Source organism: Cygnus atratus, chromosome 12 (assembly GCF_013377495.2).
Source record: "Cygnus atratus isolate AKBS03 ecotype Queensland, Australia chromosome 12, CAtr_DNAZoo_HiC_assembly, whole genome shotgun sequence".
Taxonomy (NCBI): Eukaryota; Metazoa; Chordata; class Aves; order Anseriformes; family Anatidae; genus Cygnus; species Cygnus atratus.
In genome coordinates this window covers 3,453,829-3,512,850 of record NC_066373.1, presented here as the reverse complement: position 1 = coordinate 3,512,850, position 59,022 = coordinate 3,453,829, and the positions used below count along the sequence as shown (strand labels likewise).

Genomic DNA, 59,022 nt, shown 5'->3' with positions numbered 1-59,022 from the left:
ATGTCCTTTTTATGTCATGGCACCCAAACCTGCACACAGTGCTTGGCATAAGGCCGCAGCTGACAGAGCAGAGCAGGACGATCCCGTCCCTCACCGGCTGGCAGGGCTCGGATGGTCCCGTTGGCTGCCAGGGCCCACTGCTGGCTCACGCTCATCTTGCCATTAACCAGAGCCCCCAGATCCCTTTCCACAGGGCTTCTCTCCAGCCTCTCATCCCCCATCTGCATGTACAGCCAGGATTGCCCTGTCCCGGGCACAGAATCTGGCCTTGATCTTGTTAAACTTCACACAGTCAGGGGTTGCCCAGCCCAAATATGCCTCAGGATCTCTGCAGCTTTACATCAGCTGCACTTCAGAAAATCTAGCAGGCTGTTCATGGCCATGCTGCTGCCCTCAGGCACCATGAGGGGACATGGGTGGCAGGGGACTGTGGCAGTGGCCCAACAGTCTGGGCTGGAGCGGGGCTGCTGCAGCAGAGGGCAGTGGTGGCACACAACGGCAGGGCTTTCCTATCACAAACGCGCTATTCATCTAACGAACGTGGTTGTGACATGGGGTGGATGTTCCTGAGGTGTTAAGGGGTTCATCCAACTGTGTATTTTATTCCTCATTATTGTTGAAGACCCAAGGAATTTGGGAAGAGTTTCTGTCAGCAGACAGAATTTGGCTTCGCCACTGCATGTGACTGTGATTCACCTTCTTCACCTGGGGGTAAAATCTCCCAAGTTGACAGAGTTGGGTTAACATTTCTGAGCTGTTTCAGTCTGCAGTTCTCTGCTGGTCACTTCTAAAAAAAATAAATAAGAAAAACAGAAAAATCTTTTACAGTGTTTCAGTGTTGCTCATTTGCAGATGAGACCAGGAAATGTGGCCGGCTGCGATAACAAGGTGCAGGCCTTTGTAGTTTTCAGTTGTTCGTGTTTCATTTGTGCTCAGTGGGGTCAGCAGTACCTCCCGAATTCAGCAGTTAATTTTCTGAAATTTCTGCTGCTTGTGTGCTGATTTCCTTGTTTTAGTGTCCTAAATTTTTGCTTGGGCACTGATGAAATAGCCCAGACTTTGGGAAGGATTGTGTGAAGTTGTTGTCTTGCACATCACCATCAGATTAAAAGTTTTGGGAAATGTTTGTTATTACAAAAAGGAGAAAAAGCTGCTGCAGATGAACCCAGGAGATTTCAGCCCAGGCTGCCCCAAACCGGGAGAGAAGCAAGAAAGATCAAATTGACGTTCATGGTGCCAAATATTAGTAGTGTTTTGGGGTAAATCCATACCTGCATGGCTTTCACTGCAGTGATTCAGGATCCTCGTGCAGTTGCTCCCTCAATGCTGGAGCAGCCTCCCTGTGCCCAGCACCATCCTCATCCTAACCCCTGTGGGAGGCAGGACGGGTGACCCACGAGGCAGGGGGAGCTCACGGCTCCTGGTTTTCTCATGGTACATAACTATGGATGCGTTTCTCTCGGTTTTCTCTTATCACTGGTTTCCTTCATCCACATTATTCTACTTGTGCTCCTCGGCTCTGAAGAAGAATGATAAATGTGAGTTAGTACCACGGTTTTGGGTCTCTTGCCCAGATCTTCACTTTGCCCCTGCTCATCAATGGTGCCGTTATTACTGAGCTCATATTTGAATAAGAAATAAAGGGGAATTTAGTTTAGGTTGAAAATCAAGACATGCTGTCTGCATGTTCAATTAGGGATGACTAGCAAAATCTGTGTTTCTTCCTATGCATTGGCTATTACATTAAAAGCTTTCTCTCCTAATATGTACTTACATATGCAGCCTGCTTTATGTGGCTTTTACCACATATGAAATTGAGACGTTATAATCAGGGCAGTAATAACGCTGAATGATTAAAAGTAACCTGATTGTTTTGGCTTCGGTCACATTTATGACCTGAAACTGCTGACTTGAAACAGAACAAGATGAATAAAAAGCCTCATTTTAGGCTGTGCTCATCCCTGAACAAAACCGTGCACAGTGAAACTGCACTGGCATATATTAAAAAAACAAAAAATCAAATCTTTGTAAGGCAGCAGGGTTGATGGAGGATTTAGACAGCTCTGACCAACCTATGAGGAATAATTTCCCATAGGAACGTTTGTGGAGATTACAAAATGCCAAGTTTCACAGAAAGCTGGAAATAATTTGTATGCTGGTACATGAGATGTTAAATGAGCTAATCCAAGTTTCTGGTAAGTGAAGTGAAAATCACCTTTGGGGACCCATGAGTCAGTGCTACAGAGCTGCCCTCGGGACAACCTTCGTCTTGGAGGAGCGAGAGAAAAATGGGAAGGATGCAGTGATTTCAAGGTAAAGAAGCGCAGAGCCTCATTCAGCCCAGCTTTGTGCTGTCTTTGAATTGCCCACGTTTGTGGCAGCATCTCAGCCTTTTTGGAAGTGAGCTGCCCGAATTGCACCGAATTGCTGTAGGCAAGGTAGAAGTGCCTGTTACAAATGAAGCAGCATATATTGTCGGTTCACACACATGGTTTGCACTGAAGTAAATAGAAACTCTGTAAATACATCCGTGACCAGAAAGGGGATGGTACCAGTTCCAGTGGAACTGGGACTGAGTGGGTGGACTGGGACTGACTGGGTGGGCTGCATCCACCGTGTCCCAGCTGCAACGCAGACCAGAACTGGTGCTGAACATCCCCCAGGTGATGAGAATCTGCCACATCTGCAAAAGTTATCTCAGGAAAAATGTGCAAGACATTAAATTAGCAGAGATATCACAGGCCTGACTTCAGAGGGTTCATTGCCTTCACCCTCTGGAGTTGTTCTGTGAGCTGTCAATATTTCTGTTTTCCTTGCGAATGTCTGATAAACTTTGTCCTGCTTTTTGAGCACTGCTGGAGTTGAAACAAGCCACTTAGTGGCAGAATATCTTGCAAGCGTCCTTCTTGTAAACAGTAAATAAAGTAGTTTGCTGTTTGGCTTCAAGAAATAAATATTTACTGTTTAGAAGAATGGAAGGACTTTTCTTCCCAAGAACCTCGAAGAGAGGACAGGATGGGATATTAGGAAAAATTAAACCTATTTTACTTGGGTGTGCTAAATCCGGGAGATGGGGGAAGCACTGGTTATTGGGTTTGTTGTGTTTTGGGAGGTTAAACTGTGAGCTTTCCAGGATCAGCCACCACCAGGTAGGAATTGCCCCCGTGCTGGCCCGTTGCTGGTACCCCCTGATACGCAGCCCCACGGGGATGCTGGTGCCCGTGGGCAGTGATGCCCGGAGCTGCTCTGCCCGCAGCAGCATCCTGCTGCTGCAGCAGAGGTGCTGTAAGACACTCATGTAGTTACTCATGGTACTGCTTTGTGTTTTCCTGTTTGTTTAATTAAAAAGAAAAAAAAAAAAAAAAAAAAGGATCTTTCAGCTTGTCTTTTGCTCAGTCATTTCCTTTCGCAGTGAATCAAACCGTGTTTCAACAGTGCATGTGGGATTGCAACCGCAGGCAAGGATCTTGCTGCGAAAGCTGGGCTGGGGTTCTTTGGGTGCCGGCCATCCTGCAGGAGAGGTGAGCCTTGCCCAGATGCTTCGCTCACTTTTTATTTTCCTCTTTCTCTGAGAGTGCCAGCAGCAGCGTGTGTGTGCAGGGAACGTCGGTGCCGGGTGAGCTCTGGGAATGAACCGCAGAGGGAAATAAATCTCCCTTTTCCCACCAAACACCCAGCTGTGGGACAGAGGGGTGCTGCTGCCAGCTCGGGGACCCCGCTCCTGGCACGGGACATCCCTGAGGCCACCCGTGGGCTTTTCCCGTGGAGAGCTGGGAAAGGCTGATCCGGGAGACAGCTGGCCCTTGTCCCTTGCAGAAAACCCCTTTTTTGGTTTTCTGCCCTAAAACTCATCGTCGGTCCTCACCCAGCCATCGCGGTCTCCCCATTGCAGCAGGGAGGATGCGCCCACAGCTCAGCCTGAAAGCTGCCTGAGGGGAGAGCAAAGAAAACCCTTTTTATATCCCGGTCTGCTCGCACTCCTTCTCCGTCTCCTCCTCCTCCTTCACTCCCCCTCCCCGCGTGTTGTGTTACAGCCTTTGGGAGGATGGTCCTAATTTTCCTAGCCCCAATGACTCTTCAAACCGCTGAGAGATCTGAAGCAACACCCCTCAGCTCCTTGCTCCTGCCTCCTTTTCGTACCATTTTTTTTTTTTTTTTTTTTTTTAGCAGGCCGATTGCCAAACAGGATGATCCAGAGTTGTCCTCTTTGCCTGGAGAGCATAAATACCACTGGGGAGCTCTGCGAGACCGCAGTTGGTACTAGCTGCTGAGCTGAGACCTTGCACTCCCTGCACCTCCTTGGGCTTATTTCATCCTTTTCCCCCTCCTCATTTAAATAGTTCAGATCTATAATTTATTTTCCACAAGCAGGCTTGGAGGAGCTACAACTTCGTGGGGACTTGGAAGTGCTCGGCAAGGTGAGTGAAAGCTTTGGTCCTGGCTTCTGAGATGTGGTTTGGGTGTGTGTGTATGGGAGAAATGGCTCTGTCAAGTAGGCACAATTTTCATAACTTCTCCAAATTGCTCCCTGCGTGGTATAAAACAGCACAATGCCCTCTGAGCTGCACTTAGGTGTGCTTTGCAGGGTAACGCAAGGTTAATATGCATTAATCTCGAATGAATGGGAAGAGGTTGCAAGTAGAGGAACAGATTGCCACAGATAATTAGGTAGATAATAGATAATTTTTATTTGAAATAACATTTAAAAAAAATATCTAAGGGATGCTGTAGCAGCCTCTATGAGTTGGCAACCCACAGGCATATCTAGTCTGCTCCAGGAAGCCTGTGTTTGTGCAACTCTGCTCCAAAGTCCTGTCTAGAAGGAATTCCACGGTGTTGTCACATGTTGTGTCTGTTACCAGTGGGTTTTCCGTGCGGTTTTGCATAGAAACTCACCCACTTGAGTTCTGTGGGAAGGATTGTAATGACAGATCCAGATGTTTTTACCCGTGGCCTTGAAGATGCGGGATTTGTGGTGCACTCTGTGCAGACTGTGTTATGTCCTGAGTCAAGGAACTTGTCATCCCACTTTTCTTTTGAAGCCAGGGCAATATTTTAAAGCATGAAAGGTGTGGATGACCTGGGATGCAATGCATGGAGCACACTGTGGCTTTGTCGCTGGACTGCTTTGCACAGGTTAAAAGCCGATCCCAGGCGAACTCCCTGCTGCTTTGCTGTTTTAGATGCTCTGCTGGCATCCCGTGCCAAGTCCTGCATTTCCCTGCAGCATCAGCTTGCCCCAAGTATAATTCCACAGGTGGCGGGGTGTTTTGGCTGCAGACGTTACCCGTAATGAGGAGTAGAGACCCACTTGTGCGCTTCCCCAGGGAGGCAGCTAAGGATCAACAGCTGTGCAGTGCTAAGGGAAGCGAGGACGTAAGGAAATACAGGAGGCAGCGCTGCATGCCAGCCTCCAAACGCTGCCAGCCCTTCTGCTTTCTGTGACATGCAGGCACCATCCCCGAGCTGGGGAAATAGCTTTCTAAAAATAATCTTTTCCAAAGTCCGGCGCTGCTTTTTAACTTCCTCAGACCCCAGAAGAAGGCCTCCCCTTTGTCCCCAGCTCGGCCGTGCCTTGCAGCGTATTCAGGGTTGCTTTCTGCCGACTCACTGGTTTCTGATTGCTCCCAGATGTTTACCTGGCACCAGCATCAGGGGCCTGATGCGTTTAAAGGGAGGCTGCGCTAATGCTTCTCTCGAACCTTTGAAAACAACAACAGAGACTTGCTCAGCTGACTGTCAGCTGAGAATTCTCCTTGAATAATGTCAAATCCCAACTCAAATATGCTTTCAATCTTCCCTAATGAGGAGTTTCGAGTGCAGTCCCCGAGGCTGTGCCTCAGCTCTGCAGGGCACTTGAGCTGGCTGAGCTCTAACACATGGCCCAGTGTTTTGTTGCACCTGGCCATGAGGATATTAGGGGAGGCAAGCAGATGGACATCTGAAATCAATGAGAGCTTTCTGAAATGTGAGCATCTATCTGCTGCTTCCAATTAATCTCTGGGAGGGGAGCTCTTCGCTCCCTGTCCCGCTCCCATCATGTCACCCTGCCTTTGGATGCTCGCTGCTGAGTGCTCCCCACCTGGACCCAAAGCAGGAGAGGGGGCTTGAACACCCAAAGTGAAAGATGCACTAAAATTACCTAATTTTAGAGAGGTGCAAAAGACCCTTGAGCTTGCAAGTGAGATAGAGGGAGGACCATCCCGGGGAATAATGCACCATCTGTTGCAGGGCTCCAGCTGGCGGTCGAAGCCAGACGCGTTGGCTTGGTCGCGGAGCCGTGAGTGGGGCAGATCCTCTGGGCTTTCCGGATGGCCCAGGTGATTTTTCAGGCTGCACTTTCTGTAAGTTCAGTGTTTGCCTTAGATGGGTGGTGGATACGGGCTCCTATTTAGCGGAGGGCACCCAGCCAAATGAAGGGGTACAACTGCAGCCTATGTTGGCTGTCTGTTTCTGCCCACTCTACCTACAGGGCAGGCTGCAGTTAAAATTGCTCCCGCTAAATGGCCGCATTGTGAAGGGCTGTGGCAGCGCATCTATTTTTAAACTCTTAGGGAAGTGCCTCAAAGTAGGAATTGTTGCTTGAATTTGGGTCAGTCTACAAAAGCAGCAGCTCGTTTTGCCTCTCCTGCCTCTCTTTAGCCGGGTTAGAAAGTTGGGCTCCTGCTCTGGGGGAGGTAAATGCCAGCAAACAGGGCTGGGGAGAGGATGAGGTTACAGCAGTGTTTGTCCCCAGGCCACCAAGAGCCCTGTCTTTCAGGTGTGCCGGGGGCTGGGGACAAGGCACGTGTGTTCAGCTTGCTCTGCAGAACAGGGAATAATGAGAAGCCGTTACCTAAACTTAACAAATTATATCCCCGCATTGTTCTATGAGGCAAAAGCTTAATGCTCTGCCTGGGGGGACACAGACAGCAGCTGGTTTTCATTCTGCCTTACTACAGTAAGAAGCCCCAAACAGGGACTTTTGCTTTTTTTTTTTTTGTGTAGACACCCTACACTTTTTCCAGGTTTCCTGGTGGGAGTTTTGGGGGCTCCCCGCCTCTGCAAAGCACTTTTGTGCTTGCTGCTCTGCTCCGCAGATGCTGTTGGTTCTGGGGAACGGGGGATTTGGGAATTTATATTTGAGAAGCTTTTCCAGCTGGGAGCTGGAAGGCCCTTCCCTGCCTTGGCCAGCTTCCGACTCAGCCTGTCTCGCTGTGTCCAACCCCTGTGTCGCGGGGCTGAAGCTTCTCGAATAACTCCTGTTGATCTGGGGCTTGTTTCCTGTGTAGGTGTGCTTTCAGCATATATTTTTTTTTTTAACAGCGTTGTCAAAACTAAATCCTAACTGTGTGTTAATGGCAGAGATGGGGAAGCTTTATTCCAAACTATAGCCTTAAGGAGAGAGATTCTGTGCTTGCACTGTCTGCATAGATGTTTATTGCCTCTTATGGGTTGACTCTGTTCTGGTGGCTCTTGGATCCCGCCTAAAGAGGACTAGATGCTGCAGAGCCCTGCAGCAGCCCATATTCCCTTCCCTGAACAGCTCATGATCCAAATAAAGCCAGCCGAGACGCACAAGGCTCGTTGGACCGAGAAGTCAGGGAGGGGGGAGAGGAAGGGAGGAATTGCTAGGAAATAGCAGGTGGAGTGGGAGCACCACAGAGCAAGCGCCTCGCAGGGAGGGGACGGGGATTAAGTGCAGCCATGCAAATGACCAAAAGGAGGTCGTCTCTGAGCGGGTCAGCCCTTGGAGCTGGTGCCCAGCGAGCGTGCCTGGGAACAGCTAATCTTCTGGCCGGGGGAGGCCGGGTGCTCCGGCTCCTCTCCTCGCCTGCCATAATTCATCTGCCTGGCCGTGCTCCCGCCCGCCGTAAGGCGGTGGGGCAGCGTCAGCGAGAACACCCCAGTGCGTCATTCACCAGCAGGAATTTTGATTGTTCGACGTTACGATGACATTTCATATAAACAGCTGCCTTCACCGAGTCTGGCAGCTGCTCGGCTGGATGTCTATTGGCAGAGCGGGACCTCCGAAATAGCTCCCGCTCATGCCTGACCTCGGCAATCTGGCTTGCTGGGAATTTTACTTTCCCTTTTATTCACATCCATTCTCCACTTTAACAACCCTTTGGGGGAAAGTAGCTTCAAATGGCTCCCTTTCCCATTTTTAAGGGACACAGGTGGGATTATTTGGAGCTGCTGGGCATTGCTGGGTGACACCTGCACCCCTGGCACCCTCGGTGCAGAAGGCACCCATCACCATGCCCAGCTAATTCTCACTCCCAGCCCAGTGCCAGTGGAGCTCCCTGGTGTAATAAGCTGAGTTCCCATCATCAAAGGTTGGTGTTTGGGTCTTCCCATCCTTGCAGGGAACAATAACAGCTTAGGCTCTATGTAGTGTTCTTTTTCAAGCAAAAATCTGTGTTTTGTGGCTTCCTTGGCGGGGATCGTACTTGCCAAGAGCTTCTCTGGCACTGTTCTCACTGCCTATTTCTCCCTCAAATCCAGACCTGTGCTGAGCCGTAGGAGTCCCTGAAAGGAAACCCTACTGTTGTCTTCATCTCTGCTTCTGCCAGCTGTAGAGGAGGAGCCATGAATCCCGCCCTGCCTTGCCTGCCTTGGATCCTGCCTCTTGGATGTGTACTGCTCCTGGCCACCACAGCCCAATGCTTCGTCTTGACCAACTCGAGTCACCTGGAGAGAATCTTGAGTAAATATCAGGATGGGGAAGCTCACTCCAGATCCAAGAGAGCCATTTTATTTTCGGACAGACAGGAGATATTGATGCTCCACAATAAATTAAGAGGTCAAGTGTATCCATCAGCCTCTAATATGGAATATATGGTGAGTACAGCTTCTGATACCTAGCTTAATTTTTACTTTAAAAAAAATAAAAAAAATCCTTATGGTGCAAGAGGTGCAGCAAATTTCCTCTAAAGTAAGTTTTTCTCAAGAGGTTTCCTGGAGCAGTTTAATACCAGAGTGAACGATGCTTCAGATCGTTGGACTGTTTTGGTTGGAAAGGGCCACTAACGGGTCATCTAGTCCATCCGCTGCATAGCTTCAGGACTGGTTCCATTATTCATAAACGAGCGTCTGGCCCAGCCCTGGACACATCTCCAGTGATGGCAATTCCACAGCCTGCCTCAGCAGGTTCTTCCATTACTTTAATGTCATAAAAGCATCAAATTTTCCCTGGTGTTTAACCCATGTTTTCCCTGTCACAGCTTTCATACCCTTCTGGTAGTGTTTTGGGATGACACAGTCTGCTCAGAGAAACCTCTGATGGTTGCCATCAGCTACCACCCAGCGCAGCAGATAGCACCTGCCCTTTCATTATATGCTGATCACCAGAGATTATGGGTGTGATGTCCGTGACACTGCTGGGAATCTGCTCAGCTCCTTAGATGAGCCGGGCTCAAGGAATGTGTCTCTATCTGCAGAGAAGTTCAGTCCCTGGAAATTGCTGGAAAGGCTCTGGGGAGTTCAGAGGTGGATGGGTCAGCGCTATTGGCTTTCTGCAGCTCAGGAAACCAAAATAAAAGTTTGGTCAATGTATTCCCCCACTTCAGAGGGAGAACTTAAAAGTATTGGTATGAAATATGCCTTTACCATCAACAATTCAGATGAATAGTTTTTCTTCACCTGATGCCAGAGACCCTACTTGGAGCTATTTTTGACAAGCCTTCAAAATATTGTGGAGCCAGAAAATGATGTAGGCAAATAATTTTTTTGTGCCTTTTCCCGGTGTGCAAATATAGTTATGACAGAAACTAGTCTGACTTCAACTGTGTGCTCTTGCTGACAGATTCGATGACTGATGATTTGTTAAGACCGCGTTTAAAAGGGTAGAAGGAATAGCACACTGTAATACAAAATTTTTCGCCAGATGTGCTGAAATGAATACTGCAAATGGAAAATTCTGCCTTTTGTGATTGCAGGGGAAAGGAAAAGGGAAGGGAAGAGCAGAGGACAGTAAGGAAGGACAATTGTTCTTCAGTTGCATCCTCCTAGCAGTCACACTGCTGGTGTTGCGTCCCACTTCTGTCAGAAAGCACATGCCTTTCTAAGAACCGGTGCTTTGTATCTCTCTTTCTCAGCGGGCTCTCATTCTCCTGCAGGCAGCCTGTAGGATGCTGCCAGGGAAGAGATGATTTGATTAATTTCCAGAGAGTAAACACAAAGCATGAGAAAGCCAAATGTGTTTTGGTTGGCTCTGAGGATCTGAGAGGGCTGCAGTTGCGGACTGTCCACTGGCCGACTGCTATTTACGCTTGCAGCGTGGTTGCGCTTTTATGTTTGTCTTTGCTCAGTGTGCTTTTCTAGTGGTTTTATGGGCGATTGAGGGCAAATGAAAGGGCCTTATATGCTGCGAAGAAAGAAGCTGAGTATAAGATGGTGCTACTTGGAAAGGCTATAATCAGCCTTTCATGTACTCGTGTTTACCCAATATTACTTGGAAATGCAGTGTGTATTCTGAACGTGAATTTCACTTTAATCCTTTGTTCTGCATAGGACATTTCTCATTTGGACTTGCTTAAGAGGATGGTCTGTCTTCAGTACTGTACATAAACTTTTCTCTTTTCCTTTGGTGCCAGTGGGGAGCGTCACAGGCAACGTGTGGCACTAATTTGCGGATAAGGAGGTAGAACATGTGTTCTTGGCCACCAGCCTCCAAACCCTGACTTGTGAATGTCCTCTCTCCCAGCTCCATATCTGATGTACATAAGTGATCTAGAGCGGCAAAGGCAGCTAATGTATACCAGGAAAAAGAGGCATTTATCTACTACAGCATGAACTTTAGTCAGTAAAGGCTATTAATAAGAAAGCAATAGCACAGTGAGTACCATGACTTATCTGGAGATCAAAAGAATTACTGCATATGCATATAGGATAAAGGTAAAATGGAGTGAAGAAGTGAAGAAAGAAACAGTTTTGCCGGAGGGTTTGTGTAATTAATTGAAAGCTAGCACATATATTGACTATTAATGGAAAATGAATTACAGACTCTGACACAGACCAGGCATGAGCAGTGTTTATCTTCCTTATGAAGTTGCTCAAATACAGAATCACCTTAACCCTATAGCAGCTTTATGACCAACTCTTTTCATTGTGCATTTAGAGTATATAACAGCAGTCATGGCAGCGGGCAGGAGTCAAGACCAAAACAAACTCCTTGTTAATGAGCCCAGAGTAAAAAGAACGTAACAGTTCCTAAGGCATCTTGACCTTTTAAGATGGCTTAGTCAGATGGCTTTCAGCAGTGACGAAAGGCAGAAATCCTTCCTCTTGCGGAGGCTCAAAGACAGATGGATAAAACAAAAGTGTTCTTAGTAAGGACTGCGGGAAGGAAAATAGTTTGTTTTCATGTATAAGGTATCCATCCTTCCTCTGAACTGTAGGGTGGTGACTTTTCTTGTTGGGACGGGATAGTGTTTCTGTGTGAATTAGCAAAGCACTTCCAAGCTTCTGCCAGCTCTTGTCAGTCCTGGACTCTTATGCCACTTTTAAGAGTAAACTGCCAGCGCTGCAAGAAGTCTAAGCTGGGGAGAAAAATGAGAGAGGTGAATTAAGATAGCATACTGTGTGTAGTGTGGGGTTTACAAGCTAGTTAGGCTGAGTATATAACTCCTTGTGGGATATATTCTTACTAAATCTGAACCTACAATTTGCTTTGTAAGATACGTATGCGATGTGTATATTTTTTCATGTACGGTGTACTGTTGAAAGGCCACTCCAGATTTGCAGGAATAAAAAAAAGCCGGTCCACGTACTAAATTACTTGGAATCCTATATACCCAAAGGAGTAAAAAAAAAAAAAAAAAAAAAAAAAAAAAAAAAAACAGAATGCTTGAGAATTCCCTCCTATGGGCTAGATGGGTGTTTTCAAAGCAAGGTAGCTGCCTGCAATTACAGTGGTCTGATAACAGAAAAAATCAATGTGAAGGGGGGAAATCTGAATACAAACTTAGCCTGGTGCTTGGAATACTTTCATGCCATGTGCTTGTCGTCCTCCAAACAGTGAGAAGCAGCTTTGCCAGATCGTTAGAGTGGATTTAAGAAACTGAGCATGGGCATACAATGCCCCTCTGGCTTCAGTTGTCTTCCTAGGTACTGCTTTGAATATTGGCATAAAGAATTCTTGTAAGCGTACCTGGGAAAGTCTGAAATTTTTTTTTTGATATGTTTATTGCTCTGAAATTATTCCAGGCTCCCGACCGCATTCATGTCTGAGGAGAAATAGGCAAATAACTGCTCTAATTTAAATGGGACGGCTTTGTAATCCGACGCCTGCAGAAATGAGCTTCTCTACTCATCAAGCACAAAGCCATGCAAAGATGTAGCTCATTCCCAATTGCCTGTTGAGTGTCTTTTGTCCGAGTTCATTTATTTTATCCATAGGCATCAAAGGAAGATGTAACACACATGTTCACATCAATTTCCATTTAATGGCCTATTGCTCATAACGTCTCTGCATTAAATTAGGAGATTTGGAACGTCTCTGCCTTTCGGGCTGCAAGGAATAATGCTGTGCTAGAAAGTCAGAAGTATGAGCAGTGCGCGGCGTCTTGGGAGAGTTTTTGTGGCTTATGTGTTGGATGAGAAGGCGGGCTGTGGCTGGTCACTGCCTGGTGCAGAAAGTGGGAGACCACAAAAAGCTGTGTCTAGGCACGATTGCAATAGTCTGCTCCAAGCAGAGGTTTGGAAACGTGTACGTGGTGGGTCAGATAGCACGCACCTTCGAGGTGTTGGAGGGCTGATGTGGAAAATGGTTTAATTCCCCCTGTCAGAGCTGAATCCACAAGGGGGTTTGCAGAGTGACGTGAACTTGCTCGGCCACTGCTCGGTTCAAAGCCAAGCTGGAGAGCTCAGAGCACCTCTGGGATGTTGCTGGATGTGCTGTGTAATGATAAGCTGTTCTCAGAGCTCTGGGCTCTAAACTTGGTTCAATCAGTTCACTTTTCCCTTACAAAGATAGTGTAGACGCACCAAGTTCTGGGAGACACGGTGTTTTCCTGTCCTTTTAACCAGGGACATGCAGTCCCTCCCCATCCCAGCAGTAACTGCCCAAGACTGTGTTCAGATGCTTGTTCAGCATGAACAATTGTTGGTTTTCAAATGTCTGGGAGCCTAAATGCCTCCCAGGTGGGCTCTGACAGGTCCTTTGATGTGTTTGAGATCAGAAGTCGCTTTTCTTATGGAGAAGTTAGGACTGAGGAAGATCAGCTGGTTATGATGTCCAAAGACATCTCTCACTGGAATGTGAATGGGAAACACATTGCAAGGCCACTCTTCTTTTTGGTTTTATTGGAAGAGATGTGCAATAATATTTTAATCCCAGTGAATTCTGCTTAGGACTGTTCTGAACAGACCAGCTATCACACAATGAATTCAGGGCATTATCTACTGGATCCAGCAAGTCTGGCCTTTACAACAAAAGTCTGGCCTTTACACTCCTGGGCAGCGAAGCCAATGAAGGCTGTTTTCCTATTTGCCATTGTATCGTATTTGAGCTTTCTTTTGGCTTGTAACTGAGTGATATTCAGTGAGGTCTGATGTCTTTCCCTCAACGGCAGTGCTAATTTGTCACTTCTAACCTGATGTCTGTTTTAACAAGAGTGTTATTGGCTTAACAGCTCTGGGACTTGGCCACCTCTGGGAGTTTGACTGCATCTGTTGGTGGACGCAGCAGTTATTCAGGAAGGAGAAGGGGAGGAAGGAGTGAAGCCTCAGACCCACACTGGCACAGCAGCTATACGTAATCATCCCTTCCTTGGGGGATTGGTTCAAAAAACTTCAGCTGTGCTCATAGTGGAGGGCAGGTGTACATCCACAGCTGGAGTCCCAGCTGATGGGAAAGCCAGGAAAAGTCAAAATATTAAGGACAACGGATGGAAAATCATATGTTGGGGCACTTACTGCATATTATGTCTTGCAGATCTCAAATATAGGTGTCGTGAATAAGCACTGGGATCTCAGATTTTTTTTTTTTGACTGGTTTAGAAAAACACCTGTCAAGAATGTCTTATTGTATTTTAGGGTGGAGAGTCCAGGTGGGTTCTTGAGGTCTTGCCAGGTCTGTTTTCTCTTGACCTATCCAGACCTTCTCTTAAGAAGCATGGCATCAAGGACAAAAAGTGCCTTGCATTTCCGTGGCTGGGGGACGTCCTGAGGAGCTTGCTCTTAGGTCACAGCACATCATTAAAATGTACCAACCTCAGAAGGACAGGCCACACCCCAGGAGTGAGCTGTAATGTAGTCTCTTTCTCTACTAATTGCTGTTGATTGGCTCTCTTGATCTAACAAACTTAAGAGGAGAAACTGACCTGTTCTTTTTCTTTCCCCACCTGCTGCAGACCTGGGATGAAGAGCTGGAAAGATCAGCCCACTCTTGGGCTCAGAAGTGCGTGTGGGACCATGGGCCGAGTGACCTCATCCGGTCAATTGGACAGAACCTGGCGGTTCACTGGGGCAGGTAAGAGCTGGGAAGCTCCTCACTAATAGCAAAGAGCAATTTATGGGCCCTCCCAGCCAGTGTGAAAGGTCTGCCTTGCTGCTGATGTAATTCTTTTGGTTTTCTCTTACTGTATTTCCCATAAATATTTACTCAACTCCTAATTTCTCTTTACTGAAACCACTCTGCAGTTTTTCTTTTCATCTTCCTGTGGAAGATTTTTAACTGGGAGTTGTTAATCCAGCTAGGAGAGATGAAGTTAATGCTTCCAAATTGATTTGCCTCTCCATCTGATGGTGAAATTTGTTTATTGTTATGCCCCTGTAATCAAGACTGTTGTAGGCTAACACTGCTTTATAAAGCAAATATTTTCTTTGTGCTCAGCTACCTTAATGGGTCAAAATGCTGTTATGCTTGTACATCAGGTAGAACTTGGTTGAAAGCAATGGAAATTTGCTTGTGTGAAATTGGCCTGATATAGAAATTGGGCCCGTTTTTGTTGGCAGAATTAAATGATTGGAAAGTCGAGTGGTTAATCCATTGGAAACAAAGTTAAAAGATCAGGCTGTTCTTGGCTCTCCTACAAGTGCTCAAGATGGCCATGGGTTATTGATGGAGGTAGATCCAATCTTGCTCCCATTGCAATCACTGAGAGGAAAAAAAAATCAGATTTATCTCAGTTTTTTCAGGAACGGGCCATAACTTGATTGCCTCAATTTCCTCTTCTCTGAAATAGGACTCGGAAAGTATTCACTTAATGACATCAGGAGATTAATGTTTTTAAAATACTTCTAATGAATGATTTTTAATGAAGAGTTGGCTGAAAGAACAAACTACAGTTGGTAATGATGTCATTTGTATTTCTGGCTGCCTGCTTCATGTGAGCTGTTGAAAGCAATAAAAAGTAGTGGGTTTGAAGCGCTCTTCTGCTTTTGTACAGAGTTTGCAGAGCGCTGTTTGCTCACTGTGTACATAACGTGCAAAATGCAAACGAATTCCTCCAGATAATTTTAATGCCATTCACGTTCCCCCAAACGGCACAAGTAGCTCAGTGCTGCAAGGTCTCATGCACAGTTTGCACAAAGTACGTGCAGCGTGTGCCTGGGGAATTGCTGCAATGACAGCAGGGTAGGCGTGCAGTACTCCAAGTGCTCTGCACTAACCCTTGGTGTGATGTGAGTGTGAAAAGCTCACTCGCTTTCAAAGGTCTTACAGTAGGATCTCCTAATGGACTTCCAGATTTAGCAAATTGCCTGGTGGTAAAATAGGTACACGATGGCTTTTGGTTTAAGTTGGTTGGCAAACCTTAACTTCTGTTTACTTTCAAAATACAACTTTCTGCCAAACTAGAAGTTTTTTGTAGTTGGGTGGAAAAGCCAGGAGGACATTTCAGGTCAGCAACATTTGAAGAACATGTCAAACCTATAAATAATACAGAAAGTCAGACTGGGATGTGAATTTTGGGGAAGAAATCACCTTTAACATTTTCAGTGAGATTTTTTTTTTCCCCTGATTTTCAGGTCACGATACTGTTTTTGTTTTTTAAGCAACGCCTTCTCAATGAGTGGAACTTGCCTTAATAAATTTTTATATAAAATTAGCAATCGTGATTAAAAAAAAAATAAATCTGACTTTGCAATGCAATATGCTGGGAGGCTACAGATGCTGTTTGAAAACTTGTAACAGAGATCGGTGATCTAAGCTGCGCCTGGCTTTTGCTCCTTCAGGTATCGCTCTCCAGCTTTCCATGTCCAGTCTTGGTACGACGAAGTCAAGGACTACACATACCCGTACCCTCACGAGTGCAACCCGTGGTGCCCAGATAAATGCACTGGCTCCATGTGCACGCATTACACCCAGGTAAGAGATGGATTTGTATTTATCTTCTCTGCAGCCCCTCCATGTCCCATTGTCACTGCAACGTGCCCACAGCTTGCTTGTTTTCAATGCATACCTTGCCTTGCAGATAGTCTGGGCCACAACAAACAGGATTGGCTGTGCTGTGAACATCTGCAAGAGGATGAACGTCTGGGGAGAGATCTGGGAGAATGCTGTCTACCTGGTCTGCAACTACTCGCCCAAGTAAGACGGATGGGCTGGGCTCCCTCCAGCTTTCCTAAAACCCTGCGCTGGCAGGTTGCTTAACTAGCCCAGGATCTGGGGAAGAGATTTCAGGCAGTCTAGACTGGTGGTTGTGGCTTTAAATTTTCTCTTTAGACTGCAGCACAGGGCTGGTTCAAGACTTCTGAGCATTGCCTGGAAAACTGAATGAGGGGCTGGGGCCAGGCCGGAGCTTTGATGTTGCTGCCATGGGAAGGAGGAGCAGGAGATGGCAAGGACGGAGCTGGAGAGCGCTGCCAAGCGAGGCTTGCTCTCTCTGCAGCTGGGAGAGGACAGGGCTGGTGATTAACACTGCTGGCCTCCTTTCCAGCGGTAGCCTCTGTACCCCAGCCCTACTGCTGGCACAGGAGAAGTAGGTTTGCTTACGATTAAAACAACAAACGAATGAAATAGGGTAATCTGTACAAGCAAATGGAATGGCTTGGAGAGCATCTGTTTACACGGCAGAATAGCACCAAGAAACAAAGTGTATGGGTACAAAGCTGGCAGCCAAACCCAGAGCTTTGCAAGGAGCTTGTAGCACGATCTGGGCAGCAGCATCCTGTGGGTGGGTAGTCTAAGCCCCTCTCCCTGCATTAGCTACTGAGCACGTGATGCTCCTGGGAAATTTGGTGGGGTTTAATAACCTGCTCCATGCATAGGATTGTGCCATCCCTCATGGAGTGCCCCTCGCAGGCTGGGCTCCTTTGTGCATCATCCTTTCAGGGCTGCTGGGTGGAAAAATACTTTATTTCTGCCGTTTCTGCCTAATCTCTTTTCTCTGGCGTCTGTGTGCATTGTCCTCATCTAGCCTCATAGGTGGAGACAGCTGAAAGAGCAATAACCAAAGGGTTCAGAGCCATGGACTGAACTCCAGCTCCTTGAACATCCTCAGCCCCTAATACTTGCAATAGAGAGGGCCAAAGAGGGATTTTTGTTTCCGGGTAGTTTCTTGAGAAACTGTGGTAACCCACTGATTTACTCCTGTGTACTAAATCACAGTATTTGAAGTAGAGTTTAATATAAAGATGATATTGTACACAAATCATTAAGTAAACCCCTAAAATCATCATCTTGGAGGTGAAATGAGAAGGAACGTTTTTCTTACAAGGTTTTCCTGGTCTAGCTGGTTAGTCTGTGCTTAGTTGCTCTGGACTGGGGCAAAGTTTCTGCAGCTTCAGAGGCAAAATTGCTGGCAGGGCTGGTGAGGAGGAAGCACAAAGTGCTGCTCTGCTTCCCAGATGATCTGGAATTGGGCAGGGGGAGGCATGGATTTCTGCAGTTTGCTGTTTGGAAATGGCTCCAGATGGAAAATAGAGCAGCTTTTAAATGGCAAGAGCCGTGCTCCTGCCTGGCCTGTGCAGCTGCATGGGGGGCTGCAGAAAATGCTGGGAGACTGGTGGCTTTGCACAAGAAAGCTGAAGTCAAGTGTGGGATGGAAAGAGAGGAGACAGGCTGTCTTTTCTACATTTTCCTTTGCAAGTAGAGCAGAAACACTTGTTTTTCCCACACCCATAGTGCCGGTGGTTGAAAGATTTTGGGCCAGGGCTTGGATGGGTATTTGGGTGTCTGACAGGCATACATTTCTCCTGTCTTTGCAGGGGCAACTGGATCGGTGAAGCCCCGTACAAGACCGGCCGCCCCTGCTCCGAGTGCCCCCCCAGCTACGGAGGAGGCTGCCAGAACAACCTCTGCTACAAAGGTGTGTGGGGTTTGGGGACTGGATGCTTTGCTCCCAGCACCCTCCTGCCTGGGGGAGAAGCTGGAGCCAGCTTTCACCTGGAAACTTTTAATTGGAAGTAGTCACAGCTTTCAATTACCCGCCCTTACTATTTAGACATCACAGCGTAATGGTAAATCACCGGCTGTGGCTGACACAGGCTCTGAGCTGTTTAAAGTTCCCAGCTTGGATTCGGCGTGAAAATGTGAGCGAGCGCTGGGATGGAGGGAAGTGACTCGGCGTTTGCGTGGGTTTGGCGGGGGACCTGGGGCAGGATTTCAGTGGCTGGCCCTGTCCTCGCGGGGTTTGGTTGGGAAGGGAATGTTCTCCAGCGCTTACTGGAGGCGATGTGGGTGGGCAGAGCTTGGCTGCCCACCCGACTTCTTCAGGGGCCAGGGACGCAGTGCTTCCCTCTCCGTTTTCGTTTTTTTTTTTTTTTTTTTTTTTCTCCCCACCTTGGTTTTCACGGCTGCCAAACAAACACAGCAATTCGTGTCTCTTGGAGGAGAGGAGGAGCTCTCTTGGAATAGTTTGATGGACAGAAAGTGAAAAATATTTTTATTGCTGCGAAATGCCCAGTGAAGCAGTGCTGCTCCCTTAGCATGCAGGATTTTCTCGGGTCATGCATCAAGGGCCTTTTTTTTTTTTTTTTTCCCCTCCCATGTGTTTTCCTTCATGAAGAACTGGGATTTCAGAAACAGGCAAGCTCCCTGGAGGCTTGCCCAGAGCAGAAGCTTCTGTTGCTGCATTTATCACTTTTTGCCTGGGGCTGGGAGGAGCCCTTGGGGAGCAGGTGGGAGCCGGAGAGCTCCCTTTCTCCCTGCTGTTTTTCCTCAAAGCCCCTGCAGATCCACCATCCATTGCCCCCTCCCTATTGCTGAGGACGAAAGCAGGGTCAGGTTTTGTGGAGGGCCAGCTGAGCAGAATTAATTTTGCTGGCTTCGTTTCCAAAATCCCTCTGCCTGGCTGCACCAGCGGCTTGTTCTGCAGGGGCAGGGGGGCACTGTGGGAGCTTTACTGGAGGACCAGCTGAAGCTGTGCTGATGGGGGGCAGTTTGAAGAGCAGAAAGGTGTTAGCCACCTTCCCAAATGCTCTCTTTTTGCAAGGTGTTCAGCACTCTTGTTCATTAATTAGTCTAGATCATTTCAAACCTTTATTGTGAGATGCTATAAATTCCGCTTCATGCGGAGCTTGCTGGAGAAGCACGTCTCCTCTCCTGGTGCTGTACTTGCCCTGGCAAGTATCCTGCGCTGCATTTAACTTCTGTTTTTAAGTTTCCCACTATTTAAAAGCAGATCCTTGTCAAACCAAATTTTCTCCCTCCAAAAAGGAACCTGACTTCCTTGTTGATGTGAACACTGTAATTATTTTTAATCCTCCTTTCTAACAAGATTACCGTTACGAAGACACCTTCATCACTGAGACAGACGAGACTAACGAAGTGGAGACTCCACAAATTTCAGAGCAGAAACCTGTGTGGTTCCACCCTCCGGAGAACAAGCCCAGCAAACCTGTCAAGCCCAAGAAAACCTCCCCAGAGACCTATATGAGTAAGGCGGTCTCTTTCTTTTTTTTTTCTACCAAAAAACAGGGAGCAAAGCTTTCAAAAGCCCCTTGTGCCTTCTGCACGTCAATCTGCAATACCTATCTGTTCTTTCAAGTCCGCCCTTAAAGACATCTTAAGGAAGTACCAATGAACTGAAGGCCCCCAGGTCGGTAGTCGATTTTGGAAATATTGGTTTGGTTTCCCATTTAAAAGTCTCTAAATTCAGCAGTTACCCTCTTTGCATCTTTTCTGGGGATTTTGATTGGTTTCCTTTTTATGTCTTGCTTGGGAAGATTTCTGAAGCTGTTTGTGGAGTTGGTAGTACTTCCTCGGTTGTTTTCTAATCACTGTTAATTAAAAGAGTTATTCTGAAAACAAGGCGAGGCAAGCAAATGCATCCTTTTCAAGTTTATCTACTAACATCTTGTGAGTCTGTAATTAAATGGAGAATGAGAGCTCTGGCTGCAGACTTCAGGCTGTAAATCAAAGCCTTTGGCTGTCAAATGTTTCTTCCCTGTTAATATTCCCAAAGACACCTGTCTTGGGCGAACAGTTCAAGAGGCAACAGCTCCAGGCTGCTCAGTCTGCAATAAGATTTTATCTTACTGCACTAAAGACCTCCAGGAAAGATGTACAGTGGCTACCCATCGCTGCAGCCCAAGAGCAGGCAGTGGCTGTCTCTTTCGTCTTACAGCATAGCTTTATTTCCACTTTTTTTTTTCTTCTTCCAGCACAAGTCATTACCTGTGAGACCAAGATGAGAGACAAATGCAGAGGCTCAACATGCAACAGGTAATGTTTTATTGATACCTCTTGGATCTGTGCAGGAAAAAAATGGTCTAAGAATTAGCAGGTTCTTGCAAACAAGGTATAGTCTATACTATATATTTTTGCAACTATCTAGGCAGGTCTGTTTGCAAAAAGCCTTCATTTCTCTCAGTTCAAAGCCTTCAGCCAAGCCTACCAGTAAGGTGACTCAGATTTTTTTATGCAGCTATCATGGCCCACAGTTCCAGGTGTCCAGAATCATTTAATAAATCTTGGCAGAGTCACTTTTGAGCTTTTCTTGTGCATTCCACCACCATCCAAGCCAGACCAATAATTCATGGCTTGTCCCCTCCCAGACAGTCAAGAACTTCTGGTTAAGGCTTCTGCAAAGAACGGGACAGTTTATCACTTGGAGAAAAAACAAATCCACAGAATCTAAATATTGGTCGGGTTTTTAAGGAGGGTGGAGAAACTGTCTTAAAAAGTAGCTATTTTGCAATCTTGTTTTTAAATTGGAAGAGTTACGTCAAATGAATGGAATGACTATTAAATGAAATAGAGTCAAAGTCTGTTTTTCTTGAATTGTTTTTTCGCCACTCTCAAAGATATATATCTTTACTAGGTATTTGTGCCCAGCTGGCTGCTTGTACAGTAAGGGAAAGATCTTTGGAACATTTTATTATGAGAGTGTAAGTACCCTTTAATAGCTCATAGATGCAATTTGTGGGGAGTTAGTGGTAATAACAGAAATGGGAAACGCCAACAATTCTAGTGTAATTTGGCTTTCCATATTCTCCAGTTGTGGTGCTGTAAACGGGTGCTAATAAAGATTATCTGTATTTTCCTCATCTTAGTGATGAAAAAAGAAGCAGTCTGGAAAGGCAAAAGGACTCCAGACTTGATTTTGTCATAAATGCCCTTAATGCGCAATAAAACCCATGGAAAGTGAGGGATAGGGATCAATAGACAGCTCTTACAAAGCGTTCCTCATTAGTGTGGGCAAATGTCATGCTGAACAGAAACTTCATACTACAAACACTGTAAAAATGTTGTAACTAAATATTTTGGGAAGATTTGCTGGATCTTGAACTAGCACAATAATTTACAAATAAGGCATGGCACTGTTTCCCCATCAAAACTCCTGTTGGAGTGAAGGAAGGTTGAAGATGAAAGGGTACTTGTGTAAAGCATGTTTGCTTCCCCATTCTTGCTCCTTGTGTGTGACTACATCGCCCATGATACGTTTTGCCCTGCAACTTCTGTGATTGCAGACAGCCTCCTCCTCCAAGTGGTTTCAGCAGAAATATTTTGGGTTTTAATATTCTGTTGAGAACTGGAAATATTTCATACTGGTTGTTAATTTCCAAAGCTGCTTTTTATTTTTCTTTTTTTCCTAAATTATATGTAAATGTATGGTTATGCTACTTAAAAAAAAAAAAAAAAAAAAGTTTGTCATTCAACCAAGCAGTGCTTAAAATAATTGTAATAATAACAAAAGAGTAGGGTTATGTTGGGAGAGTAAGATTTAACAACTAGATTCCAAAGGGGTGTATTCAGTTTATTTTCCATTTGGCACTTTGGTTGGTGGTTCATTTCTTCATTTCTTTTTTTGCACAGTGGTTGGCCAGTGCTGTTCTGTGAATGAGATTTATTTCACATACTGTTTGTTGTGCTCTTCTCAGTCATCAAGCATATGTCGTGCTGCAATTCATTACGGCATCCTGGACAATAAAGGAGGACTGGTGGATATCACGAGGAAGGGGAGGACACCAGCTTTTGTGAAGTCTACCAGGAATGGTGTGGAGTCTTTCAGGTACTACATCTGGGAAAAAAGTGTTTGTATTTGCTTTAAATATATGCAAATGTTCAGTCATCTTTGTTACTTGTATATAGACATAGTGATTTAAGCAATTTTAGTATGCTTATTTTTTTAATACGTATTTTTTCTTGTTTTTCAGGAAAAGTAAACCTTCAAATGCATTCATGGTTTCCAAAGTCACAAGTAAGTTTTAAGTTTGTAAAGTTGAGAAGAAACCATTGTTGCTAGAGTTTTATGAGATGCTTGAAAACATCACTCCATGCAGTGCTCTTTTTCATTTTATGTGATCGTGTCCAATGGCTCCGTACCACGGGTCTGGAAACTACATAACTACATGGCTGTAACAAAAATACACTGTTTTGTGGGTCAGCTGCTTTTCTCTTTTGAAAGCTTTGACCTTTTGAAGACCACCTTGTAGTAAGGCAGTAGGACTTCTGTGGGAGAGCTGCTCAGCCCCTTCCTGGGTGCATGCTGCTGGTAAAGGAGTGAGTGGCTTTCATGCTGGTGCCCTCACCTGGATGTGGGTCTCCCAGGGTTGCTGCATGCCTGTGACTTGTATTTTCTGCAGCTGCTCGGTTATTGGGTCTAGTAATTTCCTTCTCTGTGTTTATTTCCGCAGCACAGACACTGGATTGCTACACGACAGTAGCTGAGCTGTGCCAGTTCAAGAAACCTGCGACCCATTGCCCAAGGTAACTGCGTGCCTCGAGCAAATTTGTGCTCAGCTTAAATCTGCCCTGCTCGGGGCAGGGACGGGTGAGCAGAGGAGGAGGGATGCTGAGAGCCCCAAATCTGAGAGCTTTTGGGAACAGTGTGCTTCCTCCTGCCACTGTGCTTTTCTCCCAAGTGTGTTTTCAGCATGGGCAGGCACATGGACACTGTGGTGGAAAACATGTTGAGTTTTTGGGTTGTTACAGTAATACAAAAGTCAGGCTACGCAGTCCTGTTTCAGTGAGACCACGTCTGGAGTGCTGTTACTCTCCTGCACTTGCTGGTTGTTGTTTTTGTTTGTCTGTTGTTTTTAATGTGGTTTTCCTTTCTACCTTAAAATGCGGAAGAAGTTTGCTCCAGAAAGCTGCCTTGTGCAGGTGTAAGTCATGGCAGAGGACAGGGGCACGAATTCATGCAAATCATAATGTGCAGAGCATTCTGCAAAAATATAAACACTCCCCTCTGAAAAAGTCATAAAAGACTAATTGCTCTTTTACTTGTCTAAAGCCCTGTGTTTGCAGTTCGGTAGTAACTACCGAAAGTCATCTGAGGGGAACAAATAATTAGATTCACTGTTGCCACCTGCAGACCAGATGCAGGCACTTGAAATCTCCGAAGAATGCAGCTTGCTTTCCTGTTGAGCCTTGGTATAGAGAATAAATCTGAATAAATTGTTTTCTAGGATTTATTGTCCAGCCCACTGTAAAGATGAGCCATCATACTGGGCACCGGTGTTTGGCACAAACATCTATGCAGATGTGAGTATGCTCCTTTCCCTGATGACCCTGTGTAACACGATGTCTGTATTGCAGAGTGGGGCTTACTCTGTGATTTAGGAAGGGATTAAAACTCCCCGTGACTGCTGCAGCGTGGGGTTGGGGTAGATGGGGATGAAGGAAGAAGCGGCACCAACAAAGTGCATCAGTGACAATAAGGGGCTGGAATAAGGGGCTTGGGGAGCCCCTCCAGTTTCTGGTGCTGACTTCTTCTGGACTTGGGTGGGTCCCTTAACTGCCCTGTGCCTTAGGGGTGATGGATCCAAGACAGTGGTAGTGCTTGCTCGCCTTGGTAAAGCACTGCTTTGGTTTGGAGATCTACAGATGAACATCAAAGGGCTTATATTATATACTCTGCATATACAACCACACTATGTTTTTGGCAGAAAGAGCCTGTCTTCTCCCTCCCCTCTCTTCTTTCTGGGAGCTGAACAGTGTTTTTGAGCAGTTGGGACACGGCATGGAGCAGTGGAAAGAAAGCATTCGAGTTGGTTTTATCGGTTTGTTTTTCTAAACTCTGCTCGTGGGGATGAGCAGAGACTTGATGCTAAAACTAGGCAGACAGTCATTTTCTTGAAATCTCTTAATATTAGGCCTCTAAAAACTGGGTTTCAACATTTTTCCATTTGTGGGTGCCTCTTTTTTTCCTGTCGGAGATTCTCTTTGGAAATGTCAGCTCTCCCGGGCTGGTGTCTAGCCTGCAGGAACAGGCTTTGGGGCTGATCGTGGGTCCCAGTGAGGGCCTACATCCCCAGCTGGGGGTCCACATGGAGCTTTTGCAGACTCCTGAGAAAAACATCCTGGGGGAATCACACAACAGTTTGGGAAAAGCCATTGAGAAAGTGATTTTTAAGTAACTTTTTTATTTTACTTGGGACCATTTTTATTTTATTTTATTTTTTAATAGAGACACAAACAAGTTAGCCTAGACAAGCTCATATGCAAATCCATCGCACAGCTGTCGCCCCGTGGTATCTGCCTCTGTGCGTGCTCTGACCTGCAGGAAATGGGAAATAGTTTTTCTTTTCTTTTACTGAAGACAAAACTACCTCAGATTACCCCTGAATGGGGTCTGCAATTACAAGGTTTTAGGTGAGGACCAGCATCCTGGGCTGGCATTGCTTCGCTGTTTGTACTGACGCAGAAGGACTAGTGTCCTTTAATGAAGGACAAGCTCTATTTCCTACTGTCCCCTCTGGTTATTGTGTTTCATAAACTGGGGTATGGACCATGATTTGGGAGAGGAAAAAAAAAAAAAAAGAAGGAAAAGGTTTTTGGCCACCTCTTAGAGGGCTTGGTTAACCTTTTTCTGGGCTACTGTGCTAATGGTGTGCTGCAGGTCTAAGAGGAAAAACACTTCAGATTTTAGCAGAATGGGTGGTTGGTAGCAAAACAGATTAAAAAAAAAAAAAAAAAAAAAAGAATCCAGCAGGGGAAAAGAAGGAGTTTGAGGAGGGTGTGAAACATGTTGCAAAGGAGAAGGCATTGATGCTGATGAATGCTCAGGCTGGAAAGCTGACCGCATAAACAGGCGTGATATGCAGGGAGAATTTGAGCAATGCCCTTTTCCGCTGGGCACGGACTGTGCGGGATGCCCTCTGGGAGGGGATGCTGTGAATTAACCCGAGCTTGTGGTTGGAAAATAATTAAAGCAGAAAATGAGCTAGATGAGACAAGTGCGAGTCTTCTGGGAGGGTTGCAAGGCTACACATCTGGAGTGGCACCTTCATGGCCCTGGGGAATTGTGCTCCAACCGTGTCTTCTCCAATAAGTGATCTAAAAGAAAATGAAGTGTTTTGTGCTGTCTGATCTGTGCTCCCTCCAGGTGCCCTCTGGTCTCTTAGCACCTTCACCAAAGCATTGATTTGCTAAATGCTCTGACGGCTAAGGAGTCCATAGTCCCAGAAGTGGTGACAAAAATGCTTGGCTAGTCTAGGGAAGTGTGTTTAGAAGAGGTGAGGAATGGGTGGACTGATGTGTCCAAGAAGCTGGGGTACTCGGGAGCAATGGCAGAATGACAAGGCACAGCAGTCAGAACCACAAAGGGTTCATGAAACAGGGATATAGAGGAGCCTTGAAATCTGGGGTAAAGGAACAAAATGCACTCAAGTATGCCATGGGAAAAGTTCATGCCCAAATCCCAGGTCTATCCACAGAATGGTGTCCTCCCAGGGCTGAAATTAGTGGCGACAAGCAGCCTGCTGGGGAACGGAACATTTGTTACTCATGTTCCCATGTTGTGGCTTTATGGGTCTGTAGGGATCTCTGGATTATAATCGTCAGTAATGTCACTGAAGATGGTGGGAGTGTCCCTGGAATACACAGAGGTACCATTGGTAGTGGGACACTCAGAGTTCCTTCTCTGGGGTCAATTACTTCTGACCTCGCACAGTCAACCTCATGGTGAGGTTTCTGAATTGGAAAAATGAGAGAAAAAAAATGTCTCTGAACACATGACTGTGCTGAGGAGGTAGCTCAGCTTTTGCTGATATGAACAGAGCCAGATCTGGGGGATGCTGGAGCTGTGTGAACACCTAGGGATCTTTACTGAGGCTGTAGAAAAGTTTTTATGTTCTGCAAGGTGCCGTCACTTGCCTGGCTCTTAGTGTGCAACACCGCAAGGGAAACACTTCCTCATCCCTGCTCAGGAGCCCTATGGAGCTGGGAGAGGAAACAGCTCCCTGCTCTTGAGATAAGGTCCTTTATCCACAACTGTGCTGCAATTAGTTGGAGGAGGACAGATCACTTAACGAAAGAGACCTTTATCATCAGAGTAAACCAGGCTGGGTGGCTCAGCCCTCACGAGATAGGAACTTAATGATTAAACCAGTCACACTAATGAAGAAATTATGGGTGATTAAATTCATACTCGCAGATCATTGCTAATAGCCAACCATAAAAAGCTGTTGTCATTTTATTGGGGTATGCCTCAGAGTTCACTTCATCAGGAAACGCTCTCAGAGCATCCCGAGAGGCCTGTGTGATGCTGAGGCAGACGTGAAGGGGCTACGCCATGGAAAGCCATTGCGTTGTCTGGGCAGCTGCTCTACTTCGGAGTTCAAGAGGAATGGCCTTGATTCTTGAAATGTCTCATCTTCCAAAAGCTCTGTGAGCAATTCGTCAAAGCAAAGCTTAGACTGCAATAGAAGAAGGCAGTAATCCAACGGAGTGATAGGGGGAGGATTTGGGTAAGGCAATAAAAAGCCTTCTGGTCAAAGCTTTCAGCAAGCAGCAGAACAGCAAGTCCTGGAAAAAACAGGAATGTCTTGAGAAGAACATCGTTTAGGATGTCTCCCAGTGGAAAGTGTTGCAAATTGATTCAGGACAGTTTAATTTTATGAGCCAATTTTAGATTTACAGATTTCCCACTGCATAGTAGGGCAAATTCACAGCATATCTTCCAAACGGAGCGTTCCCTTGCCCTTATATAGAAGCAAAATACCAAATTGGCTCTCAAAACCCAGGGAGCTGCCAAGAGATAGGCGATCCAAAGTGATAAATATATAGGGGACAAGGCAAACCTGCCATATATGGCTGTGAGAAGGAAACAGCACGATCTGTATTGTACGTACACGATGGGAATGTTTGCCCTTGGCACTGGTTTTGTAGTAGTTTGGGTTTTAGCCATCAGGGAGTTTATGGGGCTGGGATTTTCACCTGCTGCAGTTCCCTGCGCAAAGCTGATTTCTGTTTGTTGTTGTTCCAGCTTGCTGTATGTAAATCCTTTAGAGGGTTGATGGCCAAGTTTATACTATGCTTAAGCCTCCTCTGCTTTTGCTCTGTTTCCTGGATGCTTCAAGAGCTTAGTCATCATTTGTCAGTGTTTTGTGTTCCTCTGGCTCTTCTGACTCTGCACATCAAGGAGAACAGGGTAACACTGATGTGCAATGAAGAAGCTTTATTTTTTTTCCAGAAGTGTTAATCTCTCTCCTACTCAGTGTAGTCTTACAGGGTAATGGGCTATCCGACTGCCCAAAAGCTACACGACTCTGGGAGTGCAGTCCTCGCGTTTGGCTTTTTTTTTTTTTTTTCCCCCCTAGACAGAAGCATGTGAACTCTCCCAGATAGCTGGTGGCCATTTAGCTTAAATCAGGAAAAGCATCTGCTTTGCAAGCAGCTGGGTGAATAAGCTTTGGCATGGTGGCTGGTCACTAGCAAAGAGTTTGCAGCGCCACGGTTTCTCTGTTCAGTGGAACAGCTGCTTGTTGTGGCAGCGCTGGGTCTTACAGCCCTTTCACCTCCGCATTTGACACCTGGGCTTATCACATCCCCAGATCTGGTCCATGACCGTCCATCCCCAGTCTGTCCATAAGAACGACAGAATTGTTTCATAGCTCTTTGACTCCACTCTTTTCTTTTTTATTCTCTGGTTGTTGATTTTTGTTCTTGATTCTGATGGAGATGGTAAATCTCCAGATGTAAAATATAGATGTGTTGTAAGTCAAAATAATTCAATATTTTCCAGAGCTCCAGTATCTGCAAAAGCGCAGTGCATGCAGGAGTCATTCCAGATGAAGAAGGTGGTTTTGTGGACGTGATGCCTGTAGAAAAGAAGAAGATTTATGTTGGCTCTTTAAAGAATGGAGTCCAGTCTGAGAGGTGGGATATTTTTCTTATACTTTCCTCTTTTTCTTGATTTTAAGTTCAGTTGTGTGTCAAAGTCAGCAGATATCAGCTAGAAAGGTTGGTGAGTTGGAAATACAGGACTTAACAGTGTCACCATGAATTTCAAGATGCAAACAAATAGAGCGTGTTGTCCTGCTCTTACCTTCCACAAGTCAGTAGCCACTTTCAGATCAGTGTGATAGGTATGAAATACCATTAAGATATTTTTTTAAAGAGCTGAATCCATATTAAAATATTTTGCTGTATACGTATATCATTAAAAATCCACTGTTGTAATTAGTACAGTGATTATTATTGGATAATGTTTCGGAATTAAATTTTAATGAAGAAGAAAGTTTCCAAACTTGCTTGTCTGAAAGATAAACATGGGTATTTCTGCAACTTTCAGTCTGGTTTGAGGTTTAATGAGATTTCCATTGAATTCTGGTGTGTAGGATGTGTTTGTACTCATTAATTAATTTTCTCTACTCCTATTGAAAGACATATGAGCAAATTAACCTCTAGAGAGAAGATCAAACAGTTTTTTAAGATGGGTTTTCCACCCTTGTACTTTTGCATGGCTTCTTTTGGTCTAACCTTGCTGGTTTCGGTGGACAATTGCAAATCAGTGTTTCCAAAACCCTGCACCTGTACACGATCATAGTGATTGAGTTGCAGCTCATTCAGTCCTTCCTAATTTGCTACTTCTGGTTTGGTTTGTGATGTATTTTTTCACACATCAGTGTGATGGTACTGAGTTCTCAAACCTGTCTTTGAAAAAATAACATTCATCACTATTGTGGTGGGTTTTGGTTATTACTGACATGGCTGTCTGCTCTGTGAGGTTCCTTTTTGTTATAATAAGAAATCCAACTGAGTTTGATATTTTTATTCTAGTAATGAATATTCCAAAACATTGCTGCAGAGGAAAATAATAATAATAATAAAAGACAGGAAAGCTATAGACATTAAATATGAGATTCTTTGGTACAGGTCTACCAGGATCAGCTTCTTGTAGCTGTGTGATTTGTAATTTGGCAGATTTGCTTTCAGCTTGGATTAATATCACAGAATCTCCTGCTCATACCAGTTTTCTTCTACCTCTGTCTTCCTTTAATTTATCTAATTTATCTTTTATACTGACAGAGAACTTTTTGCTTGCATGACAAACTCTAGCCAAGCTAAGAATAAACTCCCCCACCAGCAGTGACACGTAATATGAGCACCGGGTGCTGATCTAGGAGGTGAGGGAAACCAAAGATGCTATAGCAGCAGGGATGAGCATGAAGATTTGGAAAGTGTTATTTACACTCAGCAAGAAGGAGCACCTCTGTGCTGTGAGACCGTGGAATAGCTTTTCAAAAATCAAGGTGAAAACCTTATCCTTTAGGACATTGGAAATAACCTTTGATAAAGATACATGTACAAACAGGTACAGGATAAGCCCTCTTTCCCTGTGCTCAGTCAGAGCTGTTGGGAGCACCTTTGAAGATGGAAAATGAATATACCTATTGATTGTCACTTAATGTGTGCTGATCTGTCTGCTCCCATTTCCAGCACCTGGAGATGGGCCAGATGGGCCCTGGGAACCTGCCAGCCTATTTGACAACTGTTTTTAGGGAAACATGTTCTCTTTACGCACAAATCTCTGTAAAAGGGAGCATGGTGTTCCTCAGATAAAAGCTAGAGTTGTAAGAGGGGCTTTTGTTTCCCAGCTCCTTCTGTTGACATTAGGACGTAGATTTGGATTGAAAGGATGAAACAAAAGTGAACTCATGAATTTCTGCCTCTTCTTTTTCATCCTTTTTCTTTCTCCTGTCCTGCAGCGGCTCCTGGTGGGGCTATATCAGCACAGACCCTGCATGCTGAATCGGTGCACCCCAAAGAAATTTGGAGCTTCCTGTAGCTCCTTTGCACCATGAGTCCTGCAGTGCCTGCATCTGGTTCATTGTATTTTTTTTTTTTTTTCTCCAGGTTGACTAATCCTTCAGATGGAAATGCTTTCCGAATTTTCGCTGTGAAGCAGTAAATTCCCAAGGAAGGTGCAAGTTTCTTTGGGAGAGCGCTCTGCTGATCTCCAGAGACAGGAAGGCTCCTCTGATGGCATCAGCTCTGAACATACCTTCCTTGCCAATCTCTTTCAGGGAATTAGAAAAGAAAAGAAAAAAAGAAAAGGGAAAAAAAAAAGACCAAAAAAAAAAAAAGACAACAGGTTCTGACTCAGCTGTTTGCATCTCATCGCACCTGTTCAGCGTTGTATCTTTTCGTTTTGTGTTATTGTTTCTCTAGGGGCATTCAGCAATGATAAACCATTCTAACTTTCAATTTACAAGAGAGGTGTGCTGCACAGAACTGTGGTGGCTCAATGTACAGCAGCTGTAGGGATCTTGGCCTGGCCCTGGATGGCTTTTTTGGGATGTGAAGCATCTTCTCCAGTGGACATGGTGATACACAGACTCAGAACTGAGAGATGGTCCAGACGCTGGGCCCTTGGAAATAAGAAACTGTTTTAAAAGATACATCATTTGGGGAGAGTTTGGGCTGTGATAGAGTGTGCTTGTGTATGTTTGATTTGAGTGCAAAAGAAGAGAATATTTGGTATTTTTGTAACGAGGTGAGATGCGTCAGCGCTGCTGTGTTAGACTGCTGGGGCATTGCACTAGGCTAAGTTGTACTGTGGGGGAGAGGATGTTTCTGCCGACTGGATATCGAAGCTTTCTGGGGACTGGAGTAGGGCATGAGATGGTGGCAGAGACCCACGCTGCAGAAAATGAAGCCACCAGATCATCAAAACAACAGGTTTAGTGTTTGCTGGTCAAACATTCACAGGTACTTTGCAAGTGTCGTAACCCATGAGAAGTCAGTGAACTGGGGCTCCTGTGCTGGCACATCTCATACTATATTACATGCCATTTAAAATAAAACTTCAGTTAAATGCAGCGTATTGTTTTATACAGCAGTGCTGGTTGTTTTATCTGTAGTAGTTAAGTAGTGATAAAGTTAATCTTATTTTTGCTAGGAATCATTGCATCCATAGGAAGCATGTTCACTTTACCTTCATGAAGATCTTTGTTGTGTGCACAGTTCTGATACTTAAAAAGATACAGCATAAATTGGGATAGATTATTATTATTTTTTCCCATTGTTTTTTGACACCAGTGGATCCCAACTTTTAGTGTAAATGCTGTACCCTTGAGCATTTGATATCCAGGATGCTGTTTTGCAAAACCTATAGATGTTGTAGTGATGCTATTTAATGTTTTGTTATTTATGTCTCAACATGCATCCAAAGCACTTCAAAGCCAAGAGAATAGCCTGGTCTGAGCTGCTCTTTAAGGCAGGAGACTATTCTCTACTTCATACTAGAAATTAATTTTAGGCTTGGTCTAAACACAGGTCTGGTTGTCTTTTAATGCACACACATCCAGTAAGGTCATTAATCATGAGAAGGCAACACAAACTTTAGTTCTTCAGTTCCTGTAAAATATAATCATGCAGCTCAATAAATTGATTGAAATATTTTCCCATTTGTTATAGAATATTACACTCTATTTGGCAGATGTCTCATAGCCACTCGTATGCTCAGGCTGTGTTCAGTTTAATCTAGAGAGTTATAAAAACCAAGTCTTTGAGCTGCTTTAAAACACAGACCAAAAATGTTAATACAATTAAGCACTTCTTTAATTCTGCATATGCCATGAAATCAGCAAAGAAATTACATTTATCACTCAGCTTGTCTCACCATTGGGGTTTCTTTCTCTGTGAAATCTGAATTTGGAAAGAGACCTTCTGTAAAATATGAAGTTGGAATTGCAATCGTCTCCAAAAGTACTGCACAGCAAACCTACCTTCAGAGGGGGATGTAGAGAAATGACTTTGTGTCATCTTTGTTTATATGGTATTGTCTTCCAAGGTGTACAGTAGTTGCTTTAGATAGGAAAAACCTTTTTTCTTACTAGGTAAATTGATGTTAAAAACAGCTGGGACATATCTTAGGAAAGCTGCTGGTTGGAAGCATTTGAGATCTTGGCAGTGAGATAAGGCTTCCCTGTTTCTGCTCACTGTGAATAATTAAGCTATACACAGTCTGGTTCAAGCCCATTAAATGCTGCAGCATGAGTCTATGACCATCATGGGCCAAATGGTAGCCACAGTGCTATTTATTGAATTGGAAAGTGTAAGAGATGCCATCAGGTGTCCAGGGGCCTCCTTCCCACTGATTCTATGCAGATTGCAAGAGCACATAACATGCGTCAAAGCCAATGTAGGATCCCACCTCTAATATGCTGTCTGTGACAATTATGGATGCTGTAAAAATGGTGGAAAGAAACATGAGGGCTCTTGGAGAAAAGTCTAGAGGATTATTGTAGAGCACATAAAAATCCAAACAGCTCGGGATGTAGCTACCTGATGGAAAGGGAGCAAGGGAGGAATTGTCCTTCCACCAGAAATATCCTAAAGTGCTTAATTCAAGTTACAATTATGTATTTTTATCTTCAGCCAACTGGTTTGGATTTTTAGAAACTGATCATAATTTAAGTCTGTGTCTGTTTATTTTTATATTTGTTGTACAAAAGAGAAATTGTGACTTTACTACACAAATATTATTTGAGGTCCTGGGTGCTATTAATTTAAACATACCTCCACCAGAATTAGGGGTGATCAGGTCCTCCAAGACAGTAAAGATATATCAATGACTTGCAATTGCATGTGCTAGCTATTCATATATAGGTGGGACAGTACCAGTTTTTAGCCCAATATTTCCTGATTTTACTTCTGATACCAAAGCATTTCTTAGCCTAATATATTTCAATGCAGCTTACAGATGCAGCATGTCTTTACATCTCCAGATACGTTCCTCCTTAGACCCTAGCTCAGCAGATTAGTAAGCACATGCCATCTTGAAGCACCTGGGCGCATCCTTGCTGAACCCAGGTTAAACCCCTGGCAAAGTCAATGCCGAGCGGTTGTTCTAGCTTCCCCAGCTGCCAGTGCACGTTTGGGTCTGCTGGCTCCATTCATTTTGTCATTTTAAGTCATCAGCGGCCATTCAGCCAACAGCTGGTTGAAGAACCTCCAGTCGTGTACTTGGTCAGTTGTGCAGTCTAAATATTTAGGGCCAGTTCATAGAGTTGCTTTTTTTTTTTTCTATGAAAAATGATGTATTTTACTACTTCCTATGTGTAAATGTTTCTTGTAAATTTTTGTGTGCCTTTGCATGTTTTTCAAGGGGCTGTGTGTTTGTTTATAAACTATATATATTTTTTTCTAAATACAGAATTGTAAAATACCTTTTTTCCTCCATTTTCTTTTTATTTCTGAATTATTTGTGAAATAAAATCTTCCCAGAATGAATGCCACCCTTGTCATCAATGCTCAGCTACAGCTGGGGTTGTATTTAGAAGACTGAGCCTGAGCTATTTGGGATTGCTCCTGGGGACCAGAGTATCCCCTGGAGAGCCCAAGATAGATCGAAATGTTCAGAGTCTATTCCACAGACAAATAAATAGAACTGCCCAGTACCCCGGCATTAAGTCAACTTTTATCCTATTTGGAATAAGGTGTATTCTTTCCTTACATCCTGGGAGTAAGGAAAATTCATGTCTGTCTTTAACTCCCTGAAGTAGATTAAAGTGGTGGAAAAAAAGTGTTTAATGAAGTAATGCTGCAAAATACAACCGAGGTGAACTCCTTTCTGTCTGACCAGGCTGTTGTTAAATGTACCCTTATTTTGGAAGTGAAAAGTATATGGATTTTTTTTTTAATTTCCCCTTGAAATTTTCTCTTAGCTCATACTTACCAACAGCACCGCAAATCAAACCAAGTTGTTTTGTACTAATTCAATACTATCTTGGTTAAAGGAGCAAGATGACAGGGAAGTTTATAGCTCAGGCTCCAGGCAATGAGCACCAGATGGCTTTTGACCAAAAATGGGGGCTGAGCCAAGGGAGAGAGTCCTGACTGACAAGAAGGCCTTGAAAAAAATACATATTTTCCATTACATATAAACAAGATCATCATAAAATACAGAGGTGGTTGCATTAGTCCAGGGCTGGCCTGATACTCTTATGGTTGAACAGTATTTACCTGTAAAACCTGAAGCAAGGATTGACATGATAATGCTCATTGCTGGGCAATGACTTCTGCTGAAGGAGTCACACAGCTACTGTACGCTCTGCAATTACAAACTGCCTATCCAAACCAGTTTCTGCTTGCTTTCTCCACTGCCACTGCTGCAAAATCCTTCATTGCTGAAAACTTTGGGGAAGACTTTCATGAGCAGAGCTTAATAGTAAGCAGAGAAGGATATTACAACTCATGGTAATGTTGGGATTGCCTAGAGCATCCCATTGATTGCGACAGCTCTTTGGTTTCCTATTTGTAGTGCTACAAAAAGCCCCAAAGTGCTATTGCAAAATTTAGGTCCTTGTTGGCTTCTGGAGGAAAACCGCACATTGATCAAAATTTAAGGTTGATATTCTGGTCGTCTGTGCTAGCTCTTGGCTCTTTGATGCTTTTTCTGGTTCAGCTCACTGTTGTCTCCTATTTGAGCAGTGTGCTTTCTCCTATGCTCATCATCAACAACAAGAAAAAGTGGTGTGACTGCCATGTGTGAACAACGCTGTGGACAGCTGTGCTTTCTTTCCAAATGTTAGATGTGCAAAACAGGTAAGTGAGCACTAGGAACAAAATGAAAAGATGTAGGAGACTTTTTTTTTAAAGTTGCCTCAAAGTTTAGCTGAAGCTGCAGTTGGACACAGATGGTGCAGAAGCTCATGATAAAACTGGAGCATGTATTCCTCGGGGCTCTCTCTGCTTGCCATTTTGGGAGACACTTCTTGTTTCCTGTCCCTCTGCTGGCCCCCCAGCCTTGTGCTGAGCTCATCAGAGGCTACATATAACGTGAGCATACCTTGGGATGGGTGTTCTTCCAAAAACCCACATTCATTTATAGGATGGACGCAGGCAATGTTTTCAAAGCCATTTTGCAAACGACAGGGTTGGTTCGCATTTATACTAAGGACCTACTTTAAGGCACTTAGAAGTCATTTATGCCACTTTAGGGTGTGGACTGAGCAGTGTAAAGAAGCCTCAGTGCAAATAGAAAACCACCCTTATATCTTGTTGACAGTGGTTAAAATAGGGTTAGGGAGTTAAATCAACAGACAAGGTCTCCCTTATGCAGCACTCTTCTCTGCAGTGTTTGCTCCTCACTGTCTGCACCATGTGAGCAGGCCAGTGCTATATGCAGTTTCCCTCCTCATCTGCTGTGTAGCCAAGCACTTCGTAGTGCTAAGTGTCAAATTGAATATAAGGCTATTTATAGAGGGCTAAAAGTCAGGAGGCTCAGGTGGAATATTATAGCTAAAAACTGGAGGAGATGGGAGCACAAGCTCGTAAAATAAATGCTAGGCTTAAGAATGCCTTACACAGGAGTGTTGCTTCTTACAGGCTTGAAGCTCCTCTGGTTTAGGGGCTGTGGTGACCGTGACACCAGAGGAGGACCTGCCAACACACACAGCATCGAGAAGTGCCTGGCAAATCCTAGGTTTTTATTTCAGAAGCTGCTTCTTCAAGGCTTATTCCTGCATATCAATCTTTTGCACTTGTGCAACAACCATCTATAACTATGCCAGATGACCACTTTTGTGTCTCTCTCTCTCTTTTTTTTTTTTTTTTTTTAAAGCTGCCATTCCGGACAATTTTGAAAGTGAAACCCTTGTGAGCTGGGAGTGCCAGGGTACGCTCTGCCAGGAATTCCCCAGGAGCCGTCCCCATGCCTGCCGTGCCTCTGTGCTGAGCAGGGTAAATTGCTGTTCCTCAGCAACTCGGGAAAACACACACTGCAAGACGGTGTGAACTGAGCGACTCAGGCTGAGGAATGAGACATTATTCTATAAAAGGAAAAAACCTAGAGGAAATAAAGAGTTGTTGAGCACTGGGGAGATAGCAAAGCTATCTGTGGGCAGGTGTTTGATGTCGTTGCCAGAAACAAATCATAAAAGCAGCCACATTTCCTTTTCTACCGGCTTAGCAGCCTTGTGAGCAGGACAGAGGGGTTAACATCTAACAGAGACACAGGTTGACAGGACAAAGTTTTTTTGGTACCATCTCACTTGATGTGCTGGTAATCAAAATATAGTTTGCAGGAATGCAAGGAAGCTCCAAAACTGCATCAGTACTTGTGTCTGAAGAGTAATTCTCAGTGATTCATAGTTGAAACCTTTTTCATTTCATCTGTTTAAGTCTATGGAGAACTGTTCTCTGTGCTTGAGATTTCAGCCTGATTCTGACTGGGGTTTTTACTAATAAGCTTTGCAGTGAAATAGAGAAGAAAGTGCTTATTCAATCTCCACAGGGCTGGATAGCACAGAGCTGAGAAGGACTGAGAATGTGCAGAAGGGTAAGGCTAGAAATCAAAGCCTACTCTGAAAGCTGGAGAAACAGTCTGCAAAAACAGGCTGGCACTCAGAAGACAGGAACACATGGAATAATAAAAGACAGAGACCAACCAGTAAGGCAGTAACTCAGCCCAACTGAGACAAATACACATCAACAGCATCACTTTATTGCCAAAGAAGTAAATGTCCTATCAGATGTGCAAAGAGGGATATAGGCTGCAAGACGCATTGAGAAACCTTTCAGCTTTGCTCTGTGGTGTTAAGGTCTCTAGCGCAGTGTCAGGTCTATGTGTTTGTGCACTACTGCCTGAAAAGTATGCAAGTGACTGCAGGAAGTCCAGAAAAAGGCAAAGAGAGTAACCTGAGAGCTAAAGCAGTCCCCAAGAAAGGGGGGGGGGATTGCTGAGAATAGCAAAGGGAAGGTGGAAGACTAAGTCTGTAAAAGTACTGAAAGGGGAGAAGAGGCCATTTGTTTTTCATGTCCAAAGGGACCCCACTGAGAAGCAGTGGGCTTAAACTGCAGTGGGGAACATTGAGACTGTTGGGAAAATTGGGAAAAGCTCTGACTGGACCAGACGACCTGCATGGTCTGTTCAGGCCATCATTCGAGGGTTTCAAGAAAATGCTGGACAGCAGCTCATACAACTGAGATAGCCCCTGCTAAATCATCTTTGAGTGGGGGATGTTCTAGGCAATGTCTTGATTGCCCTCCCAGCTGTGATTTCTATCATTTTCAAGTTTAAAGGAAACATGAAATCATATGGAAAAGGGTATCAACTGCTTGGACCAGGATGGCACACAACCGTAGATACAGATAGAGACCTTCTATAGAACTGGTCTAGGTAAGGGTGTGCAGCATCAAGCCAGTATGCATTGAGTTGATAAAATCAGTCATTGCTCTCCAAACTTTTATTCAGATTTATTATTATTATTATTATTATCATTATTATTATTATTTCCCTGTAGGTCTCTTGACAGAAAAACGAAGCATGTAGGATCCTGAGGTGGGTTTGCAGATGGACCCCTGGACCTCCTGCCACAGCTGAGGTAAAGTACTGGCAAAAAAAAAAACCTAGAAACATTCTGATCTGAAATGCTAGTGAGTGGTGATTTAGGACATCCATATGGCAATGTCACCGATTGGACTAATAAAATTGTGTGTTGATTTTTGGACAACGTGAACCGCTGAAATTCGGTGGAGGCATCCTGTACCAGTGCCAGGCATGTAGAGCTGTCTGAGGACAGGCTTTTGGTGGGAAGAAGGAGACCATGTAAGTTTTCTCATCTGCAGAGTCATGAAACAATCTCAAATGTCTGAGGGCAGCTGGCCAGCTCAGCAGGCTGCGTTTGCCTTTCCAAATACATGAGTGAAGTCAAGCTGTCTTAAACCGTTACAGCAAACAGATGTACGGAGCTAAGTATCCTACTCCTGGTCAATTTTTAATTTTGTTTTTAAATTATTATTATTATGGGGAACAGCTTCCTTATCAGAAAATGATGATTTTTATTTATTTTTTTTTTTTTTACAATCCAAAGTCCTAAATTGGAGTTTGTTTGGATGCCAACCATGAAAGTGTTTGAGTTTTGATGAGGTCAAAACTCTCTCGTCTAGATGAAGATAAAGACTTTAAAAGTCAACTCTAGTTGATATTGTGGACAGATCAGGATGCAGTTCCAGAAAACTCTTGTGCTCCTATTTATTTTTTCAGGACAATTGCTGGAGATGCCATCAACCCCTGGTCTCTTGGCAGCTGGGGGGTGCCACATGCACAGTATGGCCTGACTTCGAGCATTCAGTATGGGGGGGTTCCCTGGCCCCCTTGGGAGTCCCACGCTGACGGAGAAGAAACTCGTGTGAGGTCTCTGCTCTCCTCTTATATAATCCGTGACTTCAGATAAAATTAATGCCAAGTACCCAAAAAAGGGATTGTGTGTGCTGTCTTGCAGCCTGTTCCCGTAATCTGAACACAGCGTTCAACTGTGACAGTTTTGCCAGTAAAAGAGAGGTTTTTCCTTTGCCTTGAGATCCAGATTTAAAATTAGCTGCGTCTCAGCAGAGCCATTGGTGGAGATGCCTGCCAGCCTCAGTGCTCAGTGTTAGAGGTTCAGGGCCTTAAAAGAGCCCTGCAGCCCAGTTTGAACAGTAACCAGAAAAGTTTGTTCAGGGAGGGCTCCCTGGCTGTTAACAACAGGAGCCTCCATTAGCTCCTATATCAAGAAAACTGGTCAAACTTTAAATATATAAATACTTCCTAAAGTAAATATTAGTGAGTCACAGGTACTAAATATTAATAATTCTTACATTGGGGACAGAAGTATTAGCAGGATCTGTAAGGTAGGTCTTTTTTACGTGCAATATTACAGAATTGGGTATGTGTTCTCTCTTTTTTTGTTTTGTATGTGCCAAACTTTCATGTCTGAGATTCAGGCTTGGAGCTGCTCCGAGGCCTTGGGTCAGAGAAGCGGGTTGGTGTCTGAGTCCCAGAGGGCTCCGTACTTGCAAATTGCAGATAGATTAAGTTTCTTATTGCCAGGCTGACCTCTGGGGAGAAAAAATAAAATAATAACCACATTTAAGCAAAGTTTATGCAACCACTCAATCCCCCAAAGCACTTTTGTTGCATTAAAGAGGAAAATGGAGTGTGAGCCACCTCTCTTCATTCTTCTGTGAGGCAGTTTTAAGAGAAAAGTGTTTCTTGTCAATCAAAATGCCAAAAATAAAATCAGAGTTTTATAACTGAAATTGCAGTTATTTCGGTCACTTTCTTTTCATGTTTGAAAGACTAACTTCTTAAATGTTGTCACTGAAAAACATTAATGGATTTTTTAAAAAAATTATTATTACTATTTAATTTCCCATGTTGTACAGCTGGTGTTTGCTGGCTCATAGTGAAGACTAGGGTGTTGTCTGTGTATAGAGGGAGCAATTTTTCTGCTGAAATTGAAAATAAATAAATAAATAAAGAGATTCCAGGGCAGAACTGTGAAGGATGGAGAACCTTGGAGTAATGGAGAAGTAGTGGTGAAGATCACAGGGCTATGATGTGGACTCAACCTGGAGTCTAAGGCCTCATTTTTGTCAAACTGAGGGCAGTTTTGCAATGGACATTGAACCCAAGCCAGTCCCCAAAAACCAGAGGGGTGAGTGGAAGTCAGGATGTGAGGTGGTGCTGCTGCTTTGAACCACCACAAACACATTTTCCTCTTCCTCCCCAGAAGTAAAGCATTTTATTCGGCCAACTATGAAAGACTCAGTCTCACTGTCAGGGCCTAGTTTCACGGTGCCATGCCCTGGCTCCACACCCATCCCAAAGAGGCAGGCCTAGCGCGGCGGCTTGGAGCCTGCTGCCGCTTAGGTGGTCCCAAAACCAGCCTGGTTTCTTATTCTTCAGCTCCTTTGAGCCAAAACCCAGCTTTGTGAGGACTCTGCAGACATCTGGGAGCTTTTCACTCTAACAGTTGATTCAGTAATTAGCACACCCATTAGCTCAATGTCTGCAGCTCTCTGTTGTAGCTTCCTGGTGCCGTGTGGCAGCGCAAGTGGAGGCCCCTTTCTGGGAATGGGGAATGGTGATTCCTCTTCAGATTTTGCTTTTTGAGTCTGGATTTGTTCCAATGCGATGATAAAGGGCACACTGTGGCTCCAGGGTAAATACGTTACTGCGCCCAGAACTGTACTGGCACAGAGAGGCCAGCAGGGACACATATTGAGTCTATTTTCACTCAGCCTAGAGCTATCAGAGGTTTAGGAGATAACTTTGTTTTTCCAAACCTGCTGCAGACAGTTTCTACTGAAAGGACTCACAGGTATATTTCTTATGCAGAAACTGTATCAAAATAGTACATTTCATCTTTTCCCTGCAAGCATGTGGAAGAGTGTCTCCATCAGCTCTGCCTCCCAGCAGGAAAACCGTTTTCTGTGAGATACCAGGCAGCAGTACTCTCTGCTTCACCTAAATGCAATGTAAAGGAAATTTCTCCTGAGGCAAGGAGAGCCACAAGCAGCCCAGCTCTTCCTGAGCGAACGTTTGGGCTGCTGGAAATAAACGGGCAGCTTTCCAGCTCGGCGGGTGGGCAGACAACAAGGCCGTTGTTTCTACCCCTTCATATTGAAGGCTTCCCACTGGGCCTTCCTCAGAGAAAATGAAGTGGAACAGTTCGTTCAGCTGGTCAAATAGCACCGAGACACACACAAACTGGAAAATTGCCACGGATTACAGGCCTGGACAAAAACCCGACTTCTGCTGTTACGCCAATGGCAGTTATCAGTTTTGAGCCTGATTGCTGACAAGTAGACAGATGGTCCCCTGTCACTACCCCATTTGCAGACCTGGTTTGAACATCTGTTGAGGCACCATTGTTGGGGTACAGTGAGTCTTTATGGCTTGTCTAGCTGCATCCCACCACTGGGAACATCCTAGTTTTGGGAGAAAGGTACAGGAGTTGCTCCCACAGCTGGGGGAGTGCAAATCAGAGGGAAATACTGTTCCCACCAACACCTTTTACCTACCAGCCCTCTGGGCACTGCAATTTCAGCGGATGTGAATTTCTCATCAAAGTCTCACAGAGCAAAGCTGACAACTGCTTTGCGGCGAGGTCTCTCATCCCTTCTCATTACAGAAGACTGCACTGGTAGGCAGACGGTGTTCTCCACCTTTAATTAAAAGCAGAACAGAAACCCTCAGGACTTGCACATGCTTCCTCCTTTTGCATCCTTCCCTACCTTTTGCCCCTTCCCAAGGACAGCAGAGAGGGGAAGGCAGGGTAGTTCTGCCAATTTTTAGGCACAGGCTATGCTCTGGGAGGGCACCATAACGTTAACGGTTGGAGAATTTTATTCCTGGAAAGCAGGGTGGCAAGAAAACTATTAGAAGAGGAAGTGAAAATGAATCACTAATTTCTTTTTTGAATGAGTCTACTGAAAATTACTGTAGATTTCTGCATCTGTTGTGACTGGGACAGGAACCCAGCATTGCAAAACGTTCAAAGACACATGCCCCTTTCCTAATAAAAGGGTCATGAGAGGTTCTCACAATTTGTTGCATGATATTGCATGGCAAAGAAGAGACAATCAGGTGCCACAGGAAGCCCCCAGACTTGAACCGCAGCTGCGGTCCTAGTCTAGGACCTAGGAGGTCCTAGTCTGGAAATTGCACTGCCTCTGATTCACGTATATGTGATGCACTGTTTTGTAACATCTGTTTACTAAATTGCAATTATCTTGACGCCCATTTCCATATTTATTTTACTGCATTCTGCTTTAGGCCCATTGTTAAAATAACTTCAGTGTGTTGGTGAGCTGATGTGGAGCAATGTTGTGGCATTGAGTCGTTCTGTGTCTGAATGAAGTGTCTTACACAGAGCCAGCCCCCTCTGGGCATAGTAGTGCCTCTTCCTGAACATAATCACCCTTTTAAAGTCCTATTAGTTGGAAACGTGGTTGCCAACCCTCACAGAAGTGAGTCAGAGGGCTATGGGTTGCTGTCATGCCTTATGCTGTAACACCGTTACACAGCGAAGCATGGGGGTGTGGTGTCCTAACTCCTGCTCCTGCCATAAAACAGGTTATGGGGCTGGAAAGGCATTCACCAGTCCAAATCCATTATTGCCACATCACCATAAAGGCAAGACCTGCTCATGTACTTGCGCACCCAGAGGAACTAATCTTAAATATGAGTTCTTTGAGTCAAAAAAAATAAAAAATAGGGCTATGTCCTGAAGGAAAAAATAAAAGGTAGCTACATCTTAAATCTTACTGGCTTTTACTCATGCTGGATCCTTGTACACAGTCTGACTCATGGCTTCGGGAAAGAGAGAAATAGATGTTGCCTGCTCAGAAAGCCAACTGCTAGCAACTACACCCAAACCACCATGCTGGACTCTCAAGTTCCTTGTGTGGATGTTTTCCAACTACAATTTCCCAATCGAGTATAGTCATCAAAGGACACAAATAACAAATATTTCCATATTGCATATTTCACATCAGAAATTTTATACTCTTCCTTACCCCTATCTTGCCCGCTTTGGTACAACATTCGTTAGTATCACTCTGAGTTTTACTTTTGGAAAGTAAAATGAGATTGCCTGGAGCATTTCCAAAAAATATTTTAAGTGAAGACATTCTTTTGAACATAGAGCAGGTAAATCTAACTGTGTTTTCCTTCGTGAATTGTCTGCACTGAGAAAACAACTGGGTTTTTGGTGCAAGGCAAACAGTAGCCACTGTGTGTAGTATTGTATATATAGAAGTACAAGTCAGCAAAGAGCTTTGGTGCCTTCTTTAGCAATTATTATCTAAGGGGTGACCTTTTTCTTATCAATTATTTTTTGATAGGAAAGTTGAACCTCTGACTTCTGAAATCCATGACATTTTAAGTAAGGAGGTTTATTTTATTTTATTTTATTTTATTTTCCCTAGAAAATGGTAGTTCTCTCATGGAAAGATGAGAGTAGACTCAATTGAAATACTAAAGAAATTCACATGTTGCTTGAAAGACTTCTTCAGTGCTCTGGGAAGCTGGTGCGTAGTTGCCTTTGAGTTGCTTTTATGCTTTATGGAAAACCTTTCCAACCTGTCTTGTAGATGTATCATCCTGATTTCTGACATTGTGTGGTACGGTTTCAGATATTAGGAGAGAGAGGTCTTGCATTCTGCTTTACAACTACTATATTGGGGTACTTCTGATTGAGATAGAGGCATGTCCTTATTAGACACAATTTCTCTGCCCTGTGATAAATCTTTTGGCCTGTTTTGATGTCTTAGAAAATCTGTATAACTGGTCCCAGGTATCTGGGAAATGCAATTTGCAATCCTGGTTTAACTTCTTTGCCAAATCAATGAGAATCTTAAAGGAAAGTTTCAATTAAAAAAGCAATATTTTTCCCTAATGAAAGAAAACATATTTTGCTTTGGAACTTCAGCACTTGAATACATGGTTCAGACTGTGTTCTTGCCCATAACCTATCTGTGAGGCTGAAACTGTAAATGGCTTGTTCACGAACTGAGTGAATAGGACACTCAGTTTGTCAAGGCACAGTAAACCGTCTTCAGCAGTATGTATAAAACTGGCACATTTTGGCTGCAGGTGTTTACAGCCTAAAAGCTGACATGCTGCTGCTGCTAACAGACTAAGATATATAATGTCATACATGCTAAACCCAAACCCAGATTCTGGGGCAGTGAGACTAAATGCAATCTCATCACTGTTCAAAGGCCAGAACATGACCTGGTGGGGCTTGTAAGACTTAGCCATGAATTATGCTATTGCTGACGGTGGTTTCCTGTTTCGGTTGGAAAGCCTGCATGGATTCAGGCAGAGCTGCCCTCTCCCAGGGAATCACATGGGCTTGGAAACAGAAATAAACTTCACATGGCATTTCTTTGGACTGACTGCTTGCTCCTCCGAGGTATATGGTGTATCAAGAGACCAGCGTCAGCAAATGCATCACTCTTCACTTACTATAGTGTTATTTCTAGAAGTTTGCTTGATTAACAAAGAACAGAAACCCGATAAAAGGGCTGGATGAAGCACAGGGTAGATTCAGCTGTTCTACAGATGTGAACTCGTAGAAATCCATTTGGTTCTGGCTGTTTTTGAAACAAATCACCTCCTTCACTTCTTCACCATGCAGTCTCTTAAGCGTTGTCACAGCATCTCCACCCCACCAGAAGGAACAAATATCCTCCACATGCTTACACTGTTGGAAACCCATCTGCAAGAAATGGGTTTTAGGCTTTGTATTTGAGTATATTTTTCATAGTTGGGCTCAGGGCTGGAGGGAAGCCATAGTGAGCACATAAACTGCAGCCATTCCAATAGCAAATGCTGGTCTGTGTTTGGGTGACAAATCAATTTTCCTGTGCTCTTGCCAAGGTCTATGACATCTTCTCTATTTTTTTTATTTTTATTTTTTTATGATGTTATTAGTCTCCCAGGAATGTTTTTGGAGCCTCAGTGTAACTTATTGCCCTGCAGGTACAGGGCAGCATCCAGCTTGTCCTGCTATAGTGGGGGCAGCTCACTGCTTTGTGCTGAGCAGCTTGGGGTAAAATTAATTAACTGTCTCCATAAAAGTGAACTGAGTAGTCCTGATCTAGTCCCTCTTCTCTATGAGGAAAAAAAAAAAAAAAAGAAAACAACGTGCAATTTATGCTATTAAGTCTTTTACATAGCCAACATCCTACTTCTTTGTGGTATAAATAGTGCAAGCAAAGCAATCATGATGAGTGTGATTTTTTTTAATGTTAATTTTAATGTAGGTATGTAAATTAAAAAGGAAACATTGTTTAATAAAAACAATTTAGTGGTGACATTGACTTTGTTGTTACTAATCTCTGTTCTAGAGCTGAATTTCTGTGAAGAGACTGTCAAACAGGTTCAGGGATTTCCTGTGTGCATCTGTCCATTGGATGAACTCAACTCTTCTCTTGGCCTTCAAGTTTCTTCATTTTTCTTGATGAGCCCAACTGGAACCACAGGTAGATATCTGGAGACACTTTTTGTCTTTCCTGATTTAAAACTGATATCTGTCTCATGAGTATGAAACTATGATACATTGCTGCCACACAATTGTCCTTTACCAATTTTATCTATTGCAATACTTCTTGGAATGCACTCTATTTTCTCTTCTGTTCTGCTCCCTACATGGTGATACACTGGAAGATATTAAATAACAAAACAGCAAAGGGGATATGTTTTACATTATTTTGTTTATAAGAACACTTTTGACTGGTAAATAGCTACACCCTTCATAAGTGTTTTCAGTTCTGTCTTTGAAATATGAAACAGTAATGCTTTCAACAAGCACCTCTTAGTTGTCCAGTATTTTTCTTGTTTAAGAATAAATAGTTTGAAAATCAAAATCTTTCCAGAAAACATGAAAGTTTGGGCATGCTTTTTTTTTTTTTCTTTTTTCTTCTTCCTTGTCTTTTTTAAGCAAGCCATGCAAAATTCAAGCTGTGACTAGAAAGGAATGATTGTTCATGATGCTGAATGGGTCATGCTGAGTCGGGTGCCTTTCATATGGGAATTGGTGCATGATCTGTAAAAAGACACAGCAACCTGATGAGGCCACTTGCGTGAGAAACTTCACCTACTTTCTCTCTTATTAAACTCAGCAAAAAAAGTGTCTTGTATAATAAACAAATAGCCTGAGATGTATAGGGAAGAGCGGTACCTTCAGACACACTGCAGTGGTCTGAAGTAAGACATTTCCATGATGATAATTTCTCAGAAACAGATGACCAGACTGGTCACAATATTTCAATGGTCCTGCTCTGTTGCTCCCAACAGCATAAAGAGATCATAAAAATATTCATATTTACTAGCTCATGTTTTTCCCTGGGAGAATTTCTGAGTGCATTCTTGATACTTGGTCCCTTTTCCCAAGTGGGTCACAGAGACGGGATTCTCCTTGCCTTCACCACGAGAGAGCATGAAAAATGAGGTCCGCAAGTGAGGTGGCCCAAAATCAACTTGCTCTAAGTTAGTGTTACATCCAGGTGATTTCCTTGTGAAAGGCTTTTTGGTCGTACTGAAGTCAGGATGATTTCTTCTAGCTGTGCTGTACTCTACTGTCTTGTTCCACACTTCAGAGAGAGTTATTTCAGCACTAATCTCAAGTCACTTTGAGAGCACCAGGAGTAGGTGCTAATCTCAAGTTGTTGGTTGATTACACAAAGCAAAAGTTTGTAGATTGAGTCTGAATAAATGCTTCAATTAAGGTCATAATGATCAAGACTCTAAGGTTAAAGCACTTTATGGAAAAGCGGGCTCTTAGGAATGAGTTGTATTAAGAGTAAAGATTTTATTAGAGAATGAGAAACAGGGCTGGGAAGACAGGAACCTGACTTCAGCAATAAAATGTACATGGTTGCCTTTTTCTTGGAAACTGATGTGCAAAAGTACAGTTGTACAACATGGCCAACACTTCATCAGGCCAATGTCAATGATTTGGGCTTTTCCTGACTCTGGGCAACAGCAGAGATTTGCCTTGCTTTAAACTGGCCTGAAAGGAGAGTTATGCTCTTGCTAGGAAGCAACACAGAGAGGCTGCAGTGAGGACTGGAGGCAGTGCTGGGACCCTACGTGGCTACAGCAGCTGGTGGAGGTGCCTGTGGAGGTGAACTGGCCATGCTGAGCTGCTTGAGTGTTTGGCTCCCCCAGTTCAAAGTTAGGTTTTGGACTCTACAAGACAATAAGAGCTGAATTTAAGGATATCTGCAAGCAGAATGTAATCTGGAAGAGCAACCAGGGCAGATAGCCTTGGACATACTGTTGGAGTTAGCTGAGATTGGCTCTTGGAGGGATGAAATACAGAGGCAGCCAAACACCCACATGACCCCAGCTCTGAGCTTCACTTCCTTTGCAATAGTGGATTTGTTGTTTCCTTGGAAAACCAGGCTAAAATCCCAGCAGCGGATCGTTTTCAACCTCTCAACAGCTGAGGTAGAAAAGAAAGGCTTTATCCCGAACTGATATCACTGGAAGTGCCTAGTGGTGTTTGAATTCTTGTCCTTCCTTCATCTTATCTTCCTCTAGGAGGAGACCAGTCCCAGGAGCAGGGCCTGTGTGTTTGCATCTCACTGCTGAAGTGTTAATGAGATGTTCTCTGGTTTGCTTATGAGGACGCAGGATGCAGCGGGGTGGGCTGAGGGCCAAAGGGAGGGACGTGGAGAGTATGCGTCAGAGAGGACCATGGCTCTGTGCCTTGTGGGAGCCCTCCACGTCTGTGTGGCGGTCCCAAGGGCAGAACTGCTGGAAAAGGCAGCTTCACCCCCACTCAGCCTGTGCCGGGGATTTGCTTTGAGTATCGCCGTTCGGTCCTTGGCAGAGTTTTTGCTTACAAGTACAAGGCAATGATCCAGGCAAGGCTCAACAAATGGGGAATTTCCATTGCAAAAACCGCATGCTTCATGGCTGTGCAGTGATCCTTCCTGTGTCTCCCTGTGTGGAGAGGAGCTAAAAGAAGTGTCAGTCTAGTTGGGCTCAGTCTTGGGGATGCTTGAGGGAAGCCATCTCACGTATGAGCACAGCCCCCTGCCCTCTCCCAGTGCTGTATCCTTCCAGATTAGCATCACGGTTGGGCCACTTGCTCATTCTTCTCCTATCATCAGAATGCCATTTCCTCATCCTTCTCCTGTCAGCAGAATGCCAGCACAGAGCGGTAGCCAGTAATGTGGGAGATGATATGAGCAACTATCAGGAAGAATTCACCGATATGTGACATGTTACTATTATCCCAGCAGCTGTCCGTGTAATTACAGAGGGGCTCGTCTAGGGCTGCCATCAGCCCTGTAGCAGCAGAGGGGGATTGTCCCATCCTCTGCCACCCAGCCTTTGTGCGAGTAAACCAGCTTGGCTCCCAGGCTGCATAACCGAGGGAACAGCACAGCCCAAAGAAAGTGTCTTTGAGGGCAATGTCTGCAAATGGTGTGCTGTGGTGGGACAGATGAGTCTCTTCTTGTTTGCATTTCAACAGTTGGCTTTGGCAGCCTCAGAGCCAGTGCAGCCCATGAGCATCAAAGGGTTCCTGTTTGGGTATGAGCAGACCAGACTTTCCCGAAGGAAAAAGTGGGACCACATTATTCAAAGTAGTTGTGTGTAATTGAATAAAGAAGCTTGGCGCCTTGCAGAGGAGGTACAGCCACTGTTTCGTGTCTTGCCATTTCACATAGAAGTTGCAGAAGACTTCAGACATGGGAAGGCCTCCCAGAATAAATATTCATCAAATACAAATGTGCAGTGAGACTTGGAAGTCTGGTGAGAAATAATTATATTGCATTAGCTGTTATTACACGAGGCAACCAATGTACGTACACACTGCAACCAACCCCTGCTCCTCCAAAAAGCCGCCCGAACAAGGGATGTAAGGAAGGCTGAGTATTTCTATGTGGCTCTATCTCATGCGATGTTGGTGTAGAGTTTACCACTTGTCCACTTCTGCAAACAAATTACTTGGTCTAATGAATCAGTGAACCTGCAAACCTGACTTCATTTTATCTTCTCGGAGGTTTTTAAAGGTGTTTGAATACCAGTGTCTGTCCTGTGTTAGCATTAGAGACAGTTATTTAAAAACAAAAATACAGCTTGAAAGATCAAGCAGGGTTGATGGCTATGCAAAGAGAAATGTAGCACAGAGTTGCAATGATTGTATTTCTGGTCATGTTTTTAGGGGCTGCAAAGCCAGGAGGAGAAGCTGCACATGCAACTAATGTGTGCTTCTGGAGACCTGGGCAAGTCCTTGTCTACCAGCAGCATTTTGTCTTTCAAGCAGTAACACTTCAGGGATAGCTGAGATATCATTTATAGAGCAGTACAAGACCAAATCCATCCTCTAAGACTACTTGATCTAACGAATCCTTGGCTTCTCTAAAAGCCTTGAGATGCAGAAAGGAAAATAACTTTCTGCTAGTTGGAAGGGTAAAAGTAATAGTGATAACAAAATATTTCCTGTGTTCTTTGTGCAGAGGAAGTCAACAGACTGTATAATTCGAGAAGCCATTTAGCCATGTCTGGATGTTCTGTTCTAAAGCATGACTGTGATTGCACCAATTCATTTGGTGGAGTTGCAAAATAAAATATACTGAGTCAGCAAACAGTTGCAAATATTTTACTCAGTTTCTTCGTTGAAGATTTGAAGAACTACATTGAAACCAAATGTAATATAAGTTGAGGAGATTTAGACAGAATTTAGACATTTTTTCCTATATCACTGGCAAGCACTGAGTAATAATCCCACTGGCCTCAGTAGAAAAGTCCTAGTCTGAGCAGAGCATTTCTAAGGTTCAAATCAGCTGGTGTTTGTGGAATTTTTTTTGCTGTTTTGCAAAGTTTATTTTCTCAAATGAGACAGAAACATCCAGAAATATCATGACTTCTACAGAAAACAAGTTGGAGTAGGCCAAATAAAATGACAGTCTCCATTTGGCAGGGAGAGGAGATGATGCAATTAGCTGATTTTTTTGTTAAATGAGTAGAAAGGTATGAATTTGATACATAGCCTTTTTCTGGCCAGAAATGTCATGGCAAACCGAGCAGAAAAGATAAACAGGTAAATATTTTGGCAAAAATGACCTACGTCTGTGTCTATAGTCAGATAATACTCAATTATAAAACTTGAGATGGAAAAAAAAAAAAAAAGACCAAAATAAATCTCCTTAATTTATTTATTTTCTCTGTACTACCACTTTCAAGTCTCTTTCAGATCTCTTTCCCATTTGCTGAATTTATCTCTGGTAGAAATCTGGTCTGGTCTTTTGCAAAATCAGAGCACGTGGGATACTTTCAAAAATCACAAACAAATAGTTTCTGCTTTTTTCTTTTTCCTGAAAATACTGGAAAGCAAAAACTGGTTGTGAGAGACCAGAGATAGAGCATAGCTCATTTCCCTAGATGAGACCTTTTTTTTTTTTTTTTTTTTTTTAGTAGGACCACCTGAATTGTTGTCCTAAAGATGTCAGCTCTTAATTGAAGTCAGGGAAGTCTAGGCTAGGGGAGGAACAAGGAGGCTAAGCCAGTTTTAATTGGTGTTAATTGCAGCCACCAGTGATTAGAGGCGGCTGTGTGAGGAGCACCAGGAGAGATAAAGGGTTTGAAAGGAGGCCATGGGCCTCTCCAGGTCCTGTCATCCCTTCTGAAAAGGGGGATTTGTTATCACCAGGTGCCGTTGTTACTGCTTTCCCTCTCTGTAACCAAATCTAATAGCTGTCCTGCCTTTCATATTGCTGTATGGATTTAAGTGTCTCTTTAGGAAAATTTTTCACAGCCTTGGTTGACAAATCACTGTGTGTGGATGACCTAGCAAAGTTGACATCTGTCCAAAACTGCATTTTCATGAATGTGAGTACATTTATTCTTGCTGCAAAATCTCTTTTTGAAGGTATATCAACAAGCTCTTTCTGGTTTTGACCTCACCGAAGGCAGACAGGATAGCAGTAATTTCTTTCATTAATCAGCCTGACGCCATTTGCTGGATTTAGTAACAGTCGTGTTTTGTTCTTTTTCTCTTTTTCATTGGTGAGTTGCTGAAGTAATAGTTGCAAAATATTTGGGTTACGTGTTGCAAAGCGTGAAATGTAGCTTAGAGTGAAGCCCAAGCTGGCTACCGTTTGTAGCTTCAGAGGTCTTTGGGATATTGTCTCTTGAGTGACATTTGCAAGTGGAAACCAGAGTTGCCTGAGGTCACGCTGCCAGAGGTGACCCTGAGCATTACCTTACACCAAGAGGTAGCTTCTTCCCTTTATTTATTTTTTTGAGGTTCTCCTTGGGTTTATTTTGGTAGCATTGCATTGAAGACTTCTCCAAGTCGAGGCGCTGTGCAGCGCTGGATGCCAGAGCAGGCTTCGGCAGTGCTGGTGAGGCTGGTGTGTGGCTGCAGAGCCGCACTGGCAAAGAGTGGGAAACTTGCTGAGAGTTTGCTTGAAAGTGTTTTTTCCCATTTGGCAGCCAGACAAAGCAGCCAGACACAAAGCATCATTCTCTCAAATGTTATAGCCGGTCCATCTACCACTTCGTTAGAAATGAGAATAAGACCATGAATGTTTCTCCTGCCCTAACCGTGGAGAACTGATATTTATTTCCCGTATCATTTCTTGACCAACTCATAGTCTGCACAAGATCTTATCATTTCCTTGTACAATAATAACCAAATCTTTTCAATTGTATTACATTCCTCTATCAGTGCAACTGGCATTCTGTTTGTCTTCTGTGCTTCAGCCGCACGTGGAGTCGAAAGCTTTAGGAAGATTTTCTACAGTCTCGCAGATTTCTGGCATAATTTGCTAGCTGCAACTCCTGTCAGTTTTTACAGAACTTCCCATCCGGACTGGGGGATAGATTGCTTCAGGAAATGTTGCCCAATACAGTTATGTGTCATGTAATCAAACCTCGATTGTTCGCGTCTCATTTAGGAAAGCGAAGCCTTTGCTGTGCTGCGAGCTTGGTATGTCCCCTGAGGTTTGCCTGGCACTGCAGGAGCACAGGTGTTGCAAGAATTTTGCTCCTGCAAAGCACGGATACAGCAGGGGACAAAACCAGCATTTTTTTTTTTGATGAAATTTGCACCAGTGCACAGGAAGTTTTGCAGGTTGCTGAGGCTTCAGGGGAGTTGTGGCTCTTTCCTTGGTGGTGTAGTTTGTCTCCATTCAGTTAACAAGGGTGCAAATGTGACCCTAATGCCACCACGCTCCTCAAGAGTGCTAGCAGGATGTGCCACAGGTCAGGGCATGAAGGCAGTCTTCACTTGCCAGGATGGTGACTGGCCTCTTCTGCCCATTTTCATGGTGTTCTGCAGGGCTGTAACACTGCCTTATGGCGTTTGTTGCAGCAAACACAACTACTAGATCTGTAATCTTTTTCTTTTTCTTTCTTTCTTTTTTTTGTATAAATAACTCTTTCCAGATTGGATTGCACAATCACAGCTGAATTGCAAGCCTCGAGACTCCTTTGTGCATTAGCAGGACACAAGTTTTTGCCTTTGACATTTCAGCTACAGATTAATTAGTGCTGTCTCCTCCCACTTCTGATCCACTTTTCTTTTAATTTTCTGAAAAATAAATGTCTCAAAATTCTACAGAGGATCAAAACCACAATGTAATCAGAATCTGACCGTAAAAGTATCACTCGGGCTTCACGCTGCTTGATGTGCTCAGACTGTGCATTCTGCTTAATGCAAACCAGCCTTGCATGCTGATGACAGAGAACTCAAAACGTAGGTCATTGCTCATTCGAGTCAATTGCTACTGCTCCCAGGGGACAGGTATCGTAGTTATTATGGGCTCACAACAAAAATGGCACTGAAAGCAAACAGTGTCCTCCTGGCAAAACAGACCGCGCTCTACTTGTGGTTAGTGTGTTTTTGCATCCGTGCCAAACTGAAATGTTTACAGCATTTCTGTGGGGCAGATGACTAAGCTAACATGTTGTTAATGTATATATTTACTGCTGCATTCGGGATATTTGACGCAAAGTTGGGGGAGGGGGGGAGGAAAGGAGGTTGGGGGAATTTCTAACAAAGCATCAATTCCATGCGGTGTCGAAGCCTGAAGATGTGTTCAAGGTTCTCATCCTGAGAAATTCCAGCAATGGGATTTTGGCAGGAGAGGGCAGCAGAATGACATTTGGTCCCAGATTCTTGCCAAGGTCAATGGTATCTTGTCCTGAGCATGTATACCTGTGTTATCTTGGGCAGACACCCATCTTTGCCTTTAAAAAGTGTGTTGGAGCATCACTGGTGAGCCTGTCCCCATGTATCCTTAGGACTGGCCACATTTCACCATACCCAGCTTCACTATTGTTCATTGCAAAGCCAATTGCTTCCTGTGCTCCTTGCTGTGGTCTCGGAGAGCTGCTGGTTCCTGTTTTCTTGATAAGAATGTTTATCTCCCAAGCTGTGAACACACATTTCCTATGTCCTGTTGTTGCTTTTCTAGCTTAGACAAATTTTTGTTCGTACTTCTGTTTTCCAAAGTCATTTTTTTTTCTGGCCATTCTCTTCTCACTTCTTCCAAGTTATTCGCGCAGTCTTTCCCATCCTTGAGTGGTTGAGTTTGATGAAAAACGGTTGCATTTGAAAGCCAGCAGCAATGAGCAGGATGGAGTAAACCTTGAGTCTTACAGCAGAAATATTTTAATGCAACTCTGCATGGGATGTTGGCTGTATCTCAAGCAGCTTTGTCCCAATGACTCTTGGAGTCTGTGTCTCCATCTCGCTCCTGGGTTCTCTGCAACCATGGACACCCCTGCCACCTGTTCCTCATTCACACTTTTTCTCCTTTCTAAGTACAATTCTTTGCCCTCATCTTTGTGGAATCTGATCTTCTTCATCTTGTCCCATTTCACCAGTTTTCCAAGAAAATTTGGAATCTAACCCTGCCTGGTAAAGTTCTTGTAAACTTTCCTACTGTGATACAACCTCAGACTTTGCAAGTTCACGTCTTTGTTTCTTTATCCAAGTCACAAGTGCCGTTACTAACTAGACCAGGTTCCTGGGGGTAGCCCATGGACCTGACCTCGCACTGATAAAACTGAGCAGCATGTTTTAATTAGGTTCACATTCACATTGCAGTGGTTTTGTTGCCACCAGATTTCCCCATGTTAGCTTATCCAAATGTCATGCAGAGAGAGTCGCAGTAAGGTTCCCAGGAAAATAAATCTCCAAAACTTTGTTTCTACTCTGCACTCGCTGGTGTCTTGCTGTGAACATTATCTAGCTCTTAGCTAAGGAATGCTGGATTTTTTTTCACCTTGCTTGATAAAACAGTGGTCTTAACCCAGACCTTTTCTTTGCAATGTTGATTCTTTGCTTCTCGGTTTGCCGTTTTTAGAGCAATAGCACAGTTTTTACTTTATTTAAAACAGGGCTATCATCTACTCTGTGCTTCACATAGCAAATGAACCGCTGTGCTTTTTTTACGGGATAGAAAGATGAAAAATTTTACCAAAACAGGAAGCAATGACAAGATGTGGGTTTATTGGATTATTAGCTCTAGGGCATGAAATTTTCATATGGTATTTTTGAGGTGGTAGCATCCAAAGGTCACTGAAAGTGTCAGACCACAGATACATGTTAGACTGATGTCCTGAAGTTCAAGTGCTGGATCATTCAGTTTATCGAAAGTCCTATATTAAGTTATTGGCCTAAAGGGAATTAATTATCTGGTGCACAGAAGTAGCAATTAGATGAGTTATCTTCTATATTCTACCTTACTTGTGCTTCTATTCCCTTCTAACTTGGGAATATGCTCCCAGAAATACTTGACATATATGAATTTTGGGCTAGGAATGTCTTGAATAAACCACAAAACCAATGGATTCTCAATTTCTATTTCCATTTCCTAATTACATTTTATTATACAATTGTGATTAAATTTGATAACAATGGAACACAATGTACCAAACATTCACGGAAAAAAATGTGATTGGAAAGAAAACAACCTTCAACCTTTAGTAGAATTTGGACTTTTTCTCTTTTAAATAAAACCATCTGTATTTATATTTTAAAAGTTTGTCTAGGCCAAATGTTGACAAACTGTACTATTTCCTAATCTGTAACCTAGATGGTGACCCCTTCATGTAGCCAGGCATGTCCTTAGCCTTCATATACAAAATACAGTGTGAGAAGCCAGAGGAGAATATTATTTGCCAAAAGTACTTAAAAAAGAAAAAAAAAAAAAATAATGAAGGAATGTATGCTACCTAGAGCCTTAGAAAAAAAATCAGTCATATATCCTTGTTGCAATCAGGTAGTCTGAGCTAAAATACAAAACAGCTAGACTAATGTACTAATAAGCTGTTCTCAGAAACCTGAAATATTTCTTTTTTTCTCCTTGATTCCAAGCACAAACAGGAGATTGAAGCTTGTGCTTTCCTTAAGTCTGGAGTGTGCTTGGATCTCTAGCTTGTTTGTTCCCACATCCTGATTTAATTGTTAACTTAAGGTATGTTTATGCACATACACAAATAGAAAAATATCTTAACATTGGTTAGTCAATTCATATTAATTAATGTTGATGAAAATAAGGATGAAGAAAAAAGAAAACATGGACTCTTATTCAGTATAGAGTTTTGAATTCAAGCGGAGTTCATAACCCAAGTCACTTCTTGTCTGTTGCTCACAACTGAAGAAACTGGGTTGCACACACAGCAGGTTTAAATCAACTGAGAGGCAATAATTTAAATATAAAAAATAAATCCATAACTTGATTGAGGAGCTTATTTCTGTGGGATATTTTGAAGCTGACCTATCTTATGAAACACAGGCCCGTTAAACATCTTGGTTGGGACCTTTGACTTCAGAAATTTCTAAAGCTGTGGGTTTCTAAGGGCTGAATATAGAATGGGAATTAGTCACTGCTTCCCATGCTTATATGCTCCTCCCTGAGCATCACCAGCCCTTTGATCTGAACCAGTCCATATGTTCTTGTGTTCTTGTTGTCTCTTCACCTCTATTTTAACCTGAGTTAGCTCATTGGGGTTGACCAAACTGAAATAAACATTTTTTCTTTTCAGAGTAGACATAACATCAAGCATCCTTGTTCAAATAAAATCCTGTTCAAGTGACTGCAGCAGAACTGAGGGAGGACTTGGGATCTGGTCTTTATTTTTAAGTTCTTGCTTAACTTCAGAACTTAAGTATGATGATTCAGATTGGCTTGGTTAAAAAAAAATAATTCCCTCCTCCTCATGCCATAAATCAGTGTGTTCTGGCTTTTGTCCCCAGGAAGGGACTGTCTGTTCTGCTGCCAGCATTATTCCCAGTTCTTTGTCATAGTTATAGGACACGATTATCTTCAGGGGCAGGCTGTTGCCTTGTCGTCCTTCTGACAGTTTTCAGAAGGCTGAGAAGCTTGGCCTTTGGTTTGCAGACCATCTCCTTTCCTTCTTGTCTCTAATCAGATCACTTCTCTGCCATGAGCTGAGCTGCAGAAGAATTTGGGTTCAGGGAATATTTTCACTTTCTGTCTGTAATTTACCTATAAGTGGGACTGGTGGGATGTTCAGTTCATAAAATGGGGCAGCTGATGTCCCCTAGTGCAATACCACTGCCTGTGCAGCATATTCAGTTATGTTCAGACCCTGTAGCTTCCCACTCTCTGGTCCTCCCTCCCTTTTTTCATCCTTATCCATGTCGATATTACCCTTCCCTCAGCCTCCTTCCCCTCGCAGCACTCAATGCCATGCTTAACATTGCATATATTTGTAAAGCTTACTTTGCTGAGAAAAAACACAAGGTTTTCCTCTGTAAATCGGCTGTTCTGGGACACCAAGGATGGCTCGTTGGAGGTGCACATCAAGGTGTGTAATTACTACCAAAGCTATCAAAGTAATGCATATTAGAATATTGAATATTTGCTATTGCAAAATGTTGGAAGCCACCTTTATAAAATTGCAAGCTATTCTTCCATTTCCTCCTTACTTTTCCTATTTTTCCCCCACGTTGTTTATCTGTAGGTTTTAGAAAGAATCCAGAGGAATTGAAGTTTCAGAATTCAGTGCAATAAATTAATTAAAGAAGGTGTGTGGCTTTGGTAGGGCGACAACATGAGCATATGAGCGTAACGGAATGAAATCAGCTTCTCGGAAACTGTAAATCATCATTGCTCCTGCGAAATCCACCCTGGTAAATATAGGAGTTGGGAGCTCATGCAGGAAAATAATAAAGACACTAAATTCAATTCCATACTAGCCCTAGAGTTGTAAAAAATCAGTCAAACTTTCTTTGCTTTAATGCATGGTTTTATCAACAACCTGCTCACTAGTAATGAATTTTGGGAATGTACTTAAATACATATTTAAATATAGTTGTATTCCAAAGAACATGAGAAATTATTTTAATTTCCACTGAAACTACACACAACAGTTGAGGTTGGAGGAGATCTCTGCTCAGAGAAAGGTCAATGAAAGCAGTTTGCTCAGGAGCAACTTTTTGCTCATTTAATATAAATTTCTGAATCAGGACTTCAACTTTTCCTTTATATTTCAGAGGTGAATGGGAAAGGAAACAGGAAAAAAATCCCATTTTCCACCTTTCATCTTAAAGTCCCTTGTCCATGACAAATGCAGTGATGGTTCAGCTGATTTGCAGACTTCGTGTATTACTGCCAATATGACAGCAATTCTGACTCTTCAAGAACTTGGAAGGAGAAACCCCCAAAAGACTCACTGTGACAAAAGCAACCCCTTTTTTGATATTTGAATGGTTTGAGTCCAATATTAAATGCCTCACTTCAAGTTTTAGTCTAGTTCTGTACCGGCACAGAGGCCAGTACAGACATGTCGATGTGATGTCTACGGGGACCAAAAGTCATCAGGAACTGATCATGCCATGTCCGTGTGAAAGTCAGCAATAAGAATGGTCTCAAAGAGGTTGTGAAATCCCCACCTTTAGAGATTTTCAAAATTTGGCCAGACAAGACCCTGAGCTACGTGATACAGTTTAGAAGTTAGCCCTGTTTTCAGTGGGGATTTGGTCCTACCAGAAGTCCCTCCAAATCCACATTGTGGTATTTCTTGCAGATGGTGCTTGAAGGCGCTTGTTGGCTTCATACCTTCTCAGTCTAAGCTCCACACCAAAGCTGAAAGTCTGATTTTTCACAGGCCTTCGTCGTTTTTTGAAGTGCTTAATGTCCATTTGATCTCCCCTGCTCTCTCTGAAGGAAGGCAAGCTGGCTGGCAACACGCTGCAGGGATTGAGGGGGCTGAAGAAGTGGAACGTAAACTCCAGAATATTGTCTGGACTGGCTCAATGTGCCATCAGGTGTGAGGTTTGGATAGAGATTTGTGGAGTTTGATGCCTTGCCCAGACAGAGCTTGAGTTCAATCACTTAAAGGCATGTCCGGCTAGGCACAGCCATTGTGTTGAGTCCTGGAACATGAATATCCTGTGCGCTTTCAATAAGAGCCACAGAAGTGTTTGGTTTTACAGGTCACTTCATTTGTTTCTGGCCCTTGCCTGTGATAAATAGCTCTGTCTATTGCACTGGGCTCTTGCAAAGCTGTTTGCTCATGCCTGTAGGCGGTCAGGTCTACCTGAGATGGTTTTTGCGTTTTGGCCCGGGTGGTCCAAGGCCCAGACTGGGAAGACACACTTTGTGAGCTTGGCACAAGCGGGATTTATTTGAGTGCCCTCTGGGCTGTCCATTAGACAAAGCCCGCAGTGGAGAGCATATATCTTAGCAGTGGCATCAAGAGGTTTATTTGGAGACAGGCTGAGATTTAGAATGTCACTTTTGACAGTTATAAATGAAGCTGTTCTCTCTTTGCACTGTTATTTATGCTGTGATAATATTGCATCAGTAAAATATACCACTCTGGCAGTGTCAGCTCGTGATCCCACCTGTCTAGGGCTGTGGCCAAAGCTCCTCTATCACAGTTGCTCCGTGACCAGATCTGTCATTGCTGTGTTAAGTTTCTTCTCTCCTCTACATCACGGCAAATGAAAATCACCACCACTAGCATCAAAAATCCCAGAGGGGCTGAACTCCAGGTACTGTCTGTGTTTATATTGTCCGTGTTATAATCTGTTGGATGGTCACCTGTGATACTCCTGCACTGGAGTTTATTTTTGGGGAGCAAAAAGGCCAGTAACACAGAGGATGTTGGTCTCCTTTGTGCAAGTCTCCATTATTTATACAGCAAT

General features: G+C 43.8%; 1 protein-coding gene across 4 annotated transcripts; it reads left to right on the top strand.

Annotated features, from left to right (window-relative positions):
- The first annotated feature begins 3,396 nt into the window (after nt 1-3,396).
- Nucleotides 3,397-33,824, top strand: CRISPLD2 (cysteine rich secretory protein LCCL domain containing 2). 4 transcript variants are annotated; one of them, XM_035543672.2, is made up of 17 exons: nt 3,456-3,521; nt 4,171-4,418; nt 6,232-6,344; nt 8,488-8,823; nt 14,337-14,455; nt 16,162-16,294; nt 16,401-16,516; nt 18,136-18,236; nt 19,647-19,805; nt 20,533-20,593; nt 21,192-21,258; nt 22,252-22,382; nt 22,528-22,571; nt 23,008-23,080; nt 23,782-23,857; nt 28,341-28,474; nt 30,455-33,824. In XM_035543672.2, the coding sequence occupies exons 4-17, from the start codon at nt 8,572-8,574 to the stop codon at nt 30,507-30,509; spliced, it is 1,521 nt and encodes a 506-aa protein (XP_035399565.1). In that variant the 5' UTR covers nt 3,456-3,521; nt 4,171-4,418; nt 6,232-6,344; nt 8,488-8,571; the 3' UTR covers nt 30,510-33,824. The 4 variants fall into 4 exon arrangements, with proteins under 4 accessions (XP_035399563.1, XP_035399564.1, XP_035399565.1 ...); XM_035543670.2 differs by lacking the exon at nt 6,232-6,344 and having other exon boundaries at nt 3,397-3,521; nt 4,168-4,418; XM_035543671.2 differs by lacking the exon at nt 6,232-6,344 and having other exon boundaries at nt 3,415-3,521; nt 4,372-4,418.
- Nucleotides 33,825-59,022: the final 25,198 nt, after the last annotated feature.

Bases quoted from the DNA above. Each gene is read 5' to 3' on its own strand.
- CRISPLD2 (XM_035543670.2), top strand. From the start codon at position 8,572: ATGAATCCCGCCCTGCCTTGCCTGCCTTGGATCCTGCCTCTTGGATGT. The intron at 8,824-14,336 runs GTGAGTACAGCT...CACCTGCTGCAG, and splicing joins CCTCTAATATGGAATATATG to ACCTGGGATGAAGAGCTGGA. The intron at 21,259-22,251 runs GTAAGTACCCTT...TGCTCTTCTCAG, and splicing joins GAACATTTTATTATGAGAGT to TCATCAAGCATATGTCGTGC.